Below are 72,089 nucleotides of genomic sequence, written 5' to 3' on the forward strand. Positions count from 1 at the left end.
CATGCTATTCTTTGGAGGGCTTTAAGAGTAAGAGTAGTTCTTGATGGTAGTGTGTTCCCCCTCACGCACATACTTGAAATGTTGATTTCGTTAAGACCTCATAAGAACTGAAGCTTACAGTTGAGCAATTGAAAAAAATGTAAGCCTGAAGTAGTTGTATTTGTGAAGATAATTCATGCTATATGTTAAAACTTCACAAAAATATGCTAGAGATATGAGTTATCAAACGCATAGATTTGTTTACTGTCTATAGCTGCTATACATATTATGATTGACATGCAGGTGTAAAAGTTACAGGATAATAAAGGTAAGCCTACTTTTTTATTTTGAAACACGTAAAATAATGCAAAATTTAATGAATACTTTGTTTTTCAAATATTATCCGTTGTTTAGAAGACGATTCACACGGAAGATGCTAATATATATCACGCGAAAGGTATGTCAAATCGGGTGAAAACAATGTAAACCTTTCAAGAGTAATTTTAAACCTCAACATGAATTTTATGAAAACCTAATTTTTAAACGATATCTTGCGAGGTTAAGAGCGTAAAAAGCTTTGCTTGGATAAGAAATTTGGTCCATTCGATATAGGTTTTAAGTTAGGTACATAGACGTGCAAGAAAAATAGGAGACGAGTTTGTTTCTTTTGTGTTGTGAACCTAGAGAAGCAAATGTTTTGAGAAAACCACTAGTCATTAGGAATATTTTCAAACAACTGATCCAAATAGTGGATTCTAAGCTGGCTGGTCAGTTTTCTTCCCTTCTTTGCTTCGCCCAGTGTTTTCAAGGTGACCCTTTCCCCCACGCTGAGCAGCTCGAATCAATCGGAATGTATTGTTTGAATAGGAGTTGACGTGTTTCACCCGGTTGAGGAAGTTTCTGCACCATAACGGTTAGCGAAACTATAATACAAACACTGCCGACAGGCGGCGCACTAATCCCCGCGGCACTCTCTAAAACAAAAGGGTCCTCTAAAAGCGGGGTCTGCCAACAGCAGTGGACAGTGATTTTTGCAAGAGGGTTCTAGAGTGATCGATGGCCCCTATTGCCGTCTTTTCTGGCATTTAAGATCATTTGTAAGCTTACTTCTAAAGCTAACATTCTTTTGTTTATCGAAATTTATGCGAATTTCCATGTTTCGAAAAGTTCTCATCCTAAACTCTTGTCACGAGTTACAGGCGTTTTAGACACTTATCAGATTCATCTACTAACATAAGAACGGTATTATGGTTGCTGTCACAATGTGTCCATCGATATATTTGTCATTTTCGACTTAACTGTTGGATTAACTTTCTTCTCTACATTGACGGCAACGGAATTTGTCATTCACAATTTGAACTTAACCGAATTACCTCGGAGGATGAAAAGAGTGTAAGTTTCGAAGAGACCAGCTTTCAAAACACAGCGACTAAAGACATCAAACGTTATTATAAATTCAGAGATTTTTATCAGGAAGACTGAAGACACGATATCGCCACTGAAGCTGCATAGTTTAGTTCACGTTGGCAGTCTACCGTTACACTCACGGACCGTAAGTGATTTCAGGCGTCATATCTAATGATTTGTCAAGCAACGACTTTACACAGTCGTCGTTAGTTTTGATGATTTATAATCTTAATATCCCAGTTATTTTTGGAAGATGGGAATGGTTTGATAAACATTTTCTTTATATATCTATTGGTAGTTTACTTTATGGTGGCGCTCTCTCAGGTTAATCGCTTGAATAGGCTTAGTCTGCGAATAAACAAAAGGGGACAAAATAGAATCGTATGCAAAAAATGAAGAAACAAATGAATTTTATTTTGGAAAATATTAATCTTGGAGTTTAAACGGAATCCGGCTTCTTTAAATTTTCAGCTACAACAAACAAAACATTATATACATCAAAGGTCAAACAAATATTACAGAGAGTAATAAAAGTTAAGGGTGGCATAACGTATAAATTATTGTACATTACGTTTGGCAACTTTTAATCGAAATTTATGTACGACCTCTACAAAGGAAGAAAGAGCTTTTTTGGGACATGCACACCTCACGGTAAGGAGGTACATTTACTTCGCTGCACGAAGAAGAAGGAATGTATTAGACAAAATATATGCCAGGATATTGTTCCCCAGGTGGCGCAGCGGTAACCTTGAGTGGTTGTAATACTAAAATGTGAGGTTCGCTCACAGCGGTGGGCTTGGCGCAGATAGCTAATCGTGTAGCTTTACGCTTTATCTCTCGGTTTACGGACTTGCGCAGCTAAAATTTTGGGGTTCGATTACCCGTTTGGGATACAGTCAATAACCTAATGTTACTTTATTCAAAAACAAATAAACTTTGCGTTGAAAATTCGAAATAAATGAAGAAACATCATTAGGCATTTTAAACATTATTAGGTAATTTGTTATAAATTTACACGAACATAAAAAAGTAGGCCCGGCATGGCCAGGTGGTTAGGGCGTTCGACTCGTAATATGAGAGTCGTGGGTTCGAAACCCCGTCGCACCAAACATGCCCGCCCTTTCAGCCATTGGGACGTTATAATGTGATGGTCATTCTCACTATTCAAGAGGTATCAATATTGTTGTCTCTATAAAGACTAAACTGACCTGATGATTCTAGAAGCAAAGACCCATTGATCTCCAGGTGCTATCAAGAAAAGAGCAAAAAATGCTGTTGATATAGTGCCTATAGTTACCATTGAAATACAAAAAAAAAATAATAAAACAAATCTACAGCGGAAGTATAAACAACAATACTTACGTAATAAGTAACTATTATATGTTGTTGTAAGGACAAATAAAACGTTAGAATTAAGATATTTTACTTTCGAAAACGGATTCATAAAAGCTTTAGTTTTATCTGTCAAATAATACACATCAACTGAGAGAAACTTCCACGTAAAAAAGTGTCGTAAACATGTTTGTGAACAGCAATTTAATAGGAGTCTTCTTTTGAAACCTCTGTTATCTATCTTTAATCTCCCCGTCGCGCCAAACGTGCTCGCCCCATTCATCCGTGGGGGCGTTATAATATTCGTCGGTAAAAGAGTAGCCCAAGAGTTGGCGGTGGGTGATGATAACTATCTGCCTTCCCTCTAGTCTTACACTGCTAAATTACGGACGGCTAGCGCAGATAGCTCTCGAGTAGCTTTGCGCGAAATTCAAAACAAACAAATTATCTTTAATTATCTTTGTATTTTATGCAACTTGACGTTACTAAACCTAAAGAAAAAAACAGTGGTGAAATACATACAAGTAGCAGATACATTTAACCTTATTAATAAATACTTTACACGCAAACAATATCCAATTTAACTGATAAATTAATCTGTTTTTTTTTTTCTTTTATTTACCAGTCCCATTATCTGGGAGAAATGAGCAACTAGCACATTAAATTAACTAGTTAACACTAATAATTAAAAGACATCTTTTTCCTGGCTTTCTGTTTGGTAAACTGGTTAATTATAGTGTTACAGTTTACAGTGCGAACTTGGATTGTACGTAAGTTATTATCCCCGCACACATTTCCACCTGTAGGATATCTCTATAGTTAGAAGATTTGTGAAAATAGCTGAAGATAAACGGCTTTCTTCAATTACATCTACTCGCACATATATTTGGTTTTACTTGGAAAATGTATAAAACTTCTTAATTCTATATCATCATTATTAACTGAAAATTATTTTTAATATTTGAATAATCTTCTATAGGGCAAATATTCAGAGGGACCAGGGATGATGTCTGCACCCTGGGAACTAAACGAGCTTCAATTGCTCATATTTTAGATCTGGGCAATGGTGGAAAGCGGATAGTTTGTCAAACTTCGCTTTCGGAAATGATTGTCTTTCTTCTAACTGTAGTTGTTATTATTCAATAGATATGAAAAGATACACAACAGTTTGGCCCGGCATGGCTAATTGGTTAAGGCACTCGACTCGTAATCTGAGGGTCGCGGGTTCGAATCCCCTTCACACCAAACATGCTCTCCCTTTTAGCCGTGGGGGCGTTATAATGTGACTGTCAATCTCATTATTCGTTGGTAAATGAGTAGCCCCAGAGTTGGCAGTGAGTAGTGATGACCAGCTGCCTTCCATATAATCTTACACTGCTAAATTAGGGACGGCTAGCGCAGATAGCCCTCGTGTAGCTTTGCGCGAAATCCAAAACAAACAAACATAACAGTTTAGGAAGAGTGACTGATTAGATTATGTTCACTTCTTAAGTACTCGCTAGTAATCGATCAGATATTTTTGTTCATCCTGCAGCGCCCTGGGAAAATTTCCCAAGACCCCCACCCTCTCGTTTGACATGACCATAATGAGCTTAACTGTTACTTTTATAATGCATCCATATCTGAAAGCGTGAAGCGTGTTCATTGGCGAAATTCAGACATTTCGATCAGCCGCATGCCACCATATGGCACACCCGAACTTGTTTGTATGAAAGAGAAAAAGAACTGTTCTTGTACATCTATTTAATGTTAAGGAGTGATAAGAAATTTGTTAGGTTATCTATCATATTGCAAGACAATGAATGACTATGTTAGATGATATATTTACTTCGTTGTATGAAGAGGAAGGAACAACTTATACTTAAAAAAATTTCAAGAGAAATAAGAAACTAGTTTGTTGGAATGTTGATATCTCGCTACACAAATAATAGTTTAAGATATCCATACCTCACTGCACAGATAATAGTTTGTTAGGATATACATACCTCGCTGTACAAAGCATCAAGTAGTTTATTAGACTATAGATATCTCGCTATACAAAGAATAGTTTGTTTGTATATACATATTTCGCTGTACAAAGAATGAATTAGATATGAAAAGCTACACAACAGTTTGGCCCGGCATGGCCAGTGTGGTTAAGGCACTCGACTCGTAATCCGAGGGTCGCGGGTTCGAATCCCCGTCACACCAAACATGCTCGCCCTCTCAACCGTGGGGACTTTATAATATGACGGTCAACCCATTATTCGTTGGTTAAAGAGTAGCCCAATAGTTAGCGATGGGTGGTGACGACTAGCTGCCTTCCCTCTAGTGTTATACTGCTAAATTACGAATAACTAACCCAGACAGCCCTCGTGCAGCTTTGCGCGAAATTCAAAACAAACCAGACCAAACCTTCACTGGTAAGGACAAACATCAGCCAGTACCAACTTGGACCTAAGTTACCTATACCTACTTAAACGGCCATGAAATTTTCCTTTTCTCTACCTTTGTGAAAAATAATAAATTGTATCTTTATGCGCTATTTCCATGTCATTCTGAGAAACTATACATATCAATTAGCTATCTATACTGTTCGCATGAAGGGAAAATCATGAAGTCTAAATGTTGATTTCTGTTAGGTAAACCAATAATTTCAAATACACTGTCAAAAAACGTCTATTCTTTGTATCCATAATTCTGTGAAATGACATTAATTTTAAATATCTAAACCCATCTATAAAACAGTAAATTTTCAATATTTGTATTTTCATGACGAACCGTGAATTGTATGATTACAAAGCTGTATTACCGGACAAATCATGAGCATACGTATCTTTTTCACTGTGGAAAGTAATGAATTCTAAGCAAGTATAAGACGCTGATATTTGTAGATTATTGAAGCCCATAGGATAAGTGATGATGCTTAGACATATAAAGTATCCTGAGAAATCATGAATTACACGTAGCTAAACAGTGTAATAGTTCTCATTATAAAATGTTATGTAACTTTCTTTTCATAATACCGAAAATAAGGTCCTCTTGTTGTAAATATATCGTAAAAGTTAATTTCTTGTTATAAGCTTGACGTTTCTTTGCTTATATAAGGTTTTTAAATTTATTTTACTTCGTTGTGTCATAAATGAAAGCTAGAAATGCATTGTTTTTGTTGCAATCTCAGTATTGTCAGTCTCAGTACAGTAAAGCGCAGTCTAATCTAACGTGTCACTTATCGCATTGTATGAAGTTTTAAGGAAAAGGCATTATTCAGCAGATAATATATACAAGACTAAAGCTAACACTAAAACAGTATGTGAGTGTCAGTGTGGTTTTCGTTGAGTTTCTTGGGCACTGACTGTGAGGACATGTCATGAAGTTTCGTATAAAGTTATCAGCCATTAAAGACTAGGATCAAACCTTGTTTAAGAAAGAAGTATATATAATTTGCTCCCATTGTATCATCAATGTTTTGTATCAGATGTCTTCACTGTTGTTTGTATTGACTATAAAATACATGTATTTCTTTCGACTGGCATTCATGAACATTCCATCAATGTTTGAATAAAACATTTGTGAATATGGAATATGGATGGACTTGTATGTCCACATCCGAGAGTATCTTCTTCTTCATTGGTTTCATCTTAGCCAACGTGAAATGGACCACGATGACAGGTTTACTTAAAGCGGTTGGAAGTGGCAAAAGTTCTAATAAATGGGTTCTGCAGAGGACACCACTAAAATCCTGGATAGAACATTGCAAGGATCCAGAACTCACCTGGATACTGACTGCAACAGAACAGAAGGATGAGCAGCCATAAGCAATACAGTACCAAAGTCTACATAAGTTGATACTTACAGAATCAGCTAAGGGAAGAGATATGTGGTGCTTTTTTTTTTCTATTCTGTAAGTGCGTTGCTGTGTAGTACTTGTTTTTATTTTTTTTACACGTATAATAAGTCATTAAACTTGTTTTTTCACTTTTTTAAAAATATTGCAAACATAAACTAACCACTTTTCACTGTAGAGTGTAAAACTTCCATTATGATTTATAGAGGTCCCAGTGTATGAAGTCGAGCTTCTCTATTATCCACAGTTACTTTTATAACTACTAGAAGGAAGTAGGGTTATCATTAGGAAAAAAACAACAACAAACAAACAAAAACACATTTAGGGCACCAGCTATTGGTATGTAAGTGTGTGCGAAGTTTGGTCTTGCTAGTTTGTAAGTGGGGGTATGAACACAATTTGAAACATTGGACACTTGGGATCTCGAAGGGGACCCAGAACACACGATGTTATTCTTAAACAACCATTGCCTTCGGTGACCTTCAGAGAGACCATGAACACAAAACTTCGAATCTATATACTTCAGCATGGTGTCTTTGGGGACCGTTTTATTCTACTCCTCTCCATTTCGGTAGAAACTGCTTCATAAAAGAAAGGATAAACGTGAACTACTTTAAGCCAGCCCTCATGTCTGTTCCTGCTAACTCATGAACTTTATTTATGTTAGAATTAAACGGGCTTCAACTTATAAAGAAGTGTTACGCGTAATACTAGTTTAACTTTACAAACATTTTTCGATTAAATCTTTATTTAATTCCTGTTTTTTTTAAATAGTAGAAGTTTAAGAGAAGAAATTGTGCAAATAGAGATATTAGTTAATATGTGGAAACACAGTTATAGTAATAATAAAAAGAAATTGTGCAAATAGAGATATTAGTTAATATGTGGAAACGCAGTTATAGTAATATTAAGAAGAAATTGTGCAAATAGAGATATTAGTTAATATGTGGAAACACAGTTATAGTAATATTAAGAAGAAATTGTGCAAATAGAGATATTAGTTAATATGTGGAAACACAGTTATAGTAATATTAAGAAGAAATTGTGCAAATAGAGATATTAGTTAATATGTGGAAACACAGTTATAGTAATATTAACTTGAATATGAATTAATGACAAAAAATGTTTTGTTTATTTTAGAGCAAAGCCACACTGGGTTATCACGGGGAATCGAAACCTGGATTCTACTGTTTCAAGTACATAAACTTACTGCTTTCTCATCGAGGGACTGGATGAAAAAGAAACTATTTGTAACTTAAATGGATATGAAATATATTACAATTATGTATGTCAGAATAATGTGGGTGTTGTTAGTTGGTATTGTTGTTTATGTAAAACGAAAACTAACCTGAACAATGTGCATTAATATGAAAACAGTAGAAACAACACGTTTGACGATTAGTTGTTGTTGTTGTTGTTGTTATCGTTTGTCATTAAGCACAAATGGCTATCTGTGCTATGTCTACCACGTGTATCGAAACTCGGTTTCTATTAGTATAAATTCACTGTGCCACTTGAGGGTCTTGACCATTAGTGATGTGAATATGGATTTAATAGGAAATTTATATTTCATAGATTTACAGTACATGTTACTTTAATAGAGATAAAATAAAAATTAATGTTAAATATTAATAGGTAAGACATTGTTACATTAGGATATATAAGTATTAACATTTCCATATGTATTTATATCGTTCAACGTCCAAAATATATGATTATTATACACGTACAAGAATAACGAATACGTCTGAATCATATTTATATTTTTTGAGAGATCACCTGCGTACGTGAAAAAATACCTGCTGACGAATGTACTACCATTATAAATCATTATTCCACTGCATTAAAAATAAATGTATATGATAATATTGTTTGTTTGCTTTAGAATTTCGCGCAAAGCTGCACGAGGGCTATCTGCGCCAGCCGTTCCCAATTTAGCAGTCTACCACTAGAGGGAAGTCATCACCACCCACCGTCAACTCTTGGGCTACTCTTTTACCAACAAATAGTGGGATTGACCTTCACATTATGACGCCCCACGGCTGAAAGGGCAAGCATATTTGGTATGACGGGAATTCGAACCCGCGACCCTCAGATTATGAGTCGAGTGCCTTAAACACCCGGCAATGCTAGACCGTTTGATAATATATGCGAAGATAAAATAAACGAAGCAAAACATAAAAATTTATCAAGAAATAACTTAAGAAATATTACAAAAGAAACTGGGAAATGTGAATATTTACGTATTTAGTTACAACGGGTGGAAACTTGAATTTCTTTGAAAGCAGAAACACCGTAGCAATGTATATAATTTTAGAAACCATTGATGGTGAAATTTGTAGATTCCGAAATGCCTCACTAAGTACAATTATAAATATTGAACGTTGTTTCTGTTTTTAATATATTGGTGATTCGATATTTGGATCTCGAAATATTTACAAATGCTATACGCTGTTGACAGTATAAGTAAATAGTTTAATTACGAAAATTGTATTATGGATAAAAATAAAACCATTTGGTGAAACCAGGTAAAATCAGAGATTTAAATATGTTATTTAATTGTTTAAAAAAATAACAACTAAAACAAAATTATTTATAAATAAACATTATAATTATGTGGGTATAGAGTTATTTAATAACTTGCCAAAATAAATCAGAAGCGAAGTAAATTTAAATACATATAGAAATATTGTGTAATCACTTAATATACAAATGTAGACATTCGACTATAGGTGTAAACGATAATATTTATAAATATTAATATGAAAATGTAATATATTAGGCTTTTAAGTGGATATCCTGTAAAACTTTACTTTTGAGATAACTAAATAAACCGTTGTACATGTAATAAATTGACAAACACACACGTAGAAAGCAACAAACTTTCTCTAAATTTGTTCTCAACTAAACGATAATTCCACACTGCGACAAATCAACCTTTATCTCACTTTTTAAGCTAAATTTAATGAAACCTCTTAATAATTGCAAGCCAAAATTTACCTATTATTAATTTATGTACTTCTAAAACGCTGTAACACCCTCGTGAAACATTATTTATTCCAGATAAAAACACCTTCTTGAGAAACCTTTTAAATATATTGAATAGTAACTAATCGTTACAAATTATGCTGAGAAACAACATATTTAACTTCCTGTACGTTTCATTGATCCCAGGTTTTGAAACTTTCAACAAATCGTTCTGAAATCGTGCATTTTAGGTAAACCTGAAGTCTATTTGGATGCTATCAATCCAAGGTATTTATTGCTTTCATTAAATCTCATGTTATAATTGAATTATTTCTTCGAAAAGTCGAATTTAGTTAAAAATCTCTACCCTTGAACTAATACTAGTATTTATGTCATGGTAGACAATCATGATAAGTACCTATATGTTTCTGACACCAGAATTACTGAATACCTGTATTTTTGTATAAAACCATAATTTCTAAGTATTCAAGTAATCCTGTAGGAGTGTAAGATTCCTGTAAAACATGGGTATTAGGTCTAATATAGGCAGTATTCTACTGTATTCTTCTGGAGGGTAATAATAAGGTAAGAAGGGCAAAGTAACTCTTACAGTTATAACAGTTATATAACAACTTAATCGTACTCAACAGTCTTGTAACTGATCCATTCCATCACTTAATTATAGAAATGCTGTAGAAAGTTACTGACAGTCCACTGCTCTACTACATTCTATGTGCTTTACTGTTTTTGTTTTTGTTGAGCAAACACCTACATAATGGGCTATCTGCGCTTTGCCCAAACAAGTATTGAAACCCAATTTTTAGCGTCACAAACCTGCAAACATCTTGCTGAGTCACCTGGAAGGAGGGAGAAATCGTCCAAAAGGATTTTGTTTATTTATAGCAGTCCTAGCCTAGCTAATAAAGAGTTCACACAAACGATTAACTCTTTTAAACATGTTTAATATTTTCCGTTAGTTATCAAACGTTATCTGAAACATTGTAGAAACTAATAAAATATTTGATAATTCACAGTTGTTAAAACATGCACTAAAATAGCGTTAATAATTCTTATTTTATTTGAATAACAAGTGTTGTATATCTAGACAGGTTGTAACTGCAACTGTGTTCTTAATTTATGGACAACATGTGGTCGCGTTCAAACAAGTTATCGTATAAACTTGTGGGCTTAGACTTTCCTCGAAAACGTAGTTTGCCACCTGGAGACAGAGAATAGAACTATAATGGTCAATTACAACAGGTGGACACCTGAGTTTAATTTAAAGCAGAAACACCACGGCAATGTATATACTCTTACAGACCACTCGTGATGAAATATGAAGATCCCAAAATGCCAGAATAAACATGTTTACAAATGTTGCATGTTGTTTGTGATGATAAATTGTTATTGTACATTTTCTAATGTATAAATATAAAAATTAGATATAAGCTAAGAAAAGGTTGTAACTTCTTAGAGACGTTTGTTTACACTTAGTTACTTTTAAACTGTAGCCTTCATAAACTTCTCCTTTCCCCAAATGGGTGACGGTAAGTTTACAGATTTATAAAGTTAAATATAATCCGAGATTCGATTCCACGGAGAAAGCACAGTAGATAGCTCAATGTAGCTTTGCTCTAAAAAAACAACAACAAATAGGTATTATTCTTCAATTTTAATAAACTAACTTATTAGAAAAATAAAAGTTTTAGTAATAATAGAGTTAAAATGGAAAATTCTAAAGTGTAAAATTTTAATTGTACATAGTTGAAATAGATATATTAAAAATACATGGATTTACGTGTCGCATTCCAAACATTCGTTCAGTGGTTTTAAGATACTACAGTTCATTCCTATATCTATACTTTTGCTTTCCAGTGGTACAGTGAAATGTCAAGAAACCGGGTTTCGACACCTGTGGAGGGCAGAGCACAGATAGCCCATTATGTAGTTTTGTGCTTAATTCCAACTAAAAAACAACAACAAAGAAATCTAGATCTTTAGGAAAATAAAATGTATTTTATAGTCAAGTCTCGTAATGCTTTGCGTATTTTAAAAAGTAAAATGTTCACTTTAAAAAACAATCTTTAAGTCGATCGTCCTTTATATGGAACAATGTCAAAAATTTCGGTTGAGAAAACTAATAAGATACGAAAACAAAAACACATATTGCTGAAGAAAGCTCAAAATATGTTAGAGTTACGCCTTTTGTATTAGCTGTACAAAACCTACACTTTGTGTAATAGAACAACCTTGGATAACTTTTTGTAACACTTTAATAATCACGTGAATAGAAATAATTATACAGTAAAAGTGCCTAACCTAATAATAATAAACTATAGAAGTTACACTAACATTCGTTCAGTTTAACTTTAGCATAACTTCATTATGATAAACTATAGAAGTTACATGATTTAACCAACATTTATTAAGTTGTACTTACACATAACATGTTAAACTATAGAAGTCAAACTGAAATGATTTATATCAAGTTTGTTATGTTTTACTTTAAAACTAATTTCTTTACTGTAAAGCAATTTGTTGAAATAAAACACATTTAACTTTATTCGTAAAAAAAACAAACGCATCAGTGCTAAGAAACATCTCGTATACTTTAACCCGAGCTAAAATAAAACAGTACATCGATTTTACATACTTTACCAGTGGGTGATACCAATATTCCAGCCAAGTTGTTTCGCCTCATTTTGAAACTTTAAGATAATAAACAAATAACAATTGAGTGTTCTCATTATCACCAAGATATATTCACCAGTTTCCTAAAATGGAGCTCACAGATTCAAGTAATCGTTGGGTTTAATGTTATCTCAAGTTGCGTAAATAAGATCGTTACTAATAAAGCTTTGAAGAAACTTATTACCTCACTGCGATCAGAGCGGATCCATGATAATAGCTATCACATAAACTTGAAGGAAAGTATTACCTCAGTGTGCTCGGAGCGTATTCCACAGTCATACCTGACCATTAAAACTGAAGGAAAATATGACTTTAGTGCACTCGGGAGAGACTTATGATCATTAAGAAACAAAGAAACTGTAGGAAATTATTACTTCAGTGTACATGTACTCCGGATGGTCTCATGATCAAAGAAAGAAACTATAGGAAAGTATTACTTTAGTGTACTCGGGACAGTCTCATGATCATTAACAAACAAAGAAACTATAGGAAAGTATTACTTTATTGTACTCGGGACAGTCTCATGATCATTAACAAACAAAGAAACTGTAAGAAAGTATTACTTCAGTGAACTCGGGACAGTCTCATGATCATTAACAAACAAAGAAACTGTAAGAAAGTATTACTTCAGTGTACTCGGGACAGTCTCATGATCATTAACAAATAAAGAAACTGTAAGAAAGTATTACTTCAGTGTACTCGGGACAGTCTCATGATCATTAACAAACAAAGAAACTGTAAGAAAGTATTACTTCAGTGTACTCGGGACAGTCTCATGATCATTAACAAACAAAGAAACTGTAAGAACGTATTACTTCAGTGTACTTGGGACAGTCTCATGATCATTAACAAACAAAGAAACTGTAAGAAAGTATTACTTCAGTGTACTCGGGACAGTCTCATGATCATTAACAAACAAAGAAACTGTAAGAAAGTATTACTTCAGTGTACTCGGGACAGTCTCATGATCATTAACAAACAAAAATCTGAAGAAAAGTACAACTTCAGTGTGCTCAGTCATTCAGTTTTCTATTGACTTGTAATATAATAAATTGTCGCATCTAATTCGAGTAACAATGAATTTCTTGTGTATTAATATTACATAAATATCATTGCATTGTTATGTGAACGAATCTATTTAATGTTGTTCTGAAGTGTAAACCATACTCGTATGCGTTTGTTTTGTAAACCCGCTAGAAATGTCAAGATAGAATATATATGGCGTTTCATGCGTATTTAAATACTTATTTAATATATCGTGTGAATACCAAATCCTCATGGTAATTTTGTTTTGTAATATTATGAAAATGAAAGGTCAACCCCTGTAATATGCAAATTAAAACGAAATATTTTATGCTTGACGCTAAATATTATAATCTACTTTTATTTACAAGATGATTCAGTAATAGAGTGATTAATAAGTAATAAAACATTTTTATAGGTGCTAACCTATTTGTCAGTATTTCGTGAGAGGAAATACAATTAGTCGGATGTTCTTTCTAATACTTTTATTAATTTTGTATTTTAAAATTATGTATTAGAAAATTCTCTAATTGTGACGACGAACGAGCGAAATAAACAGGCACTTTAAGCCTTTTAAGGAGTTAACAATATATGATTGACCTGTTGTCCTTGGTGGACCCACTTTTCATAAAATATTTGTACCTTTCCCCCGTTACATGTTTACATTCGTTTTTATCTTTATGGTATAAACCTGTCCACCTATTAATTTATCACTTGGACAATAATAAGAGTAAGGGGGCCAGAACTAGGTTCGTAGTGATTAAAACTGCCATTAGTCATCAAATTCGAGACGGTAACACCAACAAAGACAAGCCCACTTTGGGTTCACACCTCACTCTAATATCTAACTACTTCCCCTCTTCTCCGCTTTCTCTGTATTATGATGCAACGTACTGAGCGCATGATAAGTATATGATACGCTCAACATACTGGACGGGGTGTTACCTCAATCAAAACATAAAAACATTCTGTTTTTGTTCTAGTCAGGTAAGCGATGGACGACGTCACTGTTAGAGAGAAATATATACCTACGAGTCTGTAATGATTAGCAGGTGACCTCTTATGCTCGTTGACGTCATATCTGTTGGGTGATTGCTGGGTTTAGAAAAATTTGCCAAGAAGAAGGGCGGGAGTTGTGCTGACCATATTGCAAAAAAGACGAATCGTTCGTTCTGGCATAACTGTGATCTTATCGTGCCATGATGAAGGGCCGTGTACACCTCTACCAGAATGTCTGGCCAAAGTAAGTGGATGGAAGAGAAGGATGCAGACAAGCCCGTCTCACTGTCAGTATTATCACACCCGTACCGCCAATCGTACATCCTTCCGGCGTCGCGGTGGGCCCTTCATCGCTTCCTAATAACAACCCTTTTAATTCGATGTCACGAAGGGAAATTTGCAATGACTTCATAATTATTATCCTGTTGGAGGCTCCGCAGAGGTGGGTCTCTCGCTCGGTAACGTGATGTGCACAAGCAGGCTGAGCAGAAGTGGCAGAGCCTAAGGCAGGCGTGTCTAAAAGGACGTAAATTTCAATAAATCATTAGCTTCGGCACCGTGTGTGGTTCCTTGATCCTTTGCTAAATACGTGGTACATCAACTTGGTGAGTATGCTGTTCGAAGTAGTTCTACGTCTTGACTGATCGTAAAGAAGCAATTACATTCTTGGTCGGTATTTGAGGGTCTGAGAATTCGTACTTAGTTGGTACTTGTATTTTGAGCATCCTGGGATTCATATATTTACTGAACTTGATTGAGTGTTTACGAGTTTTTATACTTGGCTAAAATGTGAAGGCTTACAGATTCATGGGTATGTAAGCTAGTATTTGATGGTTTATGAATTCATATTTTGGTCCGATGTGAAAGTTCAGAGATTTGTAGCTGATTAGGATTTAAAAGTTTACAAACACACGTTTTATCGGAATTTAATTAATTATTTATGCTTCGTTGGAATGTTATAGTTACAGATCTATATCACATTCTGAGTTGCTTGTCTCTGTTGACCAGTGGGACAGCAATAATTTCCGGAATTACAACGCTAAAATCTAGGGATCGATTCTCGGTGGTGGACAGAGCAAATACCCAATGTGGCTCTGCTCTAAAATAGACAAACTTACTTCTTCTGAATTTGATAGCTATTTGAGGATTCATGGTTGGTCAAGATTTTAATGTTTACGAATTCATATTTGGTCAGGATTGAGGGTTTAAGCAACACATAAACTTAACCTTAAAAGTCACATCTTTGTAGGTTATGCCGAGTAGAGTGTTCAAAGATATATATAATGTTAGATAATGTACTTACGGGTCTTTTTTTTTTGCTGTCAATGCCAAGATATATAATGTTCCTATTTGTTTTTACTCATTAAATTGCATAATATAGCAAACTACCATGGTCTAGAAAAGATCTAACGATTGGTTATCCATTGTAGGTTACATATTTGTGGAGCTGAGCAAACAAAGATTTACACTTAATGACAAACAACATAGAAACAAAGCACTTAACAATGGAATGAACGTTGATGTAATTTATATATAATTAACAATGTTTCCTCTCACTAGGTGGTACTAATGTCGTACAAATAACAATAAGATTATATCGTTTTTAGCATTACTTTGAAAACATCGCTATGTGATACTATTTCGAGAATAGCAAGTGAAAAACAATATTATTATTTTCCCGATAAAAAAAAAATCAGTGTTTTTCTTTTCACATCGTGGAATCTCTTCAGTGGAACAAACTTACTTATCTGAAAATAAATAAAGAGAACTCAAGATTTAATTTTAGTATCCAAGTAATATTTAATGAACTGGTACATTGCAAATTAGACCAGCGATTTTACCCATATAAATTTTTTGTACGGTTTTGAATTTTTAAACATTTTGTTTCACCGATCATTAAGAAAGTAACAAAAAGTACACTTGAAATCACATGTGGCTCTAAATATTGTAAAATATCTCACATTCTTTCATTTTTATACCAAAAATATCTATAAAAGTCAATACTTCAAATGGTTAACCAGTTGTAATGACAGGTATCGAAAGATTTTGGAGAAACTTGTGTAATTTACATTACCCACAACAGAATTAAAGCAATACTAATAAATGGTGAGAAAGAACAATAGTTCTATGAAGTTTAGAGGTAGAAATCTTAATGAAGTTATATTAACAAGAAAATATATATATTCAAGTAATATTCACAACTTAATAGATAGCACTTATATATGTAAGAGCGCAAAGGGTTGAGTGCATCATATCAAAAAAATTTTAAAGTCCTATCTCAGCACGCCATATACAATCACTGCCTATATTATGTCACAAAATGTTCAGATCTAAGATTTAGAATTTCTAAGACGGGAATATTACGTGTGCTTTATAGCATAAAAAAAAATGAATGTGGATCAATTTGGAACTCCACGATTACTCAGAAAGAGACTTGCAGTAAGTCGTACACCAATAGTTGTAAGCAAAGTGCGAAGTCTTGTAGCTGGTGAGAATTCAGGAACACAACAGTCTGCGGCAAAATCCATACAAAGACATGGAATTTTGTTAAAACGAAAGTTGGAAAACCAGAAACGACATTCTCGTACACCACATGGTTTGTGGAAAGATAATAAAGATGGTTAAAGCGCTCGACTCGTAATCGGAGGATCGCGAGTTCGAATCCCCGTCACACCAAAAATGCTCCCTCTTTCAGCTGTGGGGGCGTTATAATGTGACGGGTAATCTCACTATTCATGAATAAAAGAGTAGTCCAAAAGTTGACAGTGGGTGGTAATGGCTAGCTGTCTTCCTTCTAGTCTTACACTGTTAAATTAGGGATGGCTAGCGCAGATAGTCCTCGTGTAGCTTTGCGCGAAATTAAAAAAACCAAAAACAAACTTAAAGCTCAGGTAAACTGTCACGAGGATACTCTTCTGGCTTGAAATGAGAAAACGAAATTTATTGTCACTCTCGCCTGAAAAGATCTAGGCTTGGTTAATGACATTCCAATTCAAACCTTGGATCTTTTAGTTCACAACATGGTCCAGAAAAATGAAGCAATTTTTGTAAACGTTGAGTAACACCATTAACCAGTCTTAAAAAACTGACTCTAACAATTGATATACTAAAGAACCATTCATTTTTCCATAATAATCACAATAGAAACGAAGCTATAACCCACAAATCTTCGTGTATTGATATTGACGAAATAAGAAAGTCAAGCAAAGTTCATGAAAGTTTAGTCATAAAAGTAACCGTTAAGTTGAAGCAATATTTACGAAACAAAGTTATCAAAACTTACAACAAAATTGTAAAGCAAATCTGATAATCCATGAACTACGAACAGTGACAATAAAGTGGTATCGCTATGGTAACAACACGTGAGTTGCTGTCAGTAAGGCCTAAACTAATGAAGTCGCACGCCTTACTATTTGTTGTAGAGCTTACACGACAGTCTACCTGCACTATGTATTCTGCGAGGATGTAACCTCGGATTCTAGAATTATTATCCCCTAAACGTGCCCACTGATACACCACTTCGGTTCTATTTGAAGCGTATAAATTACGCTGAAGCAAGTAAGTTAGAGTTTTTAGAAAATCTAAGATGCAATCTAATTAATGAATAACGTTCTTCGTTAGAGCAAGATACCAAAAAAGACGTACATCGTCAACATAATTTATGGATTCTTTTTTATCTTTTTAAGTGCCATGTCTTCAATGAATATTAATACTAGAAATAAACGATCTTTTAACACGAAAATGCTGTTTTTATTTAATTAACCACTCAACGTTTCGCTTTACTGCTTCTTCAGGAACGTTCAGTAGAAAAACAATTAGTGGACAGTTCAAAGCTGTCAGTTTCGGTATATGTTTTAGTGAACGTTCCTGGAGAAGTTGTAAAGCGAAACGTTGAGTGTATAATTAAATAAAAAAATGTTGGTGTTATATGATCGGTTATTTCTAGTATTATGTCTGGTATACTCTGCAGAAATTAAATAATTTTCAATGAATAGTAAAATAAATGAATAATTAATTCTTTTCCCATTATTGTAAGATTCTGGAACAAAATGTACCATGCCAGTTGAAACGAGACCTAATGAAAAAAATGCATGATGTGCCTATGTTAGTTTGTTTTGGAATTTCGCACAAAGCTACTCCACGGCTATCTGTGCTAGCCATCCCTAATTTAGCAGTGTAAGACCAGAGGGAAGGCAGCTAGTCATCACCACCCACCGCCAACTCTTGGGCTACTCTTTTACCAACGAATAGTGGGATTGACCGTCACATTATACATTCCCATGGCTGGGAGGGCGAGCATGTATAGCGCGACGCGGGCGCGAACCCGCAACCCTCGGATTACGAGTCGCACGCCTTACGCGCTTGGGCATGCCAGGCCTGCCTATGTTAGTAATAACAGGTTTAAAAGTATCTGATACGTTATTACTGCAATATTTGGAGATATACCTTCACTTTTTTAGTGCCCTATTTTCTTGGAAACGAATCTTTATAACCGATTAAAAAAGCACAGTAGAAATCACAAAGATAACACTTAGATTTAACTATGGATATTTAGCAGGAAAGACAACTAGTATTTCGTTCTTAGTATCACTTGAAGGGGATACTTATATTGGTCTTGATTTGAAAATAATTATTCCTATGAGACAGGCATATTTCTCATGCGCTTTTTATACTTAAACATTTAGACAAAGAAATAAAATTATTAGTTAATATTTTGAACGTGCAACAAGGTGATACTAAGAAGTTTGTTAAAGAAGGAGGGTGTTTGTGTGTTTGTGTTGGACAAACGCGAGAGGCTATAAATCAATATTTTAATTTTATTTAGAAGAACAATTTGGAAGCCTGCATATTGGTTATCCTTCATTTAGTTTGACAAATCCACCCTGCTTACAAACCGTGAAAGATTTATGATAGTGTCTTTAATGTTGGCATGTAATTAGTTCTAGTCAACCTTTTTGCAATAGAGGGCGGTCTCTAAAAGTTCAGACACCTGAAATAAAAAAATAAAAACTTGTAGCGCTGAACCAGGTAAATTTAGTACACTTTGCTCAAAGGGCTTCGTGTTGAGGAACAATAAGTAAAATATTGACAAACTGTAAATTTTTATTAAAATGTATTAACCAAACAGGCTTTCATTTTTGATTTTTAGAATCTGAATATATATGTGTGTGTGTGTGTGTAATAAAAAACTATGGTTATTACTGTAATATTTCGACTTTGCGCAGTCATTCGTAAATTTTTCACACCAGATTATAGGCTGCATTATTGCTTGTCCTGAACAAGTTGAAACTTTGTATTTAACAACCGGATAAATTACAGATGTAACGCGTACAAACAAAGAAAAACACGACAACAAAAGATATACGTCGATTTCCTTAAATACTAACAACTTGTGGACAGAAATATAAATCCAAAATTAGAGAACATATGACAGGAATGCAATTCAATCATCATTCAATCATTGTATGTAAATAGGTGAAGATACTTAAGGACAGAGTAAACTTGGACATCACAGATTAATGTCATGCCTATAGTAGAGAGAAAAACTGATATATCATTCGTATCATACACATAGTAGAGAAAAGGAGAGAGAAAATCTGATATATACATCATTCATAGACCAATGTTATACACATAGTGGAAAGGGTCAGAAATAAAAGTAAAGAACTGGCATATCATTCACAGACTAATAACAGCAATCGGGTACTGAAGAGAGGAATGAAACACAGATGTATCAATCGTAAACCAATGCCAATCGAATAGTGGAGAATGAAAGAAAACAGTGGCGTACGATTCGTAGACTAATGTCATACGTCTTGTAAAGTGAGACTCGCGCCTGTAATTCCAATGTATGAAGAGAGGAAATTACTGACTTCGAAGCAAAAAAGAATATTTTATTTTATTTTAGTAATGTTCATACTGTTCTTACTTGGCAAGGCTGAAATGAACCTTCGATAAGTAACTTTAAGATGGTAAATTAACGTCACTTAATTTTGACAAAGAAGGACATTGTTATGACATTTGTCATCATTGTTTAACAATAAACAATTTAATTTATGTGTTTTTTTACTCAACATCATATTTGTACAATTTGGCTTACGTGTATTTATCGAGTGCAGGATTGTAATTTACGGACTTATATTTATTCAGATTTGAATTTTCATTCATAACCAGTCTGACTATGGAAGACTGTAATAAAGCTATGCACATTAGGTGCTTTTGGAGTTGTATTTATAGTATTCATTTCTTATATTATCAAGGTTTTAATGACAAATGCCAAACAAATTTAATCATCAGAACTCACTACTTTCACTCAAAAAGGAAAAAATAACCCCAAAAAATTATCTTTCACTAAAACAACGTAAATTACCTGGTTTTTACATATATTATATTTAACCTAAAGTTTAATTACAAAGCTTTCAGTAAGACATGTTTGTAATTTTGAAGCAATAAAGTGTTAATTTCCATATACAAATATCCAAAATAAGTGTTTGCATTTGTTTGAATTTCGCGCAAAGCTACCCGAGGGCCATCTGCGCTAGCCATCCATAATTTAGCAGTGTAAGACTAGAGGGGAGGCAATTAGTCATCACCGTCCATCGCCGACTCTTGGGCTATTCTTTTACCAAGTGGGATTGACTGTCACATATAACGCCCCCACGCCTGAAAGGGCGAGCATGTTTGGTGTGACTGGGATTCGAACCCGCGACCCTCGAATTACGAGTCAAACGCCTTAACACACTAGGCCATGCCGGTCCCAAAATAAGTGTTATGATATATACTTCTCATATGAACGTAACTTATAAATTTACTTTTCACAAACAAGGTTTATCTTAGCTTTTTATCTTTAACTTTGGACACTAAAATGATTAAATATTACGTTAATTGCTGGTGTTATTTAGTGGTGTATTTATTAGTAAAAAATACATAATGCATTATCTGGGCTTTGATCATCACATGGAGTCGAGGGCCGAATTTTAACATTAGAAATCTCTAATCATATCTCTGTTCTAGTGATGAACACAATAAATACCATAATTGTTTTGCTACTGACCGTGGTATCAGAAGATAGCGTAAAACCATTTTCATAATACCAATAATACATTTTCGAAACTGTCATATTTGCACTGTAATATATTAACTACAACACAGCATGTCCAGATGGTTAGGCCGCTCGACTCGTAATCTGAATGCCGCTAGCACTTTCAGCCGTCGGGGCATTATAATGTGACGGTCAGTCCCACGTGATCATTGGTGAAAGAGTAGCACAGGAGTTGGCAGTGGATGGTAATGACCAGCTGCTTTCCTTCTAGTCTTACATTGTTAAATTAGGGACGACCAGCGCAGATAGCCATCGAGTAGCCTTGCTCGAAATTCAAAAACAAACAAATATTTGAACTAATTTTTCAAGATAATAATGAACAACTCTAACTATACTATTAGCTTTACTTCGTACAATTTTAAGTTCTCACAAGCTGTAGTTAACAGTTATTTATGTGGTAATCATTAAGTATTAGTTTTGTTACATTGGCTTGTGTTCATTAATTGATTCTTTATATTACTCTGTTTAATTTTTATTATTTTACTACATCTTAGGGTTTAACTACATTTCCTATGAAGGTTAGTTACAAATGCAAGATATGGAAGAGGTATGTCTAGTAAATTATTGTTTATTAGAGTATTAATATTTTTGCTGTTTATTGTGTGATTTAATTTATTTCGCAATTTACTACGTTTTTACTTTCATAGCCACATTTTAAGGCGTAGTGTTTCACGTGCTCGGATTGTTAATCCGAGCACACGGGGTTCGTTTCCCGTTTTCGCAAAAATGTGCTATCCACTTTGTGACTATAGGTGAAATCTAAGATTGCCGGTCAAATTCTATAATTCAATCTAACAAGAGTATCCCAAAGTTGGCGGTGAGTGACGTTAAGTAGTTGCCTTTGTCTTTAGTTTGTCTGCTCAAAATTAAAGGTAGTTTTGCTCAGACAATTCTTTGTGTAGGCTTGCTGGAAAATCTAAAATAAACGTTTAGAAGCGTTTATGCTATACTATCTGCACTATCCTGTTACCAAGTCTATAGTTAAACAATAACGTGTATCGTACTAAATTCTTTCGAATGTTAAACTGTTCCACATTTACACGATTAGACTGTTTAATGTGCTTTCATTGGATGCTGCCATTGTTACGGAGTTTTATACAAATTTACAGGAACAGGTTATCAGTGATAGCGTCAGGGCTGTCTTAGTCATTCTGGAATCCTGGGCAGAATTCAGTAAATAGGGCCAAATAATGACAAAAAAATTTAGAAGTATATTAAAAGGCATAGCACTGGGGGTTATGCCAAGTGTGAGGCTCCAGGCATTTTCCAAGTTTGCCCAGAAGGTAAGACCGCCTACGGATAGGGTATGAAGCAAACAATTAGTTTTATACATTTCGTAATTTATATATTTTCTTTAATATTAGGGTCAGTAATTGTTTAGAATTATTCTTATTGATGTATATTTATATAACTAGATATAATTTTATTACCAGGATTATTTTACATTGTTAGTTTAATATGTAAAGATAGGAACAGCCTAAATCTCCTAAAATGACCAAAACTTGAGAAATAATTTTAAGAATACGGCCAAAAATATCGCTAACAGTATCCAAACGACAAATTAAAGTGATATACGAAATTAGCCATGATCGTTACTGGATTACTTTTAATGCTAATTTTTGCACATAGCTTGCTTTGATCATAAGTGAATGATCGGCCCGGCATGGCCAGGTGGGTTAAGTCGTTCAACTTGTAATCTGAGGTCGTGAGTTCGAATCCCGGTCGCACAAAACATGCTCGCCCTTTCAGCCATGGGGGCGTTATAATGTGACGGTCAATCCAATTATTCGTTGGTAAAAGAGTAGCCCAAGGGTTGGCGGTGGGTGGTGATGACTAGCTGCCTTCCCTCTAGTCTTACACTGCAAAATTAGGGACGGTTAGCGCAGATAGCCCTCGAGTAGCTTTGCGCGAAATTAAAAAAAAGCAAAGCAAAGGCATAAGTGAATGATAGCTAAATAAATTGACTAAATTCACTTCTATAATGAAGCGAGAGCGAAAACGGGGATATCATTCATTGACTGAATCCACGCGTATAATGGAGTGAGAGAACACGGATTTATCATTCATTGACCAAACTTATGCGTGAAGTGGACTCAGGATGAGCACGAATATATCATTCATTGATAAATTCATTGTGTCTAGAAATGTGGAAGTTAAACAATCAGTGATAACAGAAATAATAAACTATTACCCGAACGCTTTCCAAAAGTAGACTTGTTTAGTCAGAGACAAATATATCATACGTGTAGTGGAGTGGAGAGAGATTTAGAAACGACTGTATAATTAACGTGCGCTGACAAAGGGGGTGAAGGAAAGTAAAACAATTTATTTTATTTCTTTGCAATTAATCACAAAGCTGTTTAAAGGGCTGTCTCTACTGTATCCACTACATGAATAAAACCCCGAATTTTAGCGTTATAAGTTCATAATCTACCTTCAGTCTCATTGTTATGTACCATCACGCATTCTAATACTTAGTCAAATAATTTTGAACGCATTTTTCGATATTTTTCTTTCAAACCTATGATAAACCAAATTTTTTTTTAAATCTGGATTACAGAAAAACACTAAGACATGGTTCTTCAGAAAATTTTATGAAAACAAAACAAAGGAGTTTAATACCATGGTAACTTAAAAAACAACCTATATATCAAATAGTCACATAGGAACACTAAAACATGGTTTCTTAGGGTAGTTTTACAGAAACTAATATAGAGGAGTTCCAGTCATGGTAACAAGAAACCCTGTAAAGTAAAGAGATACAAAGAAACACCCAAACATGGTTCTTGAAGTTAAATTTATGGAAACTAAACAGAAGATTTAGTCACACGGTAGCAAGGAAATCTATAAAACAAAAGATCACAGAGGAATGTCCGTAAAGGAATTTTATGGACACTAAACAGAGAAGTTTGGGTCATGGTAACTTGAAAAACTGTCAGTAGAAACCTTTACAGAGATGGTTTACTTGTTTATTGAGAAGTGCCTAATTCTTAAAATTCATATGTTGTCTTAGCCGAAGGTATATAACATAGTTAGCATAATGTTTAGGGACAATGAAGGACCTATTGGTCCATTTGGGCTGTCCAATCTTCTAAGCCAATATTAAAAATATTAAATAAAAGAAAACAAAGTCAAACTTTATCAATCATATATCTATGAAACTTTCTTTTATACACACACAGATTTATTGCTTCAACCACATCTGAAAACAACCAATTCCATAGGCCAACCGCCCTGTTTGAAAAATAAAATTATCTGATCTGAAGATGACTTCTACTTTGTCTACTATGTTTGTGTCCTCTAGTTATACAATTTGCATTGTTAAATATGATAAAATTATTGATGCATCAACATTATAAATTCCTTTTACAATCATGAACACTTCAATAAGATCCCTTCTGACTCTTCTTTTCTCAAGAGAAAACAATTTTAAGGATCTTGATCTTTCCTCATATGACAACCCCTCTTTCCCAAGTACCATTTTGGTAACCCTCCTCTGAACCCTTTCCAACAATTTAATATCTATTCTAAGGTAAAAAACAAACAAACAAACAAGACTAAACAAAATACTCCATGTGTGGCCTAACCAGTAACCTATACAAAGAAATTATAACCTCTTTAGGCTTGTATTCAATATTTCTGTAAATACAATCTAAAATCCTATTTGTCCTATCACTAGCAAGAGCGTACTTAAGACTGGATGGCTTAAGAGACTGATCAACTATTACACCAAGATCCTTTTCTTTCATGACACTGTTCAGATTATTATCATTTAAATTATACTTATAATTCAAATTATGATAACCCACATGCAATATTTTACATTTATCATAATTAAAATATATTTGCCATTTATTTGCCACTAAATGATCTAAACCCTTTTGTAAAGCAGCAGCGCCCTCTTCACAGTTAGCAACACCCAAAAACTTTTAATATCGTCAGTAAATTTGAATAATTTATTGAACTTTTTTTATATCTATGTCATTGATATAAATCAAAGATAGCATAGGTCCTAAGACTGAACTCTGAGGTACCACACTTGTAATATTAATCCAGTTTTACTGGACTCCATTTATAGCAACCTTCTGCTTTCTTCCACAAGTTGATCTTCTATACAGATAGTTACTTTATCTCCCGCACCTATAGAGATGAGTTTCTTTACAAGCCTTTTATGTGGTATTTTGTTAAATGCTTTCTGAAAATCTAGATACACCAAATCCACACCCTTAATCTCATCTACACATACAGTAACGTCAAAAGATTTGTAAGTCAAGTTTTCCCTTAGTAAAATTATGCTGACTATCTGATAAAACTGTAAATTTTGTCAATTAACTTTGCAAAATGTTTTTATCACACTTTCCAAAACTTTTCCCACAACTGATGAAAGACTACTAGGCCTATAATTATTAGGACAACTTCTATTACTTCATTGGAAGATAAGAGTAACATTAACTAATTTATAATCTGTTGGATCTCAGCACGACCAAGTGGTTGGGACATTCGACTCGCAATCTGAGGGTCGCGTGTATGAGTTTCTGTCACACCAAACATGTTCACTTTTTCAGGTGTGGGGGCTTTATAAAGTGACGGTCAATCCCACTATTCGTTGGGAAAATAGTAGCCCAATAGTTGGTGATGTGTGATGATGACTAGCTGCCTTCCCTCAAATCTTACACTGCTAATTTAGGGACGGTTAGCGCAGATAGCTTTAGTGTATCTCTGTGCAAAATTAAAAAACAAACAAATACAAACAAAGTGTATTATAAATACACTGCTAAATTAGGAACGGGCTAGCGCAGATAGTTCTCGTATAGCTTTGCGCAAAACTCACAAACAAACAAACCAATTTGTTTGTACTTGCACACCATTCAAAGCTAACTAAAAACTGTTGCAAATGGTTCACATATTCAGTGCTTAACGTCTTATAAAACCGTGAGAGAAATAGTATATGATCCGGGAACCTTACTATTCTTGAAAGTTCTAATTTTATTTTAACAAGCTCTGAATTTACGCTACTGATTTACTCAACTTTATTTTCATCTATCAGTTGTTCAAGATGAGGGATACTGCTTAAGTCTTCATTAGTAAAATCTGAAGAAAAGGCAGAATTTAATAACGTAGCCATACAAGTCTTCGTTTGTCCTATTCCCATCCTAATATTTTGTTTACCCCTAATGTATTTTAAATTAAATGTTTTTCATACATCTTTTTCGGTGTACTAATTTCCTGTTATACCAGCTTTCTTGACCTTCTATAATACCAGTCAATTTAATTTTTTTTTAAACTTGTGATGCGTTTCTTTAATTTTATTTGTTATACCCTTTATGAGCCAACCTGGTTTGTTAATTGGATCTGCCATTTTCTTTCTGTAAGGAATATATTTGTTTTAAACATTGAAAAAAATTTTCCACATTAGCTCTGTGTCTGCCCATTTCACAAGAGATAATTCTTCTTGCATTCCGATGTGTCGTAATTTCTGTATGGGTATTTAATAAATTATACCAATACATTTACAAACTAATATGGTAAACGTTTTTTTTTGTTTTTTTACATGGTATGTAACTGCTGTTACAGTTACCCCACCCCTAGTGGCGCAGCAGTATGTCTGCGGACTTACAACGCTAGAATTCGGGTTTCGATACCCGTAATGGGCAGAGTACAGACAGCCAATTGTGTAGCTTTGTGCTTAAATACAAACAACAACAAGAATATTATAGTTACAATTATTACCAAAACATACATACAAGGAATGCAAGTATTACACTTTATACCGATACGGTTGTATGACATATTGGAATTGATCAATAGCATAAGCACGTGTATGTACAAACAACCGGTTAAATATAAGTTTAGCAAAGTGCTGCACATTAATTTCACTTTAGAAGCGTTTTTCTATGATGACATTTTCTACTAGTGCATACAATCAATCTGGCAAATGAACCAGCCACGAATAAGCTATTAATGTTGTTGCACACGAACGTGGAGTATGAAAAGTCTTTTTTTTTTTACAAAGCTTATGTTATTAATGGATAATATTTAATAGCATGAGGATTAAAGCTTATTCTGCCTACAGGTATAAATATTTGTTTTTATAAACTTGTAATAAACAGGTTACTTTTTAATAAATTACATATGTCAGTTTACGTGCCACGATGTTTTACTTACCGTGTATGACCCGTAAAACCAAAAATAACGTATTGATATTGCCTATGAGTGAAGGTTTTTAAGAATTAGGTTTGTCGAGTTTTTAATGCATGTTTTTTTTAATATACCAGAAAGTTTTATTGAAAAGATAGGATAGAATCACGAAAACATTCAAGCTGTGTATTCAATAGTTCGCCCAGCAGGCAAGGCGGTTAGGGTGCTCGACTCGCAATCTGAGAATCGCGGGCTTTAATTTCCGTCGCACCAAACATGCTCGCCCTTTCAGCTGTGAGAGAATTATAATGTGACTGTCAGTCCCATTATTCACAGGAAAAACAGTAGCCCAAGACCTGGCTAAATTAGCGACGGCTAGCGCAGATAGCTCTCGTGTAACTTTGCACGGAATTAAAAACAAAGTTCTTATGATCTAACGAATATGATATGATAATAAGTACATGAAACAAATTAAATTATAAAGTTCATACATTTACATAAGGATATACTTGACATCAACAGTCTACAAATTGAAAATATCAGATTGCGATATCTTATTGTACAGGATAAGTGTAAGCCACTGGACTATAAATATCTTGTTGTACGGGATAAGTGTAAGCCACTAGACTATAAATATCTTATTGTACAGGATAAGTGTAAGCCACTAGACTCTAAACAGTCCATCTAAGGCCATTGTTGTTTTTATCGACCACATTCAAAGCTATTGTACATATGCTTAACTTATATTACCTAAGTTACGTTATATTTCAAATCTAAAAATTAAAATTTCTAATATTCGTATTTCATCTTTCAATTCTTTGCTCATCATAATTTAACAATATTTATCACTGAGTTTATATTGTAATTAATTAACATTCCTGTACTTTGATTTTGAGGTTGCATATTCAATTCGTGTTTTTACCTTTTTCAGATTTGTGTATTACCTTAGAAAGCGAAAGGTGTAAATTATTGGGCCAAATTTTAGTGACTTAAAGTGTGCATATACTTTGGTATATTTTTCGTAAAGGGGGATCAGTGTCAATAGAAAGAAAGCTAAGGAACGTTATATACATTGAAATTGGTTTGAAAATCATGTTTGTAAGGTACATTCCATATAATGTATGTTAAAATACCTTAAAGTAACAAAAACTACAAAGATTCTTTGAGTGTAGTATAACTCTGACCCGAGAGTCTCCACTTGCATCGCTTTCAACAGCACAGAGAATTACTGGGTCAAACCTTCAATGACATAGGTGTCGGTTTTCTTGAGGAGTTTCATATGATAGAGTCTTTCCCAAACATTCGGATAAACACTTGACAACAAAAATTGCACTAAATAAAAATTAAGTCATTGGTCACAATAGTTATAGCACCAAAACACCATACACTTTGAGTGATATCCTTCTGACCAAAACAATACAGTGATAAATCGAAGTATACCTCTTGACATTACAAACTAGTTTGAAACAATTGAATCTCAGTTGTCCCTATTATGTGTTCGTCAACGCTAGAACATAAGAGTTTAATCCCTGGAAACGGGAGACTCAAGAACTTATGTGAAAACAGAAAACATTCGTAAACAAACACACCTAAAAGTGTCAACTCGGGGTTATAACACACTGAAAATCGGGTCTTGATATCCGTGGTAAGCACTGTACAGATAGCCCATTCTACAGCTTAAAAACAAACAAACAAAAACGATATCATGTTTCACGTTTTAGTCTAAATGTAAAGGTTGAATGCTTAAACTAATTCAAAGTAAAGTTAAAAATTCAAAATCTCAACAACCATTAAAATAAAATGGACAGTTAATGATAGGTGTTTACTAAAGGCACCCCAATAGAAATGTCGCGTAAGATATTTTACAAAAATATTATTTTTATAAAGACATAATGTAAATGCAGACATGTATTTTTCAATAAGGATTCTTACTAATGTTACAAACAAAGACACTTTCTTCTCTTTTACTTTATTCCTGTTTACTGTTTTAACGTAATTTAAATTAAGTTTTGGATTTAATACTACTTTACACGTTGCTAATACATCCAATCAATGATATTATGTATAATAGTTCGGTTGCAAATTCTTTTTCTTACAAGTATTTTACTATGCTTAGTCTGTGATGTAATACTCGAGATATATATACATATATATTTCTCTACAAGTGGGTTTTCTCGACATCACTGATTAATACTCGAGACGGTCTGACTGGTGAAACAGTGTATTGTTTTAAAACTTTGATGTAATATACGAATTTTTTTGACTGGTTGAACATTATATGATTGTGTTAACATTAAAACTTGTGAAGTAGTATTGAGATTGTGTAACTGGTTAAATAGCATGCGGTTGTGTTAAAAACTGTGGGTGAATACTAGAGATTGTTTGACTAGTTAAACAGTGCATTTTGTTAGAATTACCTTTGAGATTTTAATGAGTAATGGTTTAATGGTCACGAGAAAGTCATATTCCCAAAACGAGTCTGAATGTTTTTTCTTGTTTTATCCAAGAGTGAAGTAAATGTCACAAAAAAAGTGACAAAATAGCATACATGTGTCATTGGCTCGATTAGTTCGAGTAGTTTGTACCAAGCATCAAATACATTTGGTTTGGTTTGTTTTGAATTTCACGCAAAGCTACACGAGGGTTATCTGCGCTAGCCGCTTCTAATTTAACACTGTAAGACTAGAGGGAAGGTAGCTGGTCATCACCACCCACCGCAAACGCTTGGACTACTTTTTTTTACCATCGAATAGTGGGATTGGCCGTAACATTATAAAGCCCCCACAGCTGAAAGGGCGATCATGCTTGGTGTGACAGGGATTCGAACACAAGAACTACGAATTACGAGTCGAGTGCCTTAACCACCTGACCAAGCCAGGTCTCAAATAATTTATTTTCAAATTTGTAATCTCACACAGACACAAACAGAAACTTACGTAGGTGGGGGAGAATTGATGACATTATTTTAATTAAACTGTTTTCAGAAATACTTCGAGTTTTTGTTTTTGTTTATAAATGATTGGCTGCGCTCTCTATAACAAATAGAATTGTATAAATGTTTGTTTTCCTTGATGTTTTCTATAATTCTTTTCAAAAACTGTGTTTCATATATCAAACAGTAGTCAATTTCATAGTCAACAAATAAGTTTTTACGTGCTTTCAGGTATGGACGAAACAGACAGATTTATTTATAGAAAAATATATTAATTATCCTTAGTTATTTTTGATGCAACTGCATATGTGGAAACTGAAAATGGGGATTTAGCTAAATGCTATAATCATAATATCCAGAAAATTCGCAGTTGTACTCAGAAGAAAAATAATTAATGCTGGAAATAACATATTGGAAGCTTTTACTGTCAGAAAAAATTCCCTTTTTTTTACATGTTGCCATTGAGGTGTTAATGATCATACCTGTTGTTAATCTTTTACTGTAAGAATACCCATCAATACGTGGCTCGGTTTGCTCTTAACTGTTCAAATACATTATATATAGGTTGAAGCGTTAACATTGTATTTTCTATATGAAAGTCGTTTTAACAACCCGTAAGTATTTCTGCAGTGTACTTGCAGTCTTTGTTGTGTTTATTAAGGTGACTACCTACAAATCATGTTAAACAGATCTTGCTTGCATCCGTCCTATTCATCGTTAGGAGGAAGTATTTGTTCGGGTATTGTTTGAAGGTCAATATCCCTCAATTTCTCACATACATAAACATAACAAAAACAAGGAGAAGAAATGATGTTACTTTGTGACGTAGGTAATTTTTATGTCCAGTCACAGCCTGATGAAACGTGCAGTATATCTTTTACTTTCAGTTAATTACCAGTTATAAAATGCTACACTCTGTTTCTTTGTAAAGACTGGTAAAAATGATTCATCAACTGACTGAGAATTCTCATTCCATGATTCAAAATGATTAACTATTCTTTATGATGTGTGAGTCCTATTTATCATTGTATAAAAATAATATCATTCACGAAAAGAAAAACCTCACAAAAACAACAACAATTACAAAGAAACATAAAATATAAGAAACATGACCGGTACGATATAACTCAATACCTTGATGTGTGAGTTTGGTTTGTTTTGAAGTTCGCGCAAAGCTACACGAAGGATATCTCCACCAGCCGTCCCTGATATTGTAGTATAAGACTAAATGGAAGGCAGCTAGTTATCGCCACTCACCGCAAACTTTTGGGCTACTCTTTTACCAACGAATAGTGAGATTGACCGTCACATTATAACACCATCATGACTGAAAAGGCGAGCATGTTTGGTGTGACGAGGATTCGAACCTGCGACCCTCAGATTACGAGTCGAGTAGCTTAAACCACCTGGCCATGCCAGGCTGTGATGTGTGAGTGAAACATATTTTGTGTGAAACACATTGTGCAGTGCGAAACGTAAACGTGTTTACAAGATTTACACACCTTTCTGGGAACGTAAAATAACAATGAATACCCGGGCTGATTTTTACGGAATGAGTAACTCGAGCCTGAATACAATAAGTACATATGCACCTTTTACATTGCGTATTATCTCCGTGCCATTCGAAGCCACTTCATAAATATTTGTTTATTCTTTTCGTTAGTTGTAAGTGATTAAATAGACGAGTACTTAAGAGACATAAACATTCAAATGATGTACAGTTAACCAGATGTCTAAACACAGTCACTTGTCAACCTCTGCGAACATACCATAACAAACAGATATAGTAACAGGTCTTGTTTACCCCAAACTGTTCTGTTTAGCTAAACACTTTCAAGCACATCAGTCTAAAACAATACTTTTTAAAGAAACCCTAACATATACAGAGTTTTAGGCCCAAGAGCACCAGTCCAATGTCGAGGGCCATGTAAACACGTCGGCTCCACTGTGTGTTACGTTCGGTTTTTCAGAATCAAAGAAGTTGTGTGACAGTTTCTGGTGTGTAATAGCCCTTTTGACGGCAGCCAGACGACGTTTACAGTCAAATGTGGAGGTCAGTTGATTGTGTGGTAGCTTTTGAAGTCGAAATTCTTCGATTCACTTTCCATATATCAATCACTACTGAAGACCGAGGTAAAATGGGCGTCTTGTACGTTTAATGGCTACCATCTCTGTGTCAACAGAAACTTGAAGTGGAGTGAAGGGGAGATGTGAACAAAAGAAAAGGTTGTGACTAGATCGGACAGTAACACACTGCGTGTATTTACTTGAGCCATCAGCTAAGTGTGTAGATTCCTTATTCACTTTTCTCCATGAATGGTCGCATATCATGTTTCACGAGTGCTCAGGTAATTTAAGGCACACTCACACATGCACTGTCATATATTTCAATATATGTACATCTAAGCTACCACATATAAGGTTAATAAGATTTCCACGTGATGAGCAACCGGATTTTTTTTCTTCTTTGACTCTTCAAGAACCGAAAAAAAGATTGAATCTCGAGTATTTGCTCACTAAATTGAAAATTTTATTTTTTGGAGTTTAAATTTGTTCTATTAGTTACTCAGAAAGTATATAGAAATTAATGGTTCATGCAAATATTTTCTACTAGGTCAAAACTTGAGGTTCCTCGATGAGACAGTGGTAGTCTAGAGACTTACAATGCCAACACTTGGAGTTCTATTCCCTGCGCTGAACATATCAGATAGCTCAATACGAGTTTACTATAAAAACCAACAAACAAACCCAACCAAAAATTCAGAAATAATAAACGAAGAAGAACCTTCTTGGGGCAGCGATTAGTTGACGCACTTATAATGCTGAAGTCCGAAGTTTGGTTCTTTCACCGTGGACAGAATGTGAAAGGCCTATTCTGTTTTGTTTTGTTTTTGAAGCTAAGACAACAACAACCGCAACTACAAATTGATTAATTGTTGTTTTTTTTATATCGGCCACATTGAACTTCTCTTTATGAGCACTTTCAGGTGAGTAATATGGAGTGGTTATGGTTGGAAGCTGGAAGGGGCATCCTTGATGGGGTAATAAGCTCCTTCTTTTTGTGACTTTAACATTTTATTAAATTTTTTGAAGTATAAATACATTTCGTTGGCCAAAAGGAAAATATCTGTCAAAAGTTTCAAACTTTTATGTAAGCATTTAGGAGTGAAAATCCCCATCGCACCAAACAAGCTCGCCCTTTCAGCCGTAAGGGCGTTATAAAGTTACTGTTATCCCACTATTCATTGGTAAAAGAGTATCCAAAGAGTTGGCGGTGGTTGATGGTAACTAGCTGCCTTCCCTCTAGTCTTACACTTCTAAATTAGGGACGGCTAGCACAGATAACCCTTTGCGCGAAATTCAAAGCAAACAAACGAGTGAAAATAAAGTCAGAGTGTAATAGCGTGCCGATAAAATCGTACCTGCTATATTCAGTGCCCACAAGTATTTTCGCCCAACACTAGAGCTCACCAGACCGGTTGAAATACGACACATATAACAGCTTTAAAATTATAATTATTTATTACCGTATCTTTTAAATCGCACGAAACACCATTTAACACGTATTTCTCAGGCGTTCTTTAGAAAAGGTTTTTGGAGAGAAAAATTAAAATAAGTTTACAAAATATGAGTCAAAAGCTAGGTTGAGGGTTGTATCCAACTACCTAATGTCTATGTAAATGAGATTTAGTAAGTATGTGCCCAGCTGTTTTATGAGTCAAGAAGACTAAAAGCTATAAATATATTTAGTTACTGCCACATGAAAGTAATGAATATAATCTTTCTTTTATACTTGTTTCTATGAAGCTCATAACAAAGAAGTCGTTTTCATTTCGAAGAAAGATGGTATGCTATAGAATTAATATGGTCACTCTATGGCTGTTATAAAATACCTGGAAGACATGTCTTATAAACAAATTTGGGTCGTAATTAAGTGTTTTTTTTTAAGATTTCGCGCAAAGCTACCTGAGGACTTTCTTTGCTAGCCGTTCCTAATTTAGCAGTGTAAAACTAGAGGAAAGGCAGCTAGTCATCACCACCACCGACAACTCTTGGGCCACTCTTTTACCAAGGAATAATGGGATTGACCGTCACATTTTAACGCCCCCACGTGTGAAATGGCGATCATGTTTGGTGCGAAGGGGATTCTAACCCGCGACCCTCAGATTACGAATCGAACGCCTTATCCCACCTGGCCATGCCGGGCTTTATTTTAAGGAGGGAAAAAAGCACGCTGAGAAGAAAACAACTTGGTTTTTGAAGAGGATATAAATTATGAAAATAAATATTTATTACGAAATTGATCAATTTTATACACAGTTTAGTATGTTAAGATACTTGAATTATGTCATATTTAAATATTGTTTATATTATTGTTTTATTTTTTTGTTGGTGATTTTAAGAGATTGATTAAAAGTTCTGTGAACTAATTTAGAAAAAGGTTCACGAAAACAGTGACATCTTTTGGTAGTTTTAGTACTTTTTCATATTTTTCGAAAATATTTTTCATAAAACTCGGTGTTTTATACAGTTTATTTGACGTTAAGTGAAACATTTGCCAGTTCAACATTTTGTACTTACAATGTGTAACGTATTACATCATCAACCAAGTTACTTACGCATTTAAATACGTTTATGTTATTCTTTAGAATTTGCTCAAATAATAGGTTTATTATTTGTACTACAAACGTATAGTGTCGCAATAGTTAAGTAACCTGTTTTATCCGACAGTTTTCGAAAGGTAGACTTTCTTCCTTGGATGAGTTGAGGAAGTGAGCTATTACTGACTGCTCATACTCATTTCATCCTTGATTAAAAAAAAAGAGAAGAAAATATACCTTCCTAAAGCGGTTCAGTTATCGGATTACGCGTTTTGTGATTTTTCATATGGTTAATATCACAGATTGAAATGTTTTTCAAAATAACAATAATACCACGAGAGACTAAGACAATGTGTAATTCACAGTTTATTCCGTAGAGTCTGGGACTGTTAATTACATAGAAATGCACAGTATTCATTGTTGTCAAACTTTTACAAGTTCGACCATTTATTAAAGAACTAGGGATATTAAAAATAAATTAACGTGGAAGTGAAGCGATCATAATTTGAATACATTATTATTATCGGAGTAAATTTATGAGATAAGTAAGACTATATAGGATATAGAATATCTGAACATCCAATCGATGTTTTAGAAGTGTTATGAAGTAAAATCTATATCAACCCAGTCGGGCCTTGAAGAAAGGATTAGGAAAAAAACTGAGAATAGGCATGGATTTGTACGCGGGTTTCACGTTTCCAATACAGCTCATGGGGTCGATGAAATAGAAGCACACCTTTCGTGGCGCCATCCTGTGACGACGCAGTAATTGACAGCAGAGGTCTTTCGAAGCGTCGCATTCGCTGCTATCCAAGCACTCGTCGTCTGTTTAAAGTTAAACCAAAATTCATTTTTACATATATCTAAATCAACGTTATACGTGTGTATTGTATCGAAGTTAAGAAATGTATAGCAGTAAAACATTTAATGTAGACATAATATCCATTTCTAAGGTTAACAAAGTACTTTATCCATTTTTAAAATAATTTTTAAACATTTCTTGTTAAATAAACTTTATTTTAAAGTGACTTACCACCTATGATCAGCACATACAGATTTAAAACTTTATCTTTTCTCCTCATGGTAAATCGTACTGCACATGTTAATACATTTGATTAGGCTAATACATCAAACTTAATAGTCAACGCGCTTTGGGTTATATTTCAAGGTGTTTAATTACATCATCAGTTATGAACATGATAAGATGTTGCAGAACTATTCTTTTTCAAATCTTGATATGTACTTACTGTATTGTTTTTTTCGCAAGTAGAGTTTTGGGAATTGACATGTTCGTCGTCTGGGGTCGCTTACCAGCTGTGTGCATGTAAGGTTTTTTTGACAGTTCGAATCTTGATGGCAAAATTGTCCTTCTTCTTGTCCATAAAGGGGTAGACACGTCCCTGCTGCAAAACATCATTATATAAAAGAACCAATATAGATGTAATATTCAAGTCACGAGAAAGTACTTTTGAAACGAATGAGAGTTTGATGAAATGTTTTACAAAATGTCACTAGATGTCGCGCCTTTTGTAACGCTGAATGTCGAAATTGTGCTATTGTCGATATGTTGTTTGTATAAGAGTTTTGGCGTCATTTATTCTTGATAAAGTATAAAGTAATCGATTATGTTATTACATTTACATTAGACAAATATGTTCAATTCCAAGATTCAAGAACATAATTTTCTTTCTTTTTTCATAAGCCTCGTCAAGACCAAAGCGAGAAAATACTGATAAAGTTTAACACTATCGGATTCATCAAACAAGCCTCATAATGCTAAGTTTTCATACTTAAAATAAAGATAAATAATTTATTCTGGAATTTTCATTACAGGTTTCTATAACGGAACAACGTACATAGTTGCAAATAGTTTGACTTGCGGAGTGTTCCATCTAGCGGGAAAATAGTGAGATAAATAATGAGTTTGGGTGTTTTTTTTATAGCAAAACCACTTCAGGCTATCTGCTAAGTCCACCGAGGGGAAACGAACCCCCGATTTTAACATTAGAAATCCCCAGACCTATCGCTGTACCAGCGGGGAGGTTTAATGAACCAATGCAACATTTATGGCAGTTACTGTTACAAAATACATTTTAAAAAAATAGTGTTTGTGTGTTTTTCATATACCAAAGCAACAAAGGGCTATCTGCTCAGCCCACCGAGGGGAATGAACCCCTGATTTTAGCGTTGTAAATCCGGAGACATACCGCTGTACTAGCGGAAAAAAAAAGTAATAGTGGAAATTACGAACAATAAGGGTAAAACCATTTTAACCCTTAAAATTTACAGCAAATTTTGAACTATATTATCTTTTGTATGAACTTCATTTTATAGTTTTTTTATATTTATATTTTGATAAAGGTTTCATTCGAATAGTTGAAATCTTACATTTATTTGCTCTTATTACTTTCTGAAGTTTATAATAACGTTCCTATTATAGTGTTGTGCAACTTAGATTTAGTAATTTATTCATCACCATAAAATAAAGCTATAGATTTTTGTTCTTCCCTTGAAGCCATTAATTTGTTTTATACCTCAGGCCAAACTCTACAGCTTAATCCGGAGTGCAATATTTGGGCCATAATCATTAGTTCCGATACAATCTACTGTTTTATATGAAGTAGTAATTGGATATTTGAACTAAACAGCTATCTGCTTATACTACTGGTCTCATTACAATATCTAAACCTTGGGCAAGCAGCACGTGCTGTGTTTCCATAATTTATAAAATTGGAAATAATGCAAGATTGGTTTTCAACTATTTGCTTTCTGCTGGTATATAAACAGGTGTCGTTATCAGCTTCAAAACTTGTAAAGTAACGATAAAGATTATACATTTTTTATCTGAAGAAAAATAAGAATCACCCTAGAGACAGTTCATACTTCCCTCTAACAAAACTATGTTATAGAAAATTTTGTGAAGGAGTTATATGATTTAAACTCTGAATAATTATAAGAAAGAAACAAAGCAATTATGTTACAAATAATTAAAACACAAACATAACATACACATAACTTTGTTAAAAATATAAAAATTGACAGTTATATATACTATGGATCCAATTATATTACTGGAGGAATAGAAAAATCAGATTGTAGCAAAATCTACAAATCAGACAACACAATTCTGTGAAACAAATGCAAACATTAGGAACCCAGTTTTGTTACTGGAGTAGAAAAATTAGGTTATAACACAACAAAAATTAGTTTACGAAATTCTACGAGACAAACATAAAAGGATCAACTACGGGGAGTAACACATAAAGGTTAGACAACAGATTTATGTGGAATGAACGTAAATATTTGGAACAAATTACTTTATAGAAGGAATAGAAAAAGTTATATATATCTTCTTTTTTTGTTTTCATAGACATTTTTTACATACAATGATTGAGTGAAGTATTCAGATATCAGAAATTATACGTCATTGTTCCTTTTCGATTAATATTCCGATCTAAAGTCTGAGAAATAAAGAAGTTTAGATGTTATTAATAATGTCTTTAAAAAATTGAATGTCTGAAACAGCATATAAAGTTATATAGAATTCCAGTGGTTTCCTGATGTTTTATATAGAATTTGACATTACTACATTTTGAATTAATTATATAGGAAGCCAATAGTCGTGTGACTTTCAACATAGAACATATTACTATGGCAGTCTCAAATACTTATACAAAATGGTAAAGGTTTCCAATGTTTTTGTTACTTTGAAAACAAAACTTAACATCATAATAGGTTGCAAGAGTAATATACAATTGAATTTAATTGTTATAGTTTGTTACTTATAAAACATAAGTTGACACTTTGCAGTCTCATAAAATTATAGAAAATTACATAATTTTTAATGCTTTTATGACTTTTTACATGTAACTCGACATCATGACAGTCTCAAACAATCGAATCAAATTGAATGTAAAAGCTATAGTTTGTGAATGTTAACATAGAAACTGACACTATGATCAGATAAGATATTCTAGGATTGCAATGTTCTTGCGATTTTTAACGTAGAACTTGACATTATGAAAAGAAATGCGTTGACTTGAACGATATTAATAAAAATTCAACTACTAATAGTTTCTTGGAACAGCTTAGTGTCTGTGTGTTTTTTCTTTTAGCAAAGCCACAACGGGTTATCTGCTGAGCCCACCGAGGAGGAATCGAACTCCTGATTTTAGCGTTGTAAATCCGTAGACCTACCGCTGTACTAGCGGAGGGCAGTCTAGTGTCAACGAAAACGTGTGAATTTTATTACAATTAATCTAAACTGTCATTTGTTTTTAGAAAAAACACCAATATGATCACATTGTTATATGAGTAATGGTTTTTTAAATTAAATTTTGAAATGACTCGATGACTATGAAATAATTAAACCTGACTCAGTCACAGTAATAATAATAATACATTCACGTTTATACACAGCGAATAAATAGTGAACTCGTATCTTATTGAGTGACGACACTTCTCAGACCTCACTCATATTTCACTGTGTAACTTAAATGGACAAAGTTTTACCGTAAGGTGCGTTGATGTTCGTATATTCATAAGTTTACAAAGAGTACAATAATTTATTTATTCGTGAATTATGGTGGAAATACCTAAAAAGAGGTAATTATATTCCCAGAAAGATTGATTACGTATTTGAACTTGAATATTTTTATAACTTTGGTTACAAACCTTCTCACATTATCTTGTGAAAAGAAATGATTTTATTAGATTCAAAGTAGTACATACGTAAAATATAAAGCTGCACTTCTAGAGAAACAAAATCTAGTTATGAGCTAACTAATTTCTAGTTTTTCAACATACTAAGAAATCTTTAGCTGAACAATCATTAATTAATCTAAAATATGTGAATAAAATTACATGTGGTTTCTCATCAAATATCTTAGTTTAGCACTCATTGATATTACTATTACAAATGCAATACAATATAAATAAGTTAATGTAATACAGATTACAATTAATCCAAGAGCTCTTTGCTCATCTGGTTTGATAGCATTGATTTTTAGCATTAGAATGAATTTAAGTTGAATATGTCAAGATATATTATTCACTATGTTTGGTGCTAAGAAAAAAAAAGTGTATGGATTATCTCCTTTTAAGTATTGACAATTTATGTTTTAATGTCAGTATTTTTTTACATTTGATATAATTTTTATTTTAAAAAAATAACGTTTATTCTTTATAAACAATAATAATTTATATGTGTATAAATATCTCTAAAAATATAATTTTTAGTTTTATGTGAGAATATATTTTTCATAACATCATTATCTGATGAACAAATTGGCCTTAGTGTTGGAATTGGATAAGTTCTTTCCCATATTAAAATTACAAACTGAATTACTAAATATATCAATGAAATACAGAGAAATTCTTAATATCTAATTTTTTGTTTTTTTAAATAATAGATTTTAATGGACATCTTAATGTTTTTGCCAAATCATTAATATGCGGATTCGAGCTTAATTTTTATGAGTTTGTACACATAAATATTTTACATCATCCATTCTCTTAATATTTTCTCTCAATTGTTTATATTAATATGTAATTTATTTTAAAAAAATCTTATTTCCTATTGTTTAAAAGTAATTTTTCAATTTAAAATTTTAGTTCTGTATTACTAGCACTAAAAATTAATTATATATTACCAGGAAACAGTAATTTTATTATTTAAATTTGGATAATGTAAATCATTATAAAAATGGACCCACGTACAAAATCTTGTTGAACACTACATTTTTGTATATTTGTATGATTAAAATTATTTTTATTTTTACAGTTTGTAATGTTCTGTATAGATAAGAGTTAATCTATGTTAAAGTACTGCTATTTTTCTAAGATCTCCATTTTATATAGTAATACCTGACGTGATGCCGTATGAAATTCCATTTTTAGAACTAAAATACATTCAGAAATTTTTGTCATTATTTTAACACTTGTAAATAATTATTTTGAGTGAAGATTAAGAATACATTTTCAGCATTTAATCTTTCTTGAAATCTATATTGAATTTTAGAGAAAAAAGTGTTTACTTTAAAATTTTGTAAACTTGCTTTTCACTATTTTTTCTAATATCTTAAAAATATTTAAAAAGAATCTCCAGTTAACATAATTACTCCTGTTATATTTTTCTGTTTATCGGAATTTCTACAGTCTTTTTAAGTTCCTGTCATTACAGTTAAATTGTAAATACATACCAACAGCTATGTTATATAATTTATACATTATTTTATTATTATTATTATTGAACTTCCATCATATTCTTGGCTTTTCTAATTTTTTTGTCTCGTAATCATAAATTTCACTCCCTTATTACATGTAGAAAATAAACGCATAAATTATTGTTTCTCGTTGTATTAAAGCTTCACACAGTTCATTATCAAGTTGTTTTATACTTTCTTCTGCTATATTTATAAAACATGTTAAAATTATTCCCTACAATTTCTAATTGTTTCATTTTCTTTGTCACTACATAGACAGTCATTATTATTTCAATATTTTCATCATCGATTTGCCCATTAGTTATATTCTGTTGTCTTTTATATCTCTTTGACATCTTTCAAATTCATTTCCATGTTACTTTTTATTCTTAGTTTGTTACTAATTTCATTTGTATAATATTTAAGACTATGTTCATGGTATTTATTGTTTGTTTGCTTGTCGTAAAGCACTAAGCTATACTAAAGATATCTGCGCTAGCCGTCCCTAATTTAGAAGTGTAGGACAAGAGGAAAAGCAGTTAGTCATCACCGCCCACCGCCAACTCTTGGGCTACTTCTTACCAACGAATAGAAGGGTTGACCGTCACATTATTCTTCCCAACGGCTAAAAGCGAGAATGTCTGGTGTGACAGGGATTCGAACCCGCGACCCTCAGAGCTGTTTTCTGCTCACCGAGGATATCGAAACCTGTTTTTTTAGCATTGACATGAGTTATTGATACTTCTACAAACATACATTTTCTGTAAAGTAATTTCAGTTAATGTTTCAAAAAGTTAAAATAAATAATTTGATAAACAGTTACTATATCTATACTATGTGTGTTTCTTTCAACATTTATTTTTAATGTAATTATCTGCTATTCGTATTTTTGTAAATGCAACATATAAATATTGTTTTCTAATATGCCTTACATGTATCTGATATAAACATGAAATTGATTGTTTTACTTTTCCAGTTGCTTTATTTATGTATAACTCAAAACCAGACACAGTTATTAAACTTATATAATTATTAACATAGTTTGTTTCATCTAACGAGTCAATGTTTATATCACAAACACAAGCTACTTTTTCCATTTTATTACATCTTAATACGTTTCTAATCCATTTAAGAACATTTTAGTTGCAAATATAAGTGATATATTAATAGTCATTATAAATGTATAACTTTTTTCTAAACAAATTCTTAAAATTTTTACACTTAACATTTCATTACATTATTATTTTATTTTCGTTTCACTTTTATGCTGGTCGTAATATAAACCAGTATTTGTCCAGACGTGTTATGTGGTTAGTTGTTAAAAGGAATTCATATCTAACTAAAGGATATCAGCTCAATACTTCATTTTATATCCTTATCTCAGTCAGAATTAATATATTTGCATTACTTTCCAACCGGCATGGTCAGGTGGTTAAGCCACTTGACTCGTAATCTGAGGGTTGCGGGTTCGAATCCTCGTCACACCAAACATGCTTGCCCTTTCAGCCGTGAGGGCGTTATAATGTTCGGTGTATATCACTATTCGTTGGTAAAGAGTAGTCCCAAGAGTTTACGGTGGGTGGTGATGACTAGCTGCCTTCCCTCTAGTCTTACACTGCTAAATCAGGAACAGCTAGCGCAGATAGCCCTCGAGTAGCTTTGTGCGAAATTCAAAAACAAACAAACAAACCCTCTAGTCCAACACTACTAAATTAGGAAGGCCTGGCATGGCCTAGAGCGTTAAGGCGTGCGCTTCGTAACCTGAGGGTCGCGGGTTCGCGCCCGAATCGCGCCAAACATGCTCGCCCTCCCAGCCGTGGGGGCGTTATAATGGGACGGTCAATCCCACTTTTCGTTGGTAGAAGAGTAGCCCAAGAGTTGGCGGTGGGTGGTGATGACTAGCTGCCTTCCCTCTAGTCTTACAGCTAGCACAGATAGCCCTCGAGTAGCTTTGTGCGAAATTCCGAAACAAATAAACAAACAAACAAACTAAATTAGGGACGGCTAGAGCAGGCAACCCTCGTGTAGCTTTGCGCGAAGTTAAAACAAACTTTCCAACTCATACATAACTAATTTAAAATACTACAATTTATTTCTAATACTTTTTTACATTTAAATTTAATAACTTTAGTTGATTATTTCTACTATACAATACAGTTTAGTCAACCATGTTACTCATGTCTCAGTCCAGAAACTACAGCACACAATATAGTTTATTTGCTCAATGTTTATAAATAACAGCTCAAAAGCTGTAGCCGCCATTCCAAAACAATTACAAAGAAAATATAAAATCAGCCACGGTGTACAATATAATTTAATTCAGTGTTGTACAACTAGCGTCCCACAGGCCCTAACCGACACTTCAAAAGAGTAACAACAGTTTTTTTCAATTTCGCGCAAAGATACACAGGATTATGTGCGCTAATCGTCCCTAATTTTGCATTTTAAGACTAAACAGAAGGCAACTAGTCATCGCCACCCACCGCCAACTCATGGGCTTCTCTTTTACCAACAAATAGTGAGATTGACTGAAACATTATAACGCTCCCACAGTTGAAAAGGCAAGCATGTCGGGTGTGACAGGGATTCAAACCAGCAAACCTAAAATTGCGAGTCGAGCTCCTTCACCACCTGGCCATGCCGGGCTAGTAACAACGAAATCATAAAAGCAATAACAACAGTGCACAATATAGTTTAGTTCAGTACTATGTAAATAGCGGCCGATGCTTAAAAAAAATTAATATCATATTATTAATTTACATGTTTATGTAAGAGAAGATTTGTTTTTGTTAGGCTTTATCTGGTCCAAGGTCTTACAATTCTGGTCTAGTTTCCCAAAGTTTAAACTTTTGTAAACAATATTACCTAGTCAAACAAAGCTCTTGTTCAAATTTAATTAAAGGTTGAACAATATTCGAATTTTTTTTATATTTATATTTAAATAAGGATGACGTTTTGGTGTGGCTATTTTCGTCTTTCTGTGTTAAATAAAAATATCTTAAAATTTTAACTGGCGATTGTTCAACCTGTTATTTAATTTTGGTATTTTCACCATCTATATGGTTTTAACTATGTTTTTTTCTATGTCTCTTACTGAATCAGTCTAAATCTGTGAACAATATATTTTAGCTTATCGTATCAGTGATTAGTCAGTCTACAAATTGTTGCAGTCTATCACATAGTTGATCACGAGTCAAAACTGTGAACGGTGTAGTCTAGACTATCATATCAGAAATTAGTCACCCTACAACAACTGTGAAAAATGTAGTATATCATATCACCGATTAGTCAGTTTACCACGTTCGCGAACAATGAACTCTAGTCAATAATTTGATGAAATGATAAAGATGTTCCCACATGATTACATTAAATCTTCTTAAAGATGTGTCCTCCAATAAAGGTGCATTATTACATTTCGTGTTTCATTATAGATTTTTATGCTTAAAGCTTAAGTTATTAACGTGAACTGTTTTAAATTCGGTTAGTTTAAGTTTAAAAAGTTTATTTGTTAAAAAATTAAGTTGTGGTAACATGTATTATCCATCATAACATTAACGGAAGCTAGAAACGTTTATTATTTAACATAATATACGTTTCTAAAAGTTAAAAAAAAAGCATGTGAGATGAGAACAAACCTGAAACTCATAAAGAACTAAAAACTTCCTATTTCTACAGCTATAACTGTGCTAGTTCTACTTGTCTATGATGAATATAGATCAGGATATCTGTACTTCGTAGGTTCCTTTTTTTCTAAAGTTATAACCTTATACATGTATATACATTCTCAAACATATACAAGTAGTTTAACCAATTATGTTGATTACAGAAGTTAGGTTCTTTAAGATTCGTTTTTTTTTATTGTGCTTTCTCGTAGATCTTTCAAACTTGTTTACGGATTTTATTTTACACAATATGACATTTGTCTTATATTAACTAACTATTTCAACTCATAACCATTGAACTGTAATAGATTTACATCATTATAACATCAAGTTAACATTCACACCATAAGATGTACATGCTTCAAGTATTTAAGTTCAAAACAAATATATTCGAAACTTTGAACAAGAGACGTTTTGCCAACTTTTGATGAAAATGAACTCCGGTGATATCAGTGAGTTTGTAAACTGACTAATCTTTGTGCTTAAACGACTAATTCAGGTTTAGAAATTGGAAGAACGAAAAATTTATTACAGTTCCTACGTCTCTCTATATTAAAAGCTTTCATCGACGTTGAAACGTTTCAAACTACGATACAGTGAGAAAAACAAACAAATCTTAAAATACTCAAAAAATTGGATAGGACAAACATTTCTAAAAGACTTTTATGTTCTAGTTAAAGAATACTGATGGAAAAGTGTGTCTTTGGGCGTGTTTCTGACATCTGCAACGGTACATTACAGAGTTACTAATTGAATGTTGACTTATCAACTAATTAAAACAGCAGGAATGTTAGAGGCAGTTGAAGCTTTCCATTAGTTGTGAATTACGTTTCAACGAGGAAACAGCAGGCTTCAACTAAATAAATCTTTATAGCATTTTTCTCCACAGATGGAGTAATAATTAAAGTAAACACGTTCTTGGTTCATACAGTAGCGGTACGTTTGTTTATTTAGAAATCCTTATTACTATTTTGGATAAACTTCGTATTAGTGCAAGAAAGTTTGACAAAAGTTATGTTTTTGTTTTCAATAAATGAAATAAAATGTACAAATTAGTCTGAAATGTTTATTTTACATTAAATTATGAACAATCGTTTCTTAACTAGGGTCTTAAATATCGCTTGTAGGTGGTGATTTAGACATAAATAAATACAACTTTTCAGATATTTAGGATTTTGTTATGAAAAAAATCTCTCAGTAGTTTTGATAGTTTCGTATGTTTAATATAGATCAGTTGAAGGTATCTGTTCACAATTTAAATAATTCATGTTATTCAGCATAAAGAATTATTATGCATTAGCTAGAGTATTTTTAGCTATTTTCGTGTAATTTCTATGAAATCCTAAAATATTAAGCGCTTGGTGATATATCAACAATGTTCAGTAAATATTCAGAAAATGAGAAATCAGTATAATACACAAAAATTGTACTTAGGAATATGAGAAATTAACAATGGGTGGTAGAAAGGCTATTCAACAATATTTTTTATATGGCAATTTAAAATTATTCAAAACTGGTTATTACTCATTGTTAAAATCTTTCCATTTTGTCTCCTCATGGTTCAACTGTAAACTTGAGGGTTTATAAAGCAAGGAACCGGAGCTCGATTCCTGTAGTGAACACATCTCAGATTATTCATTATGCAGCTTTTCGGTAAAGCAAATACGCAATAAACTTTAATCTTGGAAAAATAATTCTCGCCAATAAACTTTTAGTGGAATTCAAATAATTTGTCTTTTAAAACACAGTTGTTACGAACACCAGATATTGAAGAACTACATTACAGTCAGAAGAATGATATATATGAAGCCAATCGCACTTTATAAGAACGATGTTCCAGAAACGGTGTTTTGGTTGGAACTTCATCGTCCATCTATTCACACCGATGACCATGATTGCGTACTATTGCCTCATATAACAGTCTTCTATGTAGCAAGTTTCTGTGAAGGACAGCGATTTCATTCTTAGACCACACCTCTTAACAAACTGTCCACTTCACGCGGGAGTCCTTGACGCATGCTTAAATCAAACATAAAGTAGCACTTGAGTTAGTTATATTGAATAAAGGAGCAGTATGAACTCCGGCTTCTTAGTTCCACTGATGTAAGATTAAACATGGGTCGCAACACTACGCTTTGTAATCACGTCCATGCGCAACGAATTTCATCTCGCGGAACTGGTGTCAGTGCATTCTGTGGAGAGTAATTAAGGCCCACCAGTTACTAAAGTTTACACTTTGTGAAGTTTAAGCTTAGCAGTATACTAGAATTCTTTAGTAATTTTATCTATAGTGACTACACACTTTCTATAAATTTTCTGTAGAATGCTGAAGATTTCTTATAGTCTCAAGATCGAGGCCCGGCATGGCCAAGCGTGTTAAGACGTGCGACTCGTAATCTTAGGATAAAATCGTCGCGCCAAACATGCTCGCCCTTTCAGCCGTGGGGGCGTTATAAAGTGACGGTCAATCCCACTATTTATTGGTAAAAGAGTAGCCCAAGAGTTGGCGGTGGGTGGTGATGACTTGTTGCCTTCCCTCCAGTCTTACACTACTAAATTAGGGACGGCTAGCACAGATAGCCCTCGAGTAGCTTTGTGCAAAATTCAAGAACAAACAAACAAACTCAAGATCGTATGTAATATCTCATTGTGTGTAATGGTCGTTCAGTTACAAACTGGCTTGCTCCCTAATAGCACAGTGATATGTCTGCTGACTTACAACGCTAGAAACCGAGTTTAGATATCAGTGGTAGGCAATGTGTAGCTTTGGGCTTAATTACAAACAAACAAACTTGCTTTGTCCAGTTTTACAGCGAACTTCCATCTCTCACGTTCAAGATATTTTTCGTATTTTTACAACTTGTCCTTTTCTCACCAATGTCTACTCGTCGTTTACTTTTAATTCTCTTGTAGACAACTGATTGAGATATGTATAACTTGGTACGGAGGGGTTACAGGCAATCTCCATGGAAACTTACAACAACAGCGGTAGTCGTGTATAAGATGGGGTATTGTGTAAGTGGTTTAATGTATTTTAATGAGTTGGCTGATCTTTTCTTGCCGATGCTAATCACTATATTGTGGATAATTGTTTTTGATATTGGTGTGCCTCATGCTTTTTACCTCTTTACTTTGTCTCTACAGATATTGTTTCTCGGAAGGGGTTATTTTACATGTAACATTCAACCATAAGTGTATCATTGGTGACATTACATTGTCGAATGTCAGAAATTGTACTGCAAACCAAATATGTAGGTCCGATGGCTAAAATACTCGACTCGCAATTTGGGGAGTGAAGTTTCGAATCCCATCACTGAACATGCTTGTCTTTTCTGCCTCTTTCAGCTCTCAGCTTTATTATGCTGAGATGGCCAATCTCCTATTCGTTGGAAAAAGAGTAGCCTAACAGTTGGCGTGGGTCGGGTTGGTTAGCTGCATTCCCTCTAGTCTGTCATCTTAAACTTAGGAACGGCTAACATAGATATTCCTTGAATACCTTCTGGAGAAACTCAGTAAACAAACAAACCAACTACGTAGAAGCTAAACTAGTGGCGTCATCGCTCACCCTTAAGGCAACACATCTTTTCATTAGAATATGAAAGAAGCTATTCATATAAAGAGCAGTTTGTCTTCCGAACAACTAGTTAAAAGACAATTGTCTTTAAAAAGGAATGGAAGGAAAATTTCGTAAGAAAACTAGTTCCAAGCAGAAACTATATATATGATACTTCCTAGTAATGCATTATGATTGTTTTTATTTACTTATTACAAGTTCATTAAATGTCTTATGAAGTTTCGCCTGAAATAAAGAATTAATTCTCATAACAGAGTGTTCTGTCTAGTATTTAACCTAAGGCTTCATTCAGTTGAACTGAATCCTTGTTTTTAGGGAAAGGACAATCAAATATTAACAAATATTTATAACGTTTTGATACGAATACTTAGGATATTGGTCTTCGGAGCATTGATGAATAACTCTGAACAAATGCTATTGGATTTCACATTTTCATCTTCAAGGTTTCCAGTTTAAAACAACAAGCAAGAGCAAAGTCATTCTGTAGCATTCACCTACGTAAGATCTTTGTTCAGTTTTGAACCACAAAAAAAAAATTAATTGTTTCTCTTATAACGCATTCACAGCTAAAGATGCAAGGAATATTCAAAAGCTTAAAATTGATGTAGAACACGTGGCATGTCTTTACATGAGAATGAAAATGGATTATCACATTCCAATAGATAACTATAGTCGACTAATACATAATCATTTGTAATCGGTTTGATTTATGTGGAGTTGTATGACTCTCCAGAAGAACAACGAGAAAAAAAACAGATACTCAAACTGTTTATGTCATGTCTTTGAAAATACTATATCTGCATCTACACAAACATCAAACTTCTCAAAGAAGTTTGTAGTGATTTGTGGCCACATTACTCAAACAAGTCATTATATTAACGGTTTTCGAGGGTCGCGGGCTCGAATCCCCGTCACACCAAACATGCTCTTCCTTTCAGCAGTGGAGGCGCTATAATGTTACTATCATTCCCACTATTCGTTGGTAAAAGAGTAACCAGAGATTGGCGGTGGGTGGTGATGACTAGCTGCCTTCCCTCTAGTCTTACAATGCCAAATTAGGAACGGATAGCGCAGATAGCCCTAGTGTAGCTTTGCGCGAAATTCAAAAACACAAAAACAATATTAACGTTTATAAGTACAACCAGCCATTTCTACTCCAGATTTTTCTTTCTTTGCGATACTACTCACAATCTAATATTGAAGCTCATGAATTCTGTTACTTTTTAGGCGAAGATTAAGGGTAATGGTGAGAGGTTTTCCATGCTGCTCAAAATAGAAAGGTTCTTTAGAACAGTTAACACTAAAATTAGGTTTCATTACAAAAAATTGGTTTATAATAGGTTTTTTTTAGGAATTTATTGTATGAAGCAAATACAGCAAGTTACATGATAGTAGAAGACATGAAGATTTTCAATATTGGAAGGATGTGTTAGATATAGTCTTCTTGTAATTAGTTATAAAATTAATTATAAAAGGAAATAAAAAATAAACAATAGATTTATTCCTCACTGAAACTGTATGGTACGTTGTGGTGCTACCATAAACCTCAAATCTCATATATTTGTGAATTTGTAAATGAAAGTATTTATAAGTATTCTCTTTGTGCGGGTTATAATGTAACATGTACCGAAAAATGTTTAACTATAACAACTTTTCCGACTGCTCAAACGAGGAGCTGCTGCACTCTCTTATGAAATTAGCTAATTCATTGTTTGTTTGTTTTTTTTTTAATTTCGTGCAAAGCTACCCGAGGGTTATCTGCGCTAACCGTCCCTAATTTAGCAATTTAAGACTGGAAGGAAGGCAGCTAGTCATCACCACTCATCGTCAATGTACTACACTTTTACCAACGAAGAGTAGGATTGACTGTCACATTATAACGCCTTCACAGCTGAGAGGACGAGTATGTTGGGTGTGACGGGAATTCGAACCTGCAACCCTCAGATTACGAGCCAAATGCCTTAACCACCTGGCCATGCCGGGCCGGTTGGAAAGCTCGACTTGTAATCTGAGGGTTGCGGGTTCGAACCCCCTAACCACCTAGCCATGCCGAACCTTTATTTTCAACTGCTTATCGCAGGTTCGAAATTAACAACTTACGATCCACAGCGGGGTACACTAACGTCTAGGTCACACAGGTGTAATACTGCAAGTGTAAGAATGGATTATTCAGGAGGTGGGTGATACTGTGAAACGATTAATAGTAAGTTTATTCTAAGAACCATGTGACTCAGAAAAACTTCAGTAAGTTCACTTGATATCTGATACAAAACTCTTGAGATAAAAGTCTGATAACTGAAGTGACCCCATAAAAATCGTTAGCCAAATGTATTTTATTAAGGCGCTAACCAGCTGTTATCATGCGATGTCTTTTGCATCAGTTTCTTTATTTCACAAAATACCCTTTTGTGTCACAAACATACAGTGTTATTGTCTGATTTATATTAACCGTGCTTCAGAAAACTGAGGAAAGAGTGATAAGAAGAAATGTTAGTGACAGCGTGTTTGATTGGTTGTTTGAAGATAAATACAACGCTACACAGTGGGTTATCTGTGCTCTTCTGACCACGCATACTAAAATCCGGTTTCTGGCCTTGTAAGTTTGCAGGGAAGTTATAATTTAACTTTTAATTATGAAAAAAAATACATTCTGCACAATATAAACCTCATGTGTCACAATACTACTATTAGCTATCCATTGCACGCGTTATGAAAATAAGGTGGATTTTTTATTTGAATTTCTTGATCAAATAGTCCTATATTGAACAAAAATGTTTTTGTGAACTATGTTTTGATAAGTTATAAATTGTCTAGAATTAATGCTGTTTCAGCAAAGAATCAACAGAAATAATTCCAAGATTTATTAATATTTTTTTCCGGAATGGTTTGATTTGTTTTGCATTTCGCGCAAAGCTACACGAGGGCTATCTGCGTTAGCTGTCCTTAATTTAGCAGTGTAAGACTGAGAGAAGGCAACTAGTCATCACCATCTACCACCAACTCTTGGGCTACTCTTTTACCAACGAATAGTGGGATTGACCATCACTTTATAATCTTTCACGGCTGAAAGAGAGAGCATGTTTGATGTGATAGGGATTCAAACCCGCGACCCTCAGATGACAAGTCGAGTGCCTTAACCATCTGATCATGTCGGACCTTTTATCTGGAAATAAGAGCATTCATATTCAGATTACAACAGGTTATAGAGGGTTAAGCATTTACTTCATCCGATCGTCAAGAAAATAAATATGAGTCTGTGAAAACGTTAGGCTTTGTTTAGCATCGTCAACAAGAAAACGTTCAGGGAAATAGATTCGATCTAAATGGCATCTTTGTTTCATCTTTGATAAGGCATTGTGTCATGAATTAATTATTCTTTAGCTTAGGATGGAAAGCAATGATAATACACAATAAGTTACTTTCGTTTGCACACATTTGCACTAACAGGTTGGCGAGAGAAGATTTAATGTGTTTCTGAGGATTGCTTTAAGAACTGAAGCGAATAACACCGTCTCTGAATTTGAGGGAAATATTTATACGGGCTCTTTTGGTGACTGAAGCTTATTCAATGTTTTATGTAGCGGCTTAGCCCATTCTTCTGTAAATAAGTCGGAATTATCACAGCAAAAACTTTGAAATAATTTCAGAATACAAACTATGCCTCTATTTTTAGAATAACACGCTCTGATAATATACCACTTAATATTAATATATGATTAAGTTGATTTGTTTATGGAAAGACCCCTAAAGTGATTTGTAATAGTTTCTAAGTTTTGTATTGCAAACCACAGGGAAAAAAGCGGAAGATAACACCCACCGCCTTATCTTGGACTACTCTTTTTATTAAGAAAAAAAAGAATAATAGGATTGAGCATAACATTACAATGATCCAATAGCTAAAAGGAAAAAAAAGTGTTTGTACTCAGGAATCGATTCTGTGACCCACATATCGCACTTCGACTGTCCAAACCACTAATACACTAGAATAACGGATTATTTAAAGGATACAATGCGATTGCTCTACTTCCAGATATTGAGATCATTAAAGCAACGAGCTCTGGCTAAACTTCCGTAGAATAAGAAAATAAAGACATGTCTGAAATGTTTGTATAAAAACAATTATTTAACAAGTTATAATACTTGTTACGGTGGCGCGCATCACCAATCTTTGACTACTCTTTACCAATAAGTGGTGAGATTCACTGCCACACCGTAACGCCCTCTCACCCACTGGTGGGAAGAGAAAGCATGAGTGCAGTCAGATTTCAATTCCGAGACCCACATATTGCAAGTAGACATTTAACTTTGTTTTAAATTTCGATTTTATAAATATTCGTATTAAATATATTATTTGAATTTAATTTTCCCAATTTTGTCAATAAAAAGTAGTCATCTCTTAGTATTAATAAATATTTTATTTAACGATAATGCTAACTTGTAAGCAGATAAATTGATCTTTAATGGCTATGAGACATGAGAAAAGTATTTGATGTTTAAACATTTTGTTCTATTTATTTGAAGTTAACCACAAAGCTACACAATGGGATATCTGAGGGTTCAGTTTATTGAGGACTGTACTTGGTATTGGGTAGGTCCATCTTTCAAAAAAATTGGAATGATATACACTCCAATAAAGGTTTCAGAAGGTATCTTATTATGCTGTGGAATTCGTTGAGTAATAAATTCTGAAACTGGTTTACAGATAAGTGCAGAAGATTGAGGCAGCAAATACAACATTAAAATTCGTCCTAAAGACAACGAATCGAACTGAGGTTACGTGACAAGGTCGACTGTTGAATTCACTTGTGTAACTTGAATCAACTCCGGATATTACTAACATATTGAATTATTGTACAACTGTCTTGTAGAAATTCTTCGTCGAGGTAGATGTGCATTATTCTGGAGTGAACGTGTTTGGGAACAACGTTCAGATACACTTGGGACGTGATTCGCCATCCTAAAGAAATTTGAGAAAGCAATCTTTGCCACGACAACTCCCCATCTCCGCACAGTTACACCACATTTATCAACTTTCACCTTTGGAACCACATAAACAATGTAATGTTTCTTATGTGGTTTTACTTCAAAATGCTTACTGACACTACGAACAGAAATAAAACGTGGCTCGTTAAGGTACATCAAACGTTTCCATTAATTTATTGTCTTCTGTTTATCCTCTGAATGTTATTGAAGCCTTATTTTTCTGCTATTTTTAAAGTAAAATGTTTGTTTTTTCCTTGCTGTCTATTGCTATTTGACAATTTTGTAAAACCATTCGCAATGTATGCTTGGAATCTAAACATATTCTGATAACTGTGACATTTATTCAATCATGTCTGATGTTTTCTTTCTTTTTAAGTTATTAAGTTAACAAATGATGACTAGTTTTTAAAGTTATTTCCCTTTCTATTGCCAGTGTTGCTTATGTTATGAGCTTTTTAACATATGTTTAAATATACAGCGAAAGGCGACGACGTTCTTACTATTTTCCTACTTATTGTTATATTTTTTGTTTTTATCCACTCTTTTCAAAACTAATTATATGACTATACGTATACCACATTTGTAGGGTTCACTCAGCATCCTAATTTGCACTAGATGACTATAAGGTAAACACATGTGTTGAGCAACATAATACGGAAAGCAAATATTTTACAAAAGTTTTCTATTTTATGTATTTATGTAAACGTACAGTACTGTGCAAAAGTGTTAGTATAAAATCAAAAAATTATATTTCAGGCTATTTTCAAAGAACAATGGAAAGGAAATCACAAGTGAAACCTCAAAATGTTACTAATATTCATATTTAGTACAACAGAAACTCAGTGGAAGTGTATCAGTTCAGCAAACAGTTAATATTTTGTGTCCCTCATTCGCTTTAATAACTGCAAACAGTTAATCTTTTGTGTCCCTCATTCGCTTTAATAACTGCAAAGAGTTAATCTTTTGTGTCCCTCATTTGCTTTAATAACTGCAAACAGTTAATCTTTTGTGTCCCTCATTTGCTTTAATAACTGCAAACAGTCTTTTGGTCATTGTTCCGGCAGCGTATGCAATTAAAGTGTTTCTTGAGTTTTTACTCCAAATGTCTCCAATACACTCCCATAAAATTTCTTTGAAAGTAGCCTTTGATTTGTCAAATTTTGGTTCTATCAAATCCCAGACATACTCAACTGGATTGGAATCGGAATTCTTTGGGAACATTGCATTATTTGAATGACTCCAACAGCTTTTTTCTTAGCTCAGTAATTTCTGCATAGGATGGATGATTGTTCATGGATATTATCTTCTTGGTAGTAAAATCATTTATCAATAATACGTAAATCAGTGGATGTACCATGATGGATCAATATCTGATGGTACCTGCGCTGGTCCATTGTTCCATCTATAATGCAAATATCTTCTGTAAACATAGCAAAAGAAAACCAACAAATAAAGAAAAACATTACACTGTCTCCTCCTTGCTTCATAGTAAGTTCTATGCATTAAGATAAGTAACTTTCACCTCTCTTTTGCCGGACATACAACCTACACTTGGGCTCATCAGTTCATAACACCCTTTTTCAATCACTAACAGTCCAGTTTTTGTACTTGTTAATAAATTTATGTCTCTTGACAATAGTTGGAGATCAAAGTAAGGTTTTTATTTAAATTGCTACACAACCAACTGGAATTTTGTTGAGTTTTCTTGTTATTGTAGATGCGGACACTTTTCTCTCATTTGGTTTGTTTGTTTTGAATTTTCGTGCAAAGCTATACGACTGTTATCTGTTCTAAACGTCCCTAATTTAGTAACGTAATACTAGAGGGGCTCGGCATGGCCAGGTGGTTAAGGCACTCGACTCGTAATCCGAGGGTCGCGGGTTCGAATCCCCTTCACAACAAATATGCTCGACCTTTCAGCCGTAAGGGCGTTATACGTGACGGTCAATCCCACTATTTGTTGATAAAAGAGTAGCCCAAGCGTTGGTGGTGGGTGGTGGTGACTAGCTGCCTTCCCTCTAGTCTTACACTACAAAATTAGGAACGGCTGGCGCAGATAATCCTTGTGTAGCTTTGCGCGAAATTAAAAGACAAACAAACACGAATACATATTGTTTATTCAAACTCATTATAATATTGTAAAGTACAGTCACGAAAAATATCCGAAAGAGCGGAATAAAAAGAAAGACAAAATAAAAACCTTTTGGAGGTAAAGTATGTTCATAAAATTATTAGCCAAATATATTTTGGATTATTCAGTAAAAAATACTTTAAAGTGTGTGGCATCCTTGATTAGGCTTAGCGTAGTTAATCGTAGTAGCCCTTCGCAGATCAGCAGAAGGAATTAGGCCACAGCAGAAGGCCACAGTAATATTATACTCGGGAAAATACCAATAGAACACTAATTAGGTTACTTACCAGTTTAATTACAAATTACATCTTAAAGTAGTTAGTTTACAGTCTTAGTTGACAAGCTAGTTATTATTTTATGAGAATGTCATGTCTTCTAAACATAGAAACGTTTCATGCATGAAAAAAACAACAACAATTAATTTTCGGACTTACTTCCATCTGTATCGACACATACGGAACCAAGACAACATTGGTTGCTATGGAAACACCGTTTTCCGAAACACTGGTTATCATTAGAAAGCAGAGACCCATGCTCAGTGCCTGACACCTTCTTCAGTTCGCCAACCTGAAATAAAACGGGTAAGTTCCATTGAGTTAATGTATGTTTAATTCTACCAACAGTTTGAGAGTGGGGGTGGATGGTGTTTTTTTCCCTGCACCATACATTTCCATTTAATAAATGCTAATTATGATTATTAGTAAGTTATTCTGTTAATATATGCGTTGACTCGTTATTTTTTTCAATATGTACGACCTTTGAACTCAAAAGTGAGTAAGCTCATTCGTTCCTATCAACCAGTTTGTTTCTTCTTCGGTGTTTCGGGTGTTGTTGTTGTTTTGAATTAAGCACAAAGCTACACAATGGGCTATCGGTGCTCTGCCCACCACGGGTATCGTAACCCGGTTTTTAGCATCGTAAGTCTGCAGACATACCGCTGAGCCACTGGGGAGCAGGTGTTTCAGTAAATAAGTTTAGCCTAAATCCCTTGGTACTGTTAGTACCTCTCTAGTATTAGGCTTTCTATCAACTCCACTCGTCATAAACGTAGACTGATTTTAGTTGTGATTGATTGACTACAGTAAAGAATACGAGTTGTTTTCAAAATATTTCCATATTTCTCTTTTCGAAAGAAATCGGCGTGAAAGACAAAAATGGGACGAGTCAAAAGTCGTGATTTTTGCGATTGTTAAGGAGGTAGAATATTGAAAATTTACTGATATGACTTACGTGCGTGTATTGGCAGTCTTTTGCCACCTGATACGTGGTCATAATACCAAGGTCATTCAAATGCTATCTCTGGGCAACATCACGCTGCTTGTTTCTTCACATTTGCTCCCCTGACTTTATCAGGAAATAAGAACAAAAGTAGGTGTCAGGTGATGAATGACACCCAATATGCTTAGACAATATATATCAGCAGATTTTACATATCCCACACCGACTTCACAACAATAGGGAAAAATAAGGACTCTTTCCTCTAGTATATGGATAAAATGGGACGTTATTTAATTTGATTTGCTGGCCACATAATAAAATCTGGACGAATTTGCCTTAATAGTAGAGGCAACCATCACAGTGGTGAGAATGTAGCTGTAAACTCTGGGAAACTAAGCAAACTAAGTTGATTCTTGACTGTTTGTTTGGAATTAAGCACAAAGCTAGACAATGGCCTATCTGTGCTCTGCCCATCAAGGGGGTCGAAATTCAGTTTCTAGCAACATGAGACATACCGCTGTGCCACTGGAGAGCTAAGCTAACCAAGCAATAGATCTGTCTTTACATGGTTATTCTTGCGAGAAAAACATGAGTTAATACAGCAAGATTTTGCCAAAGTGTTTTGCAGATAAATCATAAAATTACACAGTTTACCTTAATGTGTTATATTCTCTAGAGCAAAGAAAATTATGATGTAGTTACAGGTGAAAAGCCAGTTATAGTGTCAAACGTAGAAGCGTTTAGTGTAATGGTTTCACTGTAAATTCTAAGATTGATCAATTCATCGTGTTAAAGTGTTTTTAAAACTTTTCCATGGCTGCCTAATACATTTCTGGGGTAGAAAGAATGCCCAAGGGAAGGTCATAATAACGTACATGGTGGTGAGAGTGTAATTTCATTCTATTAAGTGATTTGATGGCATAAAAGGAACATTCAACTAAATCAAACAACAGAGAAACGAAAAATGAAACAAAATGTTCAGAAAACAATGACAAAACTGTTACTTGTAAAAGTTGTAGTTTTCAGTATGAATAATTTAAGCGTGGCGCGGCGTCGCCAGGTGATTAAGGCACTCAACTCGTAATATGAAAGTCACGGGTTCGAATCCCTTTCACAGCAAACATGCTCAACCTTTCAGTCATGGGAGCGTTATATTTTGACGGTCAATCCCACTTTTCCTTGCTAGAAGAGTAACTTAAGAGTTGGAGATGGGTAGTATAGCTTGGTCATAACTTGGTTGGACATGTGCAATTCAACGCATATCACAGTTATGTCAGCCACTGTTTATATAACTGGAATAGAGCTGTATATAAATCCCCTCTTTTTTTTAAACAGAAGGTTTCTTCGTAAAGAAAAATATAACAAAATATGATCTACTTAACCATTCTTAATTAAAAACTGCTAAATTAAAAACGAATACTGTAGATAGCCCTCGCGAAATAAAAACAAAAACAAAATTTAAGCGCATGATTGAAGATTAATCATTTCGAAGCCAAAACGAATCAAATTAAAATTCTGATTAGGAGATGTTTTATTATCGTTGTTTCTTTACTGAAGGTATTAAACAAGGCTTAATATTACATTTTCTATTATTAAACCGTTATGAAACTAGCTCGTTGTTTGCTGATTGGGTTAGTCAATTGCTGCTCTAACTGTAGGTATAAATTTTATGAAAAAGGCAAATACATAATATTTTTTTACAAGGTAAAAACCTTATTTTTGTCCACACAACTATGAGGATGTTCCATAAACAAATATTTTGGAGCGTGCATTATATTTGACTATATGAAAACTAGACCAGTATAACCACTATCGCGATAGTCCATGTGTATATACAAAACATTTTGTATATGTTACATGGTTCAACCTTAAAACTGTTTCAAACAGCCATACTAATTTTATAACAACTCTATACATTTACACTAGCGTTATATCATTCATATTCATTAATATTATGGGATATACATCTACTGCGATGTTTTTTGTTTTTTTGAGTAAGGCTGTTATTTAAATAAAACCTAATTACAATAAGACATAAAACCAACTTTCCCATTTTATTCGTAGACTTGATGAAACTGTGTTAAGTTCGCAGATGTACCAGTGACTGATGTTTATATTTCTGTCTTCGTTGTGTTTCAGAATAATCACATAGAACGAACGTTCACGACTGGTCGATCCTATGATCGGCTCGGCATGGCCAAGCGTGTTAAGGCGTGCGACTCGTAATCTGAGGGTCGCGGGTTCGCATCCTGGTCGCGCCAAACATGCTCGCCCTTTCAGCCGTGGGGGCGTTATAATGTGACGGTCAATCCCACTATTCGTTGGTAAAAGAGTAGCTTAAAAGTTGGCGGTGGGTGGTGATGACTAGCTGCCTTCCCTCTAGTCTTACACTGCTCAATTAGGGACGGCTAGCACAGATAGCCCTCGAGTAGCTTTGTGCGAAATTTCAAAAACAAACAAACAAACAAACGGTCCTATGATGCTAATTTTTACATTTGATTATCTCTTTTATACAAAATCTGGTTATAAAGCGCTTTGCTCTCGAATAAATGTAAGCTTTGAGTAATGATAGCTAAGCCATTTACTGTGCTTATGTGATCTGTGAAAATTTCAAGTACAAGTTTACGAAGGAAGAATACAAGCAAAAAAAAAAGAAGATGGTCTGAGACGCTGAACCAATCAAATTTTGTAACTGGACAGAACACTCACAAGCAGAGTATTTTTATTCGGAATATTAAACATCTTTGTTTATTGGTAAAACAATAAATCCATCCTGATATTAAATTAGACACTTCAGCCCAGGTAATTATTGGTTATATCTAACTATACCTTTTATTCACTTTCTTTATCTTTCTCACTAGTTCTTAATGAACAACGTCGTTTATATAAGACGTACTACATAGCTTAAATAATAAATGAAATTTTTAAAAGGCCTTGACGTGGCCTAGTGGTTGGTGTTGTCGGATTGTGAATTTCAAGGATTCGTGGTTTGTGAACATTCGTTTTTATTCTACATACTTTAGTCGTTGAATCTATATAAAAAAAGTGTTTAAATACCTTTAAATTATTTTCAAAAGTTAAGGGGCTGATTGTGTAATGACGTTCTTGACTTTTATACAAACGTGAACGACTCCTGAATATTTGTATACCTACCTTAGAAAAATCAGGATTTCTTCGTGGGGTGGAGAAGGGTTTAGCAGACCAGCTCACATCAGCTCCTAAAGCTCGTATAGCTCTCGTCCACCCTGGAAACCCAAGAAGAAAAAGCAGAAAAAGCAGCCTATTCTCCATTCTCAGCTGTTGCTATTAGTGTTGAAAACACTCAGACGATGACGTCTCGGGCTCTTTCTGATGTAAATTGATTACCTCAGACTGTAGCTTGGAACCTGCGTTATATAGCTTACTTATCGCCTTAAATACAATTTCCTAGTTTATAAGTAAGATGTGTAGGGACATGCGCAAACAGGTTTTCGCTAGATGCTGACAATAGCCAATCAGATATCTTTATTTTTGTAAGTTTGCAGGAAACTGCACACACCAATGGTAATGCGTGGGTTACTCTTACATATCTGCTGAGATCTTCAGTTTGGAAAACAGGATTCCAAACAAATCACTTTAGTACTTTGTGTCAAGAGATTTCTACAAAATTATTAAAAGCATATAACCTCGTACTTAGATATAATTTCTTTGTGCAACGAATATTTTATTAAAAACGCACCCTTCAATCAGAATAATAGGAGAAATACATATCTATGTAGGAATCATAACGTATTTGTTATTGATTAAAATATAACTTTATTCATTTATATAACATTCGTATGGAAGTTGAGAATGCGATAATGTTGCATAAGCACATGAAGCAGTGCATGATAATGGTTAAAGCTAAAATTATTATTTTTAAAGAACGTTTTTTTGTTATATATTTGTTACAAGTGTTTAAATACAACTAAGTACGCAACGATTCTCTGTCTCTGGCTGCCTACATTTGTGTCCTTTATTACGAGTTCCCGCTCATCTGTTGTTGTACGGTATTATTTAACAACTACAGTGTACTGGAATCATACTTGTGTTTTGTTGTTTATAACTAAGTATAAACTACCCATAGGGTTATCTGTTCTCTGCCCATCACATGTACCGAAACCCGGTTTTTAGTGTTGTTAGTCCGCAGACATACGGCTGTGCCACTGTAGGGCATTACACTTGGAAACAGTGAAATGTCTCATACGGCTTTATTATCCATACTTAAAACAAATAACAAAAGGGGGGAATTTATACAAAAAAAAAAACGGTTAATGATAAAAAGATAAATAAATGGTTGGGGAGATCAAAGTTGAAAATCACTGGAGAAATGTCGTTAAGACACTAAACGCTTTGAACATTAAAACGTCTAATTATCATTTACTCTTTTGTCCTTGTATTTGTAGTTTTAATGGCTATAGTTGTAACGTAATAATTGAATATATACTACAGAAATTAAAGAGATAGGCTGATTTGCTGTACTCGTAGCTAATGCTTTTGATAACTGACTTTCTAAAGTATGAAAAACACACATAAATACACATACGTTAAGACATCTTAAGAAAACACAAACCGTTTGTTGTTTTGAATCTCGTGCAAAGTTACACGAGAGCTACCCGCGCTAGTCATCCCTAATATGCAGTGAAAGGCTAGAGGGAAGGCAGCTAGTCATCACCATTCACCGCCAATACTTGTACTATTTTTTATCAACGAATAGTGGGAGTGACAGTCACATTATAACGCTCCCAAGGATGAAAAGGCGAACATATTTGGTGTGATGGGGATTCGAAATCGCGACCCTCTGATTATGATTAAAGCACCCTAACCACCTGGTTATGCCGGCCAAACGCACAACCTTAAAGTTTACTTTCTTCAAATGAAACTGGGATAAACAAAAGTATGATGTTGTACTTATTAACCCGACAATTAACAATGGAGAACAAACATTTCCAACTACTTTTTAAGCAGTGTTTTCTAAACAATTTTTTGCATAGAAGTTCTTGGAAGCTTATGACTTTGTAACAAGGCCCCTAGTAAATTTAATTACCACAAAAATATCTTAACGAAAATACAACCAATACTACCATTGATCCCATTAATTATTGTTGGAATTTTCCGGACCCCTACTGTTGTATAATGCTACATACATATGCTTCTAATAAAACACTATTTATGGCTCGGCATATTCAGGTGGTTTGAACGCTTGACTTGTAATATGAGGATCGCGGATTCGAATCCCTCTCCTACCACATATGCTCGCCGTTTCAGCCGTGGCGGAGTTATAATATAACGGTAAAATAACACTATTTGTTAGTAAAAAAGTAGCTCAAGAGTTTGCGGTGGGTGATGATGACTACCTGCCTTACCTCTAATCTTACACTTCTAAAATGAGTACAGCTAGCGATAATAGCTCTCATGTATGTTTGCGCAAAATTAAAAAAAACAAAACAAATTGTTACTCCTCTGAAGTGTCGGCTAGGGCCTGTGGAACGTTAGTTGCACAACACTGTATTAAACTATATTGTGCACCGTTACTGATTTTATATTTTCTTTGTAATTCCATTGGAGTGGTGGCTACAGCCTTTGAATTGCTCTTCATAAACATTTAAGTAATAAACAATATTGTGCGCTGCAGTTTTTGGACTGAAACATTATTAAAATGATGGATTAGATTGCATTGTATATTACAAATAATCAACTAAGATTATTAAACATAAATGAAAAGAGTATTAGCAATAAATTGTAGTATTTTAAATTAGTTATTTATAAGTTAGAAAGTAATGCAGATATATTAATTCTGACTGAGATGAGGATATAAAATGAAGTATTGAGCTGATATCCTTTAGTTAGATATGAATTCCTTTTAACAACTGACCACATAACACGTCTGGACGAGTACTGGTTTATGTTAAGACCAGCATAAAAGTAAAACGAAAATAAAATAATAATGTAATGAAATTTTAACTGTAGAAATTTTAAGAATATGTTTAGAAAAAAGTTATACATTTATTATGACTATTAATATATCACTCATATTTGCAACTAAAATGTTCTTAAATGGATTAGAAGCTGTATTAAGATGTAATAAAATGGAAAATGTAGTCTTACACTACTAAATTAAGGACGGCTAGCGCAGATACCCCTCGAGTTGCTTTGCGCGAAATTCAAACTAAACCAAACAATGTGTTATATTGGTGTCACTGGTTTGTTTCATCACCATTCACCTCCAACTCTTAGGCTACTCTTTTACCAACAAATAGTGGGATTGACCGTCACGTTATAACGCACCACACGGCTGAAAGAGCGAGCATGTTTCGTGTGACGGGGATTCGAACCCGCGATCCTCTCCTCAGATTACGAATCGAGTGCCTCAGCCACCTGGCCATGCGTGGCCCGGTTTCAGTGAAAACGTACAGATGAATCAATATTTGTTTTATGGTAGACTATATTTTAAGCCATTACATCATAAAGTTCACAAGTAATGTATCAAAGATTGTGTGATACACTGTTAAAAACCTATGACACCTAAAACCAATAATTTAATCCGTTTAATATTGATAATGCGGTCTTTAAAATGTATATCCTGAAGCCACGGACTGTTTTAAGCGAGTTACTAAAAATAAGTAAAAATAAACAGATAAAACAAAAAATGCGTTACATATAAAGGACAAATATTAATACACAAGTATAAATATATATATGTGTTTGTATTATAATGTTCAAGCACAAACTAAACATTTATTGTAAAATGGTAGAAGATATTAAACATTTCACATGCAACCCATCCATGTGACCATTAACCCACAGATTTCGCAAAGAGAGAAGATTAAGTGAAAAGAAACTTCTAGAAAAGTTTAATTATATATTCTTGTAATATTTAAAGTATTGCTGAAAACGTTTCTAAGATATTTTTTGCTTAAATCTATAGACGATGAAGCATGAGAAAAGAGCATTATTTAGGTACTTTACATAAGGGTATAATGATCGTGTGTCATGTTTCGTTGCTAATGGAAGCAGCCACGATTAATTATTAATTAGTTATTTTTTAGTAATAAATGATAAAGTAACCAATTTATAATTAGGGTTTAATGATCATATGGGCCTCTAATAATAACAACGCATGTACTTATTTCACAGTTTTATACTTGAAGAGTATATAAAGTTGAATATATTTTATTTAAAACGACAAAATTGAAGAGGTTTAAATACCTGAAAAACAAATTATATTAAGATACGTTATTTTAGCTTTGAACGAGCACGATCAACATTAAAAGGTTTTAAAGGGACAGAGAAAAATATAATAATATATATTATAATATTTCTTAGCTTCTTACTCTAGGTTATAATAAACTTCGACTGTATAATATAAAAATTATAATGCATTTAAATAGCTGGCAAAACACACAAAAAAGATATTTTAACACGTATTGTGCATATCTAGGTTTGCTAATTTAGGTTTTTATGAAACATATATGTATGTATAGATAGAGAAGAATATGACAGCCACATACCATTTATTATTCTATGATACTTGCAAATAGGTGCTGGAATTGAGTTATAAAACACCTAATTGCCATTTTCGAGCTTTGCCCACCGTGTGAATCTCCCAATATCATTGAAATGTGTTGTCAAAGTGAAGAAGTGAGAACTGTCTAAAGGGCCTAAGTGTTCATCTTTATTTTTCCTTCTCCAATGCTAACCAAGAAATGTGTGGAGTTTTTGTAATGGATTTAGTACGAGAGTAAAGCGTTTCAAAACTACCTTGGGAACGGGGTATCGTTAAGCACAATATATAGGAAGGGGCAAAGGAAATAACGAACACAACATTCAGACTTTTACTCTATGATGCTTACAACTAGTTGTTCAAGTTGAGTATTTATCGAGTGTTTCATAGTTTGTATAACAGTAATATTATTCTGTACTTCTTCCACACGTATTTCTGTATGGAAATAATATAAAGGAAGGATACTACTTAGTAGTAAGTTCAGTTTATAAGCATACGTTACTTCCGTGTTTCATAAATAAGTTTTTTTCGTCGCTAGATAACGGAACGTTCTTATATACAATACTTTGTGACTTTTCATAAGATGTCCACCAAACAATTTTAGTAAAAATAAAGAAAGTTTTTTTTTCTTAATTAAGCGCAAAACTACACGAGGGCTTTCTGCGCTGGCCGTCCTTAATTTAGCAGTGTAAGATTTAAGCGAAGGATCACTACCCACCGCCAACTCTAGGGCTACTGTTTTACCAACGAATAGTGGGATTGACCGTCGCATTTTTAATGCTCCCTTGGCTGATAAGGCAAGCGTGTTTTGCGTGACAGGATTGGAACCCGAATCATCTGGCCATGCTGATCAGGTATGTATGTAACTGACATATTTGTGTAAATGTTGTGTGTTATTGATATCTGAGTTGAAAAACATCTGTTTTTTAATAATAAAAACAATACATTATACAGAGGTCTACTTTTCTTCAACTTCAAATTTTCAGTGTGTGTATCAGTAGTATATCAATCGACAACACCGAATGTATGCCGATTGTATGCACATGGCAGTCAATTGGGACAAAGTTACGTCTTAACCCTTGTCCAGCGCTCAGGAGCATTTGTACAGTCTTGAAGGAACTATTCCAGCTTCACTGGCCCCAAAAATAAGAAAAACAAAACCTGATAGAACTGATACAAGAATAACGTTGTATATTACCACTGAATTATAAAAATAAAATAGACATTCACTTATCAACCTATTTCAATAACATTTTTAAATAACAAGGAGAAACAACTATTAAAAATAATTTAGCAACAACTGTGATGTGAGAATGACAGAAGTACAAAAACAAGTTAGAAATGAATACACAAAAACATAAATATTCCCAATAATTACTGTTGCATGGATTCAGGTTTGAAAGGAAACATTTAAACTCAACAGTGTTATAGAGTCATACAGTATATGTGTAAAAACAATTCGTTTTTACATGTATATTTTTCTCTACAAGTGGGTTTTCTCGACATCACTGAGAGTCATACAGTGGCTAGCAATCATAAGTTTATAAGGTTGATTAGTACTTACTGGTTGTTTATGTAGGGAATTTCAGTATAGTTTTTTTTTTTGTATTTATCCTTACCCTATTTCTTATTACTTGTACATATAATGTAAAAACCTAAATAACTTTAGGCGAATTTAAAATTTACAAAAGACGTTTAGAGAGAAGATTTTCACATGTGGTTTGTATCTTTCGTAAGTTAACATGAATAACGACTCATCCATAAAGTGAAAACTAGAATAGTTTTAGGCTAATTTAACACCTACGAAATCTGTTTGTTTTGAATTTCGCGCAAAGCTACACAAGGGCTATCTGTGTCCCTAATTTAGCAGTGTAAGACTAGAGTCTGGAAATGCAGCTAGTCATCATCACCCACCGCCAACTCTTGGGCTTCTCTTTTACCAACGAATAGTGAGATTGATCGAAACAATATAACACCCCCCCACATGAAAAGGCGAGTATGTTGGTGTGATGGTGATTCGATTCGGCGACCCTCAGATAACAAGTAGATCGCTCTGACCACCTGGCCATGTCGAGCCACCAACGAAATACATGTATTTGTAAATTCTTAACGTCTAATGTGTTGATCCAAAATATATCATAGGTGATAATATACCTTAATTATTTATATATTTTTATAATCCATTTTCCCGACAAATTCATTATTTAATAGACCTCTCACGAAATATTTTGTTGGAAAAAAAACAACTCAATCCGATTTTTCTTAATTTCATCTGAAATTTTTGAACATTTTTATTGGATATAAGGAAGGTATTTCTCATACTCTTTTAGCACTGAGGTTGTGAAAAGTGGTTTGAAGTGGAAGGATGACTGCCATTCGTCAGCACATTACGAGCTTAGCGGCCAATCACAAGAAACATAGAAGTTTGCAAATGATACGCAGGGGTATTCAGGAACCGTTTAGAACTATCTTGACGTATACTGTGCAGGAAGCCGAGTATAATATTATGTCTGTAGTTGCTTTTAAAGTGTTACTGTCTGCTCATCCTACTGCTGATCATCGTGATTAGATCTTTCCTTTCAAATCGCAGATGAAATCGTTCGTATCCTAATTGAAAGATAAAAGTAACAAGTGATAACAGAATCATAAATGGTTGGCAGCTGCTTGATCGAGGATTCTTATAATGTGGCTTTGCTGATATATATTGAATTTACTCCCAGCAGATAAACCTTGGTACTTACTAGTATGGAGACTTGAAGATGCTTTATTACACTTTAAAAGTAACCAATTAACAAACGAAAGCTTGTCTCAAAAAGATACGTTCCAAACAATCCTCTTTTGGAGTCACTGGATTGAACTTTCTTTTTATATTCAACAAATGGTAGTGTAAAGAATCCTCTTGGCCCCTGAGAGACGTGTTAAAATTTATTTTAGTGATAACGGTCGACTTCGCTAGCCCGCCTCCCCCTCCTGTAGCTCAGCGATAAGTATGAGAACTTACAACGCTAAAAATCTGGTTTTGATACCCGCAACAGACTGAGCACAGACAACCAATCTTTGAACTTTTAACAAACGAACTTGGTATTATTACAAAAACAGTTTTATTATACATAAATATGAATGAGTAGCAAATAGAATAATTTGAAAACGAACCGTCCATTATTTAACACACCATACCAAATGAGTTTAAGGCAGAAATTGAAACCACTAATTTGATGACCCTTTGCTCATACATAAATACACACTAATTTGATGACTTGTTGCTTATTCATAATTACATGAATATGTCCAGAGACAATCTGAGCACCACCTAACCTATAAGTGTGAAAGTAAACCATGTCAGCTACACACCTGAGGTGTGTCATTCTAGTCGTCTAATGATCTATTAAACGCTTATACAGATAAAGCAAACATAATTCTAGAGTTGCTCAGATCTTCATTTTTGTACAGTAATGGCGTTTTGTTACGGTACCGTCTACCTATCTACCTACTGTAACATTTTAATACATTACTAATTCCATTACTTTTATGGTTCATATTGTAGCTTATGTCTGTTTGCTGTACTATCTAAAATATTCTAAAATAGAATACCTGAAAAATGTAGCATTCTAAAGTAACAACATGTTAGTTTCTGTTGGTTGTATGTTACCTTTATCATAACACCACGTTAAGTTCCATTGGTTACATGTTACCTTTATCATAACATCATGTTAGTTTCCGTTGGTTGTATGCTACCTTTGTCGTAACACCATGTTAGTTTCCATTGGTTGTATGTTACCTTTATCATCATTCTGATATGATTTACATGACACTTTACCAATAATTTTTAATTCCTTCTTTGGCTTACTTGTCATTTTACCCTTAATTTGTAACTCCTGGTTTAAATTACATCACATTTATGTGTATGTTTACTTGGGAAAAATTGGTCTAAAAGTTGTTTAAAAATTATTCTTCGATAGAATGCTTACTTCGTTATTGGCATCGCATATATTCTTCCCTTTAAAATAATATTATAAATAACAGTGTTTTATTCTACTGCATGATAATAATAGCAAATTACGTACTCAGCTACATTAAAAAAGATGTAACAATGGAGTCGTGTACTTACGACATTAAAGCATCAGTTTATTTTAACATGGATTCGGATCTATCATTCACTTGTACATGCTAAACGAATTCTTTGAAACATTCACAAGTAGCCTCGGTTTCCATAGATGATGACTTCTGTGGCAAGCGGTTTGTCTGTTGGTTTTGTTAGAGGAGCCAAGCCTCGTCGAGAAAACAAAAGTTTTTTTCATTACGCAATTGAGATTATACATATGAAAAAAAGAAAATCTACCATATAATAGAATTAGATACAACTTGCGCAGTTAAACAAAAGGATGGAAATGATGTTATGTCAAAAAGCAAAAACGAAATGAAAGTCAATTTATATTACCTTGTTGTATGTCGTACCAACTGAACCAGCTGAAATAAGCCCTACATTATCTAACAGTAGAGCAATAACTGTCTTTGAAAAAATATTTTTATTCTCAGATCACCATACCTATATATTGAGGTCACTATATTTACACTGTAATACATCTTCACACATAAATCTATCTAATTTTATATCAATTTAGTGATTTTTAGAAAACATTTATAATAACATCTTAATTGTCACCAACAGATATACTGCATGTTATTTTAGGCAAAATACAATAATATGTTAACTGTTTATTTTAGGGCAAAGTCACAATGAGGTACCTGCTATGTTAACAGGAAGAAATCGAGCCCCCGGACTTAATCATTCTCAAAACAGCTGGTATGGGTGTTCAAACTTTAATTAAAATAAAGTACATAACAATGTTTCGACCTAAGGTGACCTAAAGATGTCGCAACGTTGTTCTGTACTTTATTTTCATTAAGTTTTAATACCCATACCAGTCGTATTGTGAATACATTTTTACTTCAGGTAGGTTTCTGGTCATCACAAACTTAAGCATTGTTAAATCCGTAAACTCTGTTTCTTCGAGATTGGTAACTGTATATAATACTAATTTTTCGTTGTAGGAGGTATCATTAAACCTTTTCAAAGTGCCAGGCATGTCCATGTGGTTAAGACGATCGACTCATAACCCGAGGATCGCGGGTTCGAATCCCGTTACACCAAACATGCGTTACAATGTGTCGGTCAATCCCTCTATTTGTTGATAAAAAAGTAGCTCAAGAGTTGGAGGTGGGTGGTGATGACTGACGGCCTTCCCTCGTATAGCTTTGCACGAAATAAAAAAAAAACACAAGCCAAACTCTTTTCAAAACATCTAAATTTGATATTGAACTGCTGATGAAACATAGCTTACCCATCCAGCATTTAGAATTCCTTTGTAAAATTTACAATTAATGTTTTTTGTTTCATTTTTGGTACAGACGCATATTGAAGAGAGAAATCTGCTAAAATATATTGTCAATATTAATTACCTAGATATGTTATTCAAGTGTTACACACATATATATAAAGTTTAAACTAATATGAAAGCTTGATCTAACGTAGTTTATTGTCCATCTTTAACAATAGTCTTTATTAGTACGACATTTTAAAAGTCTGATATGATTTAACTTATTTGTTGATTATTTATTTTTACTTCTTATGTCAGGTTGAGTTTGTTTTCCACTCTGTAATTTTGATTTTTTATAAAGATACATACGTAAGTGCTTTAAGATTTGTATTTGTAAGTTTCGTCTCTCTTTCGTAAATAAATCAGGTATTTAAAATCTGAATCATCGTTATAGTCTGATGAATGTGGTATTTTTCCAAGTCGGCCGATCTCAAAGTACAAAAGGCAGCAAAAGTTACTGCATATAGATCTTTTCGATTAACACTGTATTTTCAGTTAAAACCAATTTTCCAAACGTGTAAATGAGAAAGGTCTGCTATATAACGGGAGGTTCGGCACGATATACTACAAAATAATTCTGGATTTCACTGAGCCGGTTCAGTTTGCGAAAAGATTTAAACAGACTGCACAAGATGCGTAATAAATAATGAAGTAATCTTTATTTAGGCAACATAAAGCAACAGGTTGTGTGATATACCTTTTTAACCGATAGACTGTCTCTTTTCCAGAGGGATATATTAAAGAAGCTGGTTAAACTCCCGTAAAACTTATTCCCAAGTCGACCAACTCATTCAACATGACGTTTCACGCTTAAAAGTTTTAAGTTGAAGAGGTGAGGTTAGATTTATTGAAAGAGACTAGCGCTACCTATGTGACTTCTCATTATCATTCAAACAAGGAGAAGATTGTAACCCCAAAGTATCACTTAACCTATCATAGGAGAAGACTCGTGTCGATCTTTGTATACAAGGTGCAAGTTTACAAATAGATCATTATCTACAAGGGAGAACAAAGGTAAAACGTAATCAACTTAACAACTTTCTTGAATATGTGTTGTATGAAAATTGCAGATTTCTGAAATAAAAAAAAAAAATTTCAGAAGAAAATCTTACTTTAAAAATAAGAAAATGGAACATACATGATGTGCCTCCATATTACACCAGTAGCATCACCCGATAAACGAAACTCTTGTATTTTTTATGGATAGATTTTTACAATTACATTTAAATATCTAGTTTTGTGGGTACAATGTTCTTAAATCACTAACTGAACTGCTTTATCTATATGCTCTATACAATTAAATTTAATACCTTGTTTTTAGATGAAAGAAAAAATAGGTGTTTGACGAAAATTAGACGATTTGTAACCTTTCAAAGTGTAACAATATACAGTATCTTATTTTTCAATGTAAAAGGTTTTGTTGTAGAAATTTTGCTAATTTTCAAATATCAAGCTCAGTAGTAATATAATTTTCACGCCTTAATCCAAAAACAACAGGTCACTTAAGAATTCTTGAACTTGGAGGCCACGTATACGTTAAAATATTTTTTTTTATTGAAGTGTCTTATTGTTTTCCGAAGAAGTATTGTGTTCAATTTAATAAACGCAACAAAGATCCTATACTACAGAAACTGAGACCATGAAACGTTAATCTTTTTTAACTGTTAGGTGTCTCAATGTTCATCTATATATAGACAAAACAATCTCTAATTGGAATAATTTTGTCGACATCAAACTATTTAAGATTGATTTCTGGTGCCAACTGTTAATCAAAACTATTTTGACGTTAGGTTTTACTAAATATTTCTCACATATCTTTTCAAAATGTTATAAACAGCGGTAAAATTTTATCATACATTATAAAGACTATTTTAGAAACCTCAACTAGACGAGCTGTTCAGTAATTTGTTTCACTAGCGTATTTATGTTTATGTTTCTTTACAAGTTATAAAATGTTTACATTAATGTGCTTTTATTTTTCTTTGTTTGTAGTTAAACACATAGGTAAACAATGGGCTATCTGAATCGTGTCCACCATGGGTATCGAAACCTGATTTCTAGCGTTATAAACCTTTGCTATTGGGGTTTCTATTTTCGTAAGCTCCTAGAAAAGTTGTTCCTTTTAAAAACTTGCAAGTGAAAATTTATTAAATTTAACAGTTGTTGACATGAATCAGATATGAAGTAGAATAGGTTAAAATAACCGAAGTTTTTAAGATTAGCAGTTTTGTCATTATTTCATCTCAGATCTTTATAGTGCTGTTGAACTTTGATTTTATCCACAAAATGAATTCGAGTATAAACTTTTAAATTTAAAGAACAGATTTGTTGAACTTCGAATTAACGTTAAAGACAACTCAATTTTCACGTTTTATGCAACCAGAAATTAAAAATGTAATATTTCATACGTAGAAAGAATGA

At 33.7% G+C, this 72,089-nt stretch overlaps 1 protein-coding gene and 2 long non-coding RNA genes across 5 annotated transcripts; 2 read left to right on the forward strand and 1 right to left on the reverse strand.

The window, feature by feature from the left end:
- Positions 1-904: 904 nt before the first annotated feature.
- Positions 905-11,538, forward strand: LOC143225099 (uncharacterized). Of its 3 annotated transcripts, XR_013013612.1 has the most exons (4): positions 905-1,531; positions 7,685-7,829; positions 9,719-9,799; positions 11,387-11,538. It is a non-coding gene; the product is annotated as an uncharacterized LOC143225099 (long non-coding RNA). The 3 variants fall into 3 exon arrangements; XR_013013611.1 differs by having other exon boundaries at positions 907-1,531; positions 9,719-11,538; XR_013013613.1 differs by lacking the exon at positions 9,719-9,799 and having other exon boundaries at positions 907-1,531.
- Positions 11,539-14,533: 2,995 nt separating this feature from the next.
- On the forward strand, positions 14,534-39,291 carry LOC143225100 (uncharacterized). The gene is made up of 3 exons (XR_013013614.1): positions 14,534-14,829; positions 21,821-21,873; positions 39,113-39,291. It is a non-coding gene; the product is annotated as an uncharacterized LOC143225100 (long non-coding RNA).
- Positions 35,345-60,162, reverse strand: LOC143225098 (prohormone-3-like). Its single transcript, XM_076453883.1, has 4 exons — positions 59,922-60,162; positions 55,985-56,117; positions 36,245-36,400; positions 35,345-35,822 (listed from the first exon to the last, which is right to left on the reverse strand). The coding sequence occupies exons 1-4, from the start codon at positions 60,057-60,059 to the stop codon at positions 35,617-35,619; spliced, it is 633 nt and encodes a 210-aa protein (XP_076309998.1). The 5' UTR covers positions 60,060-60,162; the 3' UTR covers positions 35,345-35,616.
- Positions 60,163-72,089: the final 11,927 nt, after the last annotated feature.

Source organism: Tachypleus tridentatus, chromosome 9 (assembly GCF_004210375.1).
Source record: "Tachypleus tridentatus isolate NWPU-2018 chromosome 9, ASM421037v1, whole genome shotgun sequence".
In the NCBI taxonomy this organism is placed as follows: Eukaryota; Metazoa; Arthropoda; class Merostomata; order Xiphosura; family Limulidae; genus Tachypleus; species Tachypleus tridentatus.

Excerpts from the sequence above, each read along its gene's own strand:
- LOC143225098 (XM_076453883.1), bottom strand. The coding sequence starts at position 60,059 with ATGGAGAATAGGCTGCTTTTTCTGCTTTTTCTTCTTGGGTTTCCAGGG. Across the intron at positions 56,118-59,921 it reads GAAATCCTGATTTTTCTAAG|GTTGGCGAACTGAAGAAGGT; the intron begins GTAGGTATACAA and ends GTTTTATTTCAG. Across the intron at positions 35,823-36,244 it reads CTTGCGAAAAAAACAATACA|ACGACGAGTGCTTGGATAGC; the intron begins GTAAGTACATAT and ends AACTTTAAACAG.